Source organism: Petaurus breviceps, unplaced genomic scaffold, assembly GCF_028583685.1.
Source record: "Petaurus breviceps papuanus isolate PSGF00001 unplaced genomic scaffold, PetGlider_PUasm1.0 90330, whole genome shotgun sequence".
Classification (NCBI taxonomy): domain Eukaryota; kingdom Metazoa; phylum Chordata; class Mammalia; order Diprotodontia; family Petauridae; genus Petaurus; species Petaurus breviceps.
Genome location: NW_027187219.1, coordinates 1,511,169 through 1,582,583, shown reverse-complemented (window position 1 = coordinate 1,582,583; position 71,415 = coordinate 1,511,169). Strand labels below are relative to the sequence as shown.

Sequence of the window (71,415 nt, the reverse complement as noted above, 5' to 3'; positions counted from 1 at the left end):
TAGTCAGACCTGCACTTTAGGAAAATCACTCTAATGGCTGAACGGAGGCTGGATGAGAGTGGGGAGAGACTTGAGGCAGGAGCCACCAGTAGGCATTTGCAGTAATCCAGGTGTGAAGTGATGAGGGTTTGCACCAGCATCAAAGGAGATATTGCAATAGCCTTAACAATAGTTTGGATATGATGGGGGGCGAGGGAGAGGAAATAGTGAAGAACACAGGATGACTCCTAGGTTATGAACCAAAGGGACTAGGAAGATGGGATTGCCCTTTACAGTTATGAGGAAGGTTGCTGTCCAATCATGTACGACTCTATGTAACCCCATTTGAGGTTTTCTTGGCAAAGATACTGGGTTGATTTACCATTTCCTTCTATAGCTCATTTTACAGATGAGTAACTTAAGTTAAGTGACTTGCCCAGGGTCACACTGCTAGCATTTGAGGCCAAATCTGAACTCAGGTCTTCCTGACTCCACGTCCTGTTCCATCTACTGAGCCACCTAGCTGCCTCCAAGGAAGACAGAGGTTAAGTGACTTGCCCAGGGTTGCACAGGTAATAATTACCTGAGGCTGGATTTTAATTCAGTTCTTCCTGACTCCAGACCCAACACTCTATCCACTACCCCACCTAGCTGCCCCAATAGGGAAGGTTGTAAAGGGAGGGTTTATGATGGTGAAGGGAGCTGGTAGCCAGCTGGCTAGCGTTTCCTTATGTGGCGACATTGGTGGCATTTACTGTAAGATTTCTGTAAGATGCAAATTAAATCCAAACCAAAGTCATATCAGTTTGGGACAGACTCAGTGAATTGGAAGACTTATTCTAAGCTGTAGTAAGACATGCAGATAAAGAAGTATCAGGTCAAAAAATATTTATTGTAAGAAAATGTTAACTCTCAACCAGCTACAAGGGATACATTCCTAGCACGTCTTGAATAAGATCTTAGGTACCTTCCAAATCTAAAAACCTAAATCTGTTATTCCTATGGTAAATCTCATCTGCCCTTTACTCTATTGCATCCCAAGTCCGATTAAATTCAATTAAAATGTAATTGGAAAATATTTAACGAAATAAAAATACAATATAACACAGGTAATACTAATATGTGCATTTCTAAGTCAATATGCACCTCCAAGGATACCCATGTACCGGCTAGTGGCCTATTTCCAAGACACCACCACTCTACATAGGAGGTAAATATAATTTGTCTCTTCTGATCGCATCTATCTGTTACCAGAGTCCAGACTAGTCCATAAGCACTTCTTAAGTGCGGGGCACTATACTAAGCACTGAGGAGACAACAGTAAAACTGACAGATCCTGACCTCAAGCAGCTCGCAGTCTAATGGGGGAAACACCACCACATATTTGCGGACAAGCTACAAAGGAAGCAATCCGAATGAGTAACTATTATTTCACAGACGTCACACGAGCCTCCGTTGCGGCAGCTGAACCCCCTGCTGGGTCCACTCTGCTTCCGAGGGAAGGAGTAATGAAAAGGGCATGGGACGGGAGCCAGGAGCCCCGGGTTGTAGCGCCGGCTCATCACTTTTGGGGTGATCTTGGGGGTGCCCCCTAACCTTTCTGATCTGTCTAGACACCTCAAAGCCTCTGCAGCATGTCAGAGCCTTGCACTGCATAGCATTCACACCCGGAGTACCCCGCATGCTGTGATGAGGCACTGAAGGACACAAACAGAAAGCTACTTGAAGGATCCTTAACTTATCAGTGTGGGCACTCCCTTCACGAATACTGATCGCAACCCCTCTGTAGTCATCTATCCCGCTTTACAGATAAGGAAACTGAGGCCCAACGAGGTTACGGCACTTGCCCAAGGTCCTCAAATTAGTAAATGGACGAAAGGGACTTTAATTCAGATCCCTCCCTCCCTTGTAGGTACATAGTGACTCAGCAAGGCGTCTCAGGTCAACCAGCCCCTCCGCAGAACGGGCACTGAGACCCCGGGGTGAGCAGTGACCGGCCCACAGTCACAAGGGGTCGCGAAATAGGGGGGGGGGGGGGGGGTGAATGACGTAAGGGTAGCCTGAGGTCGGAGTCCTCCGGCCCAACCAGGGCCGGGCAGCTCCTAGCGGGGATGACTGAACAGACTGAGCCGGCGCCCACATAAGGACAACGAGAGCAAGAGACCGTTAAATCTCAGCAGCCGAGAGGCGGCTCGGATTCCCGCCCCTTCCGCCCGGCCCACCAATCAGACGCGGCGTGTTCCCAGAATCCCTGACCTTGGAAGTGAGCTCCAATTGGAGAAAAGAAAATTAAAAGGGGCGGGGCGATGACGCAGTTCCTGTCCGTCATGGCGGCGCCCTGAGAACCCACTGACGTACCCCGGTCTCTTTCTGGCTCTCAGTGCTCTTTTGTTTCTGCCTTCGGAGACCCCGGCTCGCGACCATGTGGCGGCGGGTGGCACGCGCCGGCACTCCCGTCCTGAGCGTGCTCCCTTCAGGTCAGGCGTCCTCCCCGGCTTCTCAGACCCGCTTGGGCCTGCTCGTCCTCTCCCCTACCCCGCTCCCGAGCAGTGTCACCCTTGGCAAGGCGCTTGTTTAACCTCCCTGACCCTCGTTTATCTCGTCTGTGAAATGGGCCCACGCCCAGCGCCCGCGACGTCCCGGCCCGAGGGTTGTTGTCACCAGCCCTGGGGCGACTCCCGGCCCCCTGGAGGTCTGCCCTTCGTAAAGGCCGCTGGGGGAAGGTGATACCAGATGATAACCCCCGCCACGCGTGAACGAGTGAGCGAGCATCCTTAAGTGCTTGCTGTTTACCCAGGCCGGAGGGGAGTGGTGAACCCGAACACCAAGGCCTCGGAGTGGGGGGCTTCCCGTCCGGGATGGAGAGGCGGCCCGTACCGGGGTCAGTCTGGGCCCTGAGCCCTCCCACCCCCGGGCACCCGCGGATGAGGACGCTGAGGCCGCCGACCCCACGTTTGTTTGGGGGGTGGGGGTGGAAGCTCCCCAGCTCCGTTGTGGCCCCGATCCCAGGATTCTGGAAGAGGAAGGGGGCCCCGCGGGCAGTCTGTGGGAGCCTGTGGCCCCTTCTCCTTCTCTAAAGTGGCGTCTGTTGGGTTACAAAGGAAATGTTGGGATAAAGATGGGGGTCACGGACGCCGCCCTGCGAAGCAGGGAGCTCCCGGTCACCGCGAGTGGTCAAGCCTCTCACCTGGTGACTTCCGGCGCCCTTGGAGCCGCGTCCACGCTCCCTGCGGCCGGGCACCCACCCCACCCGCGCCGCCTCCAGCCTGCCCCCAGGACTCCGGGCTTGTAGGGGGAGGACGACCCTTGAGGCAGGTGGCAAGACGTGGCCGCACCGGCTCCCCCAGCCTCCCTCAGCACCATCCAGGCTCCCAGGGCGGGGTCACGGAGTTATTTCTCAGGCTCTTCTCCCATGGTTTGGTTGAAATTTTCAGGTCCCGGAGCTGCCCAGCCACGCAGTGCTGGCATGAAGACCCTCCTCCCAGTACCAAGCTACGAAGGTGAGAGCACTTACTTCCCCGGCTGGTAGTAGTGAGTCCTGTTGTTTGGAGGGTGGAGGGACAGCCATGTGCTATGTATCCCAAAAGCAGAGCAGCCCGGCTGTGCTGGGCACCGGGTTGGACTCTCTCACTTCTGGTAGGGGACTATGGCGACACACACCCAGCCATTCTACAAGGCCCAAGCAAAGCTGCCATCCTCAGTGTCCAGTCTGATGGCTCTAGTGGCTGCCTTGGACCAGAAGAAGAGATAGGAAAATTCACCTCCCTTACTCCAGAACATTGTGTAACTCTTTGTTATAAGGGATTGGTCTCTAGAGGAGGTGATATGAAAACCAGAGATAGAAATGAAAATCTGTTTTCTAAGAGACTGCTTGTTAGTTGCCATGGCCAAAAAAAATAGGTAGTGAGCCTCACCCATACTCAAGGCCTTTCTAGCTTGAGTAGGCCTTCAAGATCTCCAGGTCCTCTCTGTGCTGGAATGAAACATTGGAAGCTGAGCTCATAGGAAAACACTGTTTCTTCCTTTTTATAGCTACTGACCCATAACCTCCCTCGGTGAAGCTTTGTGTCTGGAGGTCTGTGCTCCTGGGTGTGACTGCCATAGGCCACCCTCTGATACTTCTCTTTTCCTTAGGTGTTTCTATTCCCGATAAGCCCAAGCTCAAGTTTATTGATCGGATGCCACTTGTGCCAAAGGTGAGGCGGGAACCCAAGAACCTGAGTGACATCCGAGGGCCATCCACTGAAGCCACTGACTTCACGGAGGGTAGTTTTGGTATCCTGGTAAGTTAGCCCAGAAATAAGCAGCTGGGGAAATGGGCGCTGAGAGTGGGGTGGATAGGTCAGGGTATAGGCCTCCTCTTAGCTAATTCCACCTTCCTCTGCTCAGACACAACACTCTCCTCTCTTGACTGTGCCTTTGTGCTGGCTTTCTCCCCACGTTGGGAATGCTCTCTCCTGTCTGCCTCCTGGTTTCCTCCAGTCTCAGCTCAGATCCCACCCTCGGCAAGAAGCCTTTCCTGGTCTCTCTTAATGCTTGTGCCATCCTTTTAAGATTACCACCCATTTCCCCTCTCCATTATCAAACAGACACATTAACATGTGAAGTTCCTCCAGGATGGAGGCTGTTGTGCATTTGTATCCCTGGTGCCTGGCACTTAATAAGTACTGGTGCTGGTGGTGGTTATTGTACCAGTGCCAAATCGAAGGGTGTGCTAAGTAGGCAGCCACCTGTGGTAGCCACAATGAGAAATGCTTTTTAATATGGCTTTTTCTAAATGCCCATATTTTCAATGCCCCAAATTCCACCATTTGTAGCATATGGGTATCTATAGAATCCCGGGTGGTGGACAGTTCAAATCTAGCCTCGGATACATCCTAACTCTGGGCAAGTCACTTAATCTCTGCCTCAGTTCCTCAACTGTAAAAAGGGAGGTTACAGTAGCACCCATCTCCAGGATCAAATGAGATAACACTTTATTTTCAGGTGTTCCCAGAGTCCCTTTAAAAGGGCCAATGCTTATTCCCTTCCTCTTCATAAGGAGCTTGCTTCCACATCTCACTTTCTGCTGTACCCACAAGCACTTTGTCTCAGCACTGTCCTCTTGCATAGTTTGGACCAGAGTTGCTCCACTTAGCTAGGTCAGCATCATGCCTCACTCCCAGTAGGTGCTTAACATATTTATAGTTTTGAATGTAAGTTCTTCTCATCACCTGTACGTGTTCAGGTGGAAAACCCCCAAAGCAGGAACGGATAAAGACTAAGGGGATCAACTCCCCTGTAATGATGCTGGCTGCTTTTGCCCCAGTGGTATCTTGGGCAAAGTTGTCACAGTGAGGTTTGTTGCTGACAGCCTAGCTCGAACCTAATTCTAGTGTAACTTCCTGCTGTCTCTTCCCTCCCGTGAACTCTGTATTGAGGCCAGGCGGGCTTATTTGCTGTTACCCCCACATCATCCCCTCTCTCATCTCTGACTTTGCACAAACTGTTCCATTTTCTTGGAATGCCCTCCCTCCTCTGCCTTTTGGAAACCTCTCCCTTCACTGCCCCTTAGGAGATACCCTTCCCAATTGTCCCCTTCTGAAATTCCTTTGTATTTTTTTGTGTACATGTTGCATCTTCCCACTGGAATTTAAACTCCTTAAGATCAGAGATTATCATTTTGTCTTTGAACCCCTAACACAGCACAATGCCCACCTCATACTAGGTACTTACTATCTGCTGGTTGTTTTCCTTACTCCTGTCTCTTTTTTAGGCCTTGGGTGGCGGCTATCTCCGCTGGGGCCATTTTGAAATGATGCGCCTGACAATCAACCGTTCCTTGGACACCAAGAACATGTTTGCCATCTGGCGTGTCCCAGCCCCTTACAAGCCCATCACCCGCAAGGGTATAGGCCAGCGCATGGGGGGCGGCAAAGGTGCCATTGACCACTACGTGACGGCAGTCAAAGCTGGCCGCCTTATTGTGGAGGTGGGTGGCCGGTGTGAGTTTGGGGAGGTGGAGCCCTTCCTCAAGCAGGTGGCACACAAGCTGCCCTTCCCAGCCAAGCCTGTGAGCCGAGAGTTGCTGCAGAAGATGCGCGAGGAGCAGAGAGAGAGGGAGCTCAACAACCAGAACCCCTGGACCTTTGAGCGCATCGTCAAGGCCAACATGCTGGGGCTGAGGAAGGTGTTGAGCCCCTATGACCTGACCCATAAGGGGCGCTACTGGGGCAAGTTCTTCTTGCCTGAACGGGTCTAGCCCTCGAGGAGAAGAGCAGGCTTCCAGAGAAGCTGCCCCGCTTCCTCTCACCACCAGCTCCTTCCAAACTTCTGAGCACCCCCAGGTGAATGGAGGATCTCTGCAAAGCATTGGGCCGAGGAGAACCATAGTACACATGTGTTATGGAGTGTTAAATAGGGTTGGCCCTTTTAAAGGGACTTTGGAAACACCTGAATGATTTCTTTTGGGTCCTTGCCTCAGAGCCAGGGAGACCTCTCCTAATACACACTAACTTTGTGGCTCCAGGCAAGACACTAAACCAGCTAGAAAATATGCTGACCTGCATTGGTAATGGGAGTTTCTTTGCCAAAAATAAATCCTTATCCCAGCGGTCTTTAGACCTGTTTTTGTAAGTCTTGGACCCTTTTGGAATTCACAGGTCCCAGGCCAAGAACCCCTGCCCTATATTCCCTGTCCCTATGAGATCATCATTTTGTGGAAATTCCCTCCCATTAATGCATCTTAATAAATTTTCTGTAATTTATAGTCATGAAAAGTTGTCAGGGATACTGAGAGGTTGACACTGAGTCAGTAAACATTTATTAAGCACCTACTCCATGCCAGAGACTGCTAAGCACTAGAGATACAAAGGAAGACGGTCTCTGACCTTGCCACATGGCTCTTGTTTGTCCTTTGTTCCAGAAGAGGACCATGACGCCAAGGTAAACTGGATTTAAGTGAGGGAGGGCTGTGCAGAGTCACCAGCCTCACCGTTGCCCAGCTAGTGTGTGGGAGGCAGGATTGAAACCTAGCTGCTCTTCCTGACCCTAAGGCCGGCCCTCTGTCCACTCGGGCTCATTGCCTCTGCATCAGTGACTCAGGGAGGGAATGGTAAAGGTATAAGCCAGCAGAATAGAAAGCAGCTTAAGAGGAACAAAACAGAAACCCTCCTTTACCTCCACCCTGTACCCTTCACTGGTCTTCAGATTTATGGCATATGCACTTTAACGCCATACACAAACCTTGGGCACAGCTGCCTTCACTCAGTGTAACTTTATTTGTTAAATTCACATACTCACTTGACAACTGTATTTTTGTTACAGCAACAGATATATTGTAATGAGGACCTAGACTTCCTCTATCCAGGCCAAACTGCCCACTAGTCCTAGACTTGATCTCAGCAAGATAGAACAGAAAGGCCGGGAGCACTGAAAACCTTCAAGATGCTGCTAGCAGGGTTAGACATTTGTGTGACTATCTAACCCTGGTATCACCTCCTTTACTACACTCTAAGCTACCCTCTTAGACTCTGTGTGGACAGGGTCTGTAGTAATACACAACCATCTCTGATTCTCCCATCTTCTATCATTTAGCACAGGGCACACACAGTCCCGGTGTTTGTCGACTCAAGTCCTACAATTCTATGTGGCAGCACCACCACCACCCTCTGATACAGGGCCTGAGTAAAGACCCTCTCCCAGAGCTAAAGGAATTAATTCAGAATCAGAATAACATGCAGGACCACTCCCCTCTCTTCTAAAATGTGGAAGCAGGAGAAGAGAGCAGCACATTCGATGTAGATGGCACAAATCTGATTTTAAGTGCCAAACTGTAAGGAAACTTCAAAAGCAGATACCTCAGCAGAAAAAAGTTTAGGATCATAAACACAGAAGACCTCAGAGACCATCCAGTCTACCTCCTTGTTTTACAATGAGGAAATAGGTTGTTAAATGACTTCCCCTGATTACACATCCACTGTGTGAGAGGATCTGAACCCAGGTCTCCCTGAGGCCAAGTCCAGCACTATCCCCACTACCACCAGATCAGCTCCCTTGAGCCTCGAGATAAACTTCAGTTTATGCATGAGTTCTGTTCCAAAACAGCCAGTGACCATTTATAAAAATGCACAGGGGCAGCTCCTTAAAGTACCCTCCGTTGTGTCCTTTCATAATATAAATAATCATTACTTCAGTGAATCACGACTATCTTGAAGCCCCTGCTCTATTCCAGAGGATCTGGGAGACAAAATTGGGAACCAGACACTTTCTGTCACTATACACCAAATTGCTGGTCAGCGAGGTCAAGTTCTGTTGCGAGCAGGGAAGTGGTTTGAAAACAAGTTGAGAGAAGAGGAGCAGCATCTTCATCTGTCCCGTCACCTGACAACAGGGCCCTACTTCGATGCAGCCAAGTACAGAGCCAAGAACATTCCCGGGCTTTGGAGTCAGGACCTGGGCTGAAACCCTGCCCCTGTTACTTAGGAAACTGACTTCTAAGATCCCCATATGGCTCGAAATCTATGAAATTAACCAAATCACTCCAGGAGACACAGGATGTGTGTGATCTTTTGAATAAGCTTTCTGGGACTCAAAGGCAAATTCATTATTTCAAATACCCAAAACCCAAATAAATGTTTACAAACAATCATGGGCCCTTAGAAGTTGTGTGATCCAGGACAAGTCACTTCACCACTTGGCCTCAATTTCCTCATCTGAAAAATGAGAGGCTTGAACTAGACAGTCTGCCTCAGATCTACGGACCCACCCTCTCAGTGCTCTGTAGCTGGTGTTCTCAGGTAAGACCACATTGCCAACAAAACCCAGGTTATGAGTTCAGTCTCAGTGTAAGCTGGTTTATTTTGCTCTGTTCTGTGCTTACTGGAAGTAGATGTTTCGTTTACTCAAGTCCTGTTGTTCAGTTATGTCTGACCCTCCATGATCTCATTTAGGGGTTTCTTGGCAGAGATACGGGAGTCGTTTGCCATTTCTTTTTCCAGCTCCTTTTACAGATGAGGAAACAGAGGGAAAGAGGGTTAAGTGACTTGCCCGGGGTCACATAGCCAGTAAGTATCTGAGGCCAGTTTTGAATTCAGGAAGCTGAATCATCCTGGCTCCAGGCCCTGCACTTACCACCTAGCTGCCGGTGCACTAAAGTCCTATCCCCACCAACAATAGACAGTCATTTTCTAGAAGGGCCATTAGTCACAAGGGGGCACCATAGAATTACAGATCAGTTTCACACAGAGCTAGAAGAGACCATCTAGTCCAACCCCCATTTTACAAATGAGGAAACAAGCCCAGAGAAGTCTTTTTGCATGACTTTTGCAAGATCACAGAGCTGGAGTTTCTAAGGATTCAAACCTACTTGTTCCTGACTTTAAAGTGTTGCACTCTATCCAATAACCACAATATCTAGCAAGAATTTAGTATGGATTAGTGTAAACCCATCTCCACCCTTTCCTAGGAAAAGGGCCTAGTGCACCCCCTTAAGACGTGGGCTTGGTTTCCATGGTGTGCTTTTTGATACAAAGGAACACCATATTCACAGTTAAAGAAAAGTCATCACCCTAACACTGCCTTAACAACATGAACCTCATCTCAGCTTCATCTGCTAGATTGGCTTGGGGGCATACTAGGTTAATCCAAAGACAGAATGGGCTGCAAATACCTCTTCTTAAAAGAATTTCTGTTCAACATGCATTATTAATTAGAACAAGTGGGCCCTGGGGAAGGGATGGAAGACAGTGTGAGAGGAAGCTAATAATTATCCTAAACAGAGTTAACCAAGATTGATCATACATAGATCAAGATCTAGAAGGGGCTTCCTCTGAGGACTTCATTTTAGAAATGAGTAAACTGAGGCCTGGGAAAATAGCAATTCACCCAGGGTCACCAGTTGCAAATGCTCTTTCCATAGTATCAAGATCCTCTTGAAGTCAGAGTGTTATGAATGCCTGCATCTGACCCAAAAGGTGTGTAATTCAGATTCCTGTCTGGTGTCCTTTCTTATTGAGCCTAACTGCCTATCCCTCTCACTAATCATTTACACTATTAAATCCTACTCTTCAACCAACTTAATTCACTTTTTCCTCAATGCCCCTGCCCACCAATTCCCCATGTGGAGTCCCACAGATCTCTGAACCTGGCCCTCCATGCTTCTAAGAGGATATAAAATGAAAAGGTAGGCATTTGTCTGGTGGTTGTACAATGCCGCCAACTGGGACTTCTCAAAGGAGAGGCGAAGTAACTGAGAAATCTGTAATGGACGGATGGCACCACCAGGTTTGAAAGAGGAACTGAAATGTTAATCCAGGATCCATCTAGAACCAAAAGAAAAAAAAGTAGCAAAGATGGCAGGAAAGATCATAAAATACACAGCAATGTCAGCAAATAGTAAATTACTACTCCTCACTGTAGGGTTCGATTTATTTTTGTTCATTTTTGTTCCTATGAAATATCCCTAAATGGAAGAAATTAAAATGCCATCTTGGGACTACTTCAGGCCTTTCTTCCCAAGAGTTTAAAGTACTTCACAAAGTTGACCACCTTTCTCTTCTTGCCTTTCCTCTCTAATGAGAAGGTAACTATTACCCTTCCCTGCTGAGTTGGAACAGTTTCCCCTCAAGAAAAAATAAGCACCTTGAAGACAAGAACTGCTGTCACTTTTGTACACACATACACCCTTTACATAATGCTTGTTGAGTGAAATCGAATCATTTTGCAAGTGGGAAGAAGGCCCAGAAATGATTTACCCAGGATATACAGATAGTAGGCTTGGACATCGAAACCTCAAGGCTGATCTTAGTGATGCCCTTTTCGATGGACCACATAGCTACCGGGCACCTGTCTCCACCATCCCCCACAACTCAATTCAGACTGTATTACCCTTTCATCCTCTCCAGTCCTCTTTGTCTCATTTGTAAGATTTCTCTAACAATAGATTGTAAGTTCTCAGAGGACAGGGACTTTCATTTTTGTCTTGGTACTCTCAGCACCTGGAATGTTTCCTGACATAGTAAATACTGAGTAATTGCTGGCTGGTTGCTTGATACTCCCATCCTAATAACAGCCCACCCACATCAAGGAATCCTATGAATCTCCCAAGTTATGGGAATATCATAGGACCCAGGAATCAGCTTCCATGCCTAGACACAGCCCAAACTCCCATCTGTCTCACACAATGGTGACCCTGCAACTGGACTGTCCAGCCAAATAGAAGTCCAGCCTTCTTGGAGTCACAGAGAAGAAGGCTGCTTCTCTACCCTCTCCCCAGAGTACTTACCTGAGGCAGGTGGTCAAGGTCAGAGTAGGCTTTCAGGCAAATATGCCCCCAATGGTGGAGGCCAAGATGATGGCAAGGATAATGCAGCAAATCATGATCATAATCTTCTTCTGCTCACCCGGAGGAGAGAGAAAGCACAGAAGCAACATAATACCATTGTACAAGGAGAGGTCTATGGGGATGGGGCTCCCAGAGCAACTATGCTAGTGGAAGATGAGGACAAAGCAGAGACAACAGGAAGGAGAGAACAATCATGGAACTGGCTTTTGGAATCCAAAGTGCTGCCATTGAGCAATTTACTCCAAGCATGGAGAACCTAAGATGAATTCTACAGGATCTTCGATTTAGTGCTCAGAGGCATTTGGCTCAACTTCTTTCCTTACAGATGGAAGAACCTAAGCTCAAGACTTTCCCAAGGTCCTACAAATACTAAGTGTCCGGGCCAGGATTAAACCCAGGTCTTCTTGACTCCAAGTCCAGCATTTTATCCATTACTTAATTTGTTCCTGTCTAGAGAAACCAGAATCCTTTCAAGATCACAAGGTTCAGAGTTGGAAGGAACCTCAGAGATTGTCCAGTTCTCCCCTTTTACGGATGGCACCTGGAGATAGAACCCAAAGTCACACAGATAATAAAGAGAAAATCCAAGATTCAAACCCAAATCTTCCAACTCCAAATCCAGTGGCCTTCCCCTAATCCCACCCAGCTGCCTCTCAGCATTAGATATTGGTCACTGGCAGTCAGAGAATGCAGACCCAGCTACCCAGAAATGTATGCCTTGGCTTACACCCCAGGTAAAACAGCCATACATTTACTGTGCTTCACACCCAGATATTAACAGTAGGACTTCTCCATCTTCATTCCCTCACTCTCTGAATGAGCAGTCATCAAACCTGAAGGGTGGCACAGAAAATTAAATTTGTGGCCCCAATCTCAAAGTCTGAAATCATGAAGTCTCCCTGTGAATCACACCCTCCAGTGAAAGACTCCTTTCTGCCGTTCCAGCTCTGCTCTCCTCCCAACTCTAGCTGACCACACCAGCTGCTTCCTCTTTTCTATTCCCAATGACAGAATATCATTGGAGGAAGCACCTCTAATTTGCTAACTGGTAATGAGTGCTGTCCTGTGAAGTGGAAAGCCCTCCTTCCAACCAACATCAAGATGCTTTTCACTCTTAATTTGCTGATATTCTCCACCCTTCCCTCAAGGTCCTAACTGCATCCCATCTCTTCTCATCCTGAGTAAATGACCTGACTCCCACTTCAGTGAGGTCAAGGCTGTCTGTCATAAGCTGCACAATCTTCCCTTCTCTGTCCCTTGAAGCCCATATCTTCATTCATCCTCTCCCCTATGTTCCAAGTATCAGAAAAAGGAGTTACCTTCCATCTGTCAAAGATAACTCTCCCATCTAGATCCTTGATCCTAGTCCCTCCCACTTTCTCCAACATTTTTAATCTCTCCCTTTCTATCAGTACTTTCTCCTACAAATCTGCATAGGTCTCCCCTACCTTAAATATATATATATATATATATATATATATATATATATATATATATATACATGCATATTTATCTAAATTAATATATATTCTATACTTACAAATGTATATAATATTTTAAACCTTTGATGTTCTGACCATGAATCCCCACCCAAGTTAGGATCTGTCTTTCCTCCTCTTCACCATCATAATTCTAGAAAAAGTAGCTTACATTCATTGAATCTACTTCCTCATCCCCCACTTCATAGCCCCTGACAATCTGGTTTCTGTCCTTTCCACTCTACTGAAACAGTGACCTCCAAACTCATGACCAAACCCTCCTCTCTGGCCTGATTCTCTTCGACCTCTCACCAACACTTGACCTGAAGGAATCCCCTTTCTCAACGGCCTTTCTCCACTTGGCTTTTATAACACTGGCCTCATAGCTCTCCTTCTATGTCTGTGACTACCCTGGTTTTTGTTTTGTTTGCTTGTTTTTGGCTGCTTCCTCCTGATCCTCACAGATTAAATATTTAGAGCTATAAGCAACTTCATAGGTCAGGCCATCTTATAAGGTGACAGAAATAAAAATGAAAGAGCTCAGTTGACTTGCCCATTTCCATTGTCCAAGGCAAGATTTTAACCCAGGTCTTTCTGACTCTTTAGTCCATCACACCATCCACTATGCCACACTGCCTCCTACCTCTTAAATGTAGTTTTCCCCCAAGGCTCTGTTCTCAACCGCCTTTAGTGATCTACAGTCTCTCCCTCGGTCATTTCATTCATTCATGTGGCTGCAATGCCCACCTATATGCAGTTGTCTCCCTTATCTGTCTTTATCTTCAATTTCTCAGAATGTCGGTCCTATTTCAACTGCCTGTTAGATACCTCCACTAGGATGTGCCACCAACTGTCAAAATGTTGTACCTTAGCCATAAAAAGTCTCCCTCACCCATAAATTCTCTATTTCTGACATAATGATATTGACCTAGTCACTCAGGCTCAAAATCTGTTGAGTTCCAAAATATCTCACATCCTCACTTTCATTTCCATTCCCACTACAGCCTTACCGGAAGCTCTTGAAAGGCAATGTCTGTGTCATTTAATGTATTCCCCAGCACCTAGCAGGGTACCATATATTTGGCTGCTAACTCAAACTAGGTGATTTAATTTCACATCCAGTCTCTTTGCACCAGGAATCATTTCCCAAGCAATCTGGTTTGTCATGTAGAATTTGAGGAAAACCTGAAAATAGCATTAATTACAGTGGAATTCCCATCCATGGGGGAAGGCAGGGAGAGATAAGGCATTCTCACAATCAATATAAACTCATTTATTTAAATTAACAATAAAATAATCAAGTTTCCATTTAAAAAACAGACCAAAAACCCTTCGCTTTTGGACATACAATACAATTCCCAGCCTCACACATGAGACCAAAGCCATGTTTGTTCCTTCTTTCCACCAGAGCCAGTCCACTCTTCAATGTCAGACATCACAGCCTCAGGCAAGAATAGTGCTGCAACCCCCATGGCTCTGTCTACATATAGAAGGGCATTTAGAACAAACCTGACAAAAGTCACTATTGGACAGTGGCCTCGATTAGAGATCCTGCTTCATCCTTGGAGCCAGTAAGGTTGAGAGTTAAGTCAACCAAGGATGGTGTGTACTTGGCGTACAAAGGCCCAAGGACTTTGGGTACAAACCTCACACAGGAGGTGAGAAATCGACCAGCTTAGGTTGGCATAAATCCAATATCAGCTCCACGAGAACTCCTGCACACCAGTGCCTACATCAGAATAGTCTAAAGTAGATTTTCAATACCATTAGATCCCTCCCGGCATGAAGAGAGAGACCAAACCCTCCTTTGTAAGAGGAATGTGTATTAACAGCCAACACCTTTTGGTTAAAACCCCATTCCTAACCGAGTGGCGTGGTCAACACAGCCCTGGGAGATAGGATCTCCCCAGACACCCCGAGTGTCCCTTAATTCTAGTGAGCCTTAGCACAACCTGGACCTGTGCGTCAGGGAGAAAAGAGAACGAGTGTCCACCGGGCAAGTGATCCGATGGACCAGGAGTGACCTTGAGATGAGAATATCCCAAACTAGGAATTCACCCTAGAGTTTTCATCCATATAATGGCCCTCAGGAAGAGATGTTTTGACCAGGGTTTCTCCCAAAGCTGCACAAAGAGCTGGTTGTCCCCTCATCTATGCCTATGAATTAGTTACTCAAGATAATTCTAAAGCTAACCTCTATTGCTCAGGTTCCACTGTCTCTCTCCTATACACACACACACACACACACACACACACACACACACTCTTTCTCTCTCTCTCTCTCTCTCTCTCTCTCTCTCTCTCTCTCTCTGTCTCTCTCTCTCTCTCTCTCTCTCTCTCTCTCTCTCTCTCTCATATATTTGAGGAACTAAAAGTCTGCGTTGGCCATTTCCCTCCCCAGAGGGTTAAGGGTCAACTGCTGATGAGTCTTAAAGGAGTATACCTTCCAAAAGACCCCAATTCTTGCCACTACCAACCCCTACATCCTCTCCACTTCCTTCTGGAACAGTAATCTGAAGATCATTGAAACTACCCCTGAGCACCTGGAATGACAGAGGGAAAACAACTGAACCCCACCCTTATCTTGTGATATTACTAAGGATTAGGCCTCACACTCTTCCTCCATAAGCCAGTTTTCATATATTTGCGTTCTTGCTGGCCACTAGAGAAAGAGCTGCATGACCTTCTCTACTAGACAACAGCTGGTTTCCAAGATACACACTCCCAAACACAGCCAAGGATGGGCTCAGCCTTGGCAAATGATGACCTTGGAGGACTACGTCATCACATAGTCCCTCCTTTGGTAAACAGCCACACATAAGAGCACATACATATCCACCAAAGAATTAAAAGTCAACATTTGCCTCTTGGCTCCCCTACAGGGTAAAGAGCCACAGGTTAAGTTTCAAAAAGACTGTGGCTTCCTAGAGACCCCAATTCTCAGCATCATGCATCATCCCAGTCCCTTTTCTCATTCCAGTCTCTAGGGAGCATTACAAAAATCAGAGTTAGCTCCCTGCCAACAGAGGAGCCCCAGGTCTAAGCCCTCTCCTTGCCAAAGTTGGCGATGAGACTGATTTCTACTTCATGTTTTCTTAAACATTATTAAAGAAATAGACAATAAAGAAAAAATTATGGTAGTTCCTGAGAAAAGAGTGTTCCATGAGGTAGAAGCAGCATCCTGGGAGGCATCTGAAGGGGGCTCCCAAGTTGCAATTCCAGAAAAGGAGGTTTGGTGATTAGCCAAGTAGGCCTGGGAGGCATTTCAGGGCTGGTGAATGGGTCAGCAGGACACTCTCTAAAAAGAGATTTAGGGTTGGATCAGGACAAGCTAGATACCTCCTGGGTGGGCAAACGGCAAAATAAACCCAAGATGGGGTGAACTGGAGAACAAAGGCACGTGTCCTACTCATTCTCTGGAGGCTTTTGAGAGGCAGCTCCCATCCAGTCCAAAGGAAGAGGTGCAGGGATCCAGCTGGGAAAGGATCGGGTTCTGGGAGAAGCAGGGGAGGCGTTGGTCAGTGCACAGGTGGTCGGTGAGAAGCAACAGGAATCAGCAGCAGGCCAAAGAGGTGGGGGGCAAGGAGGAGTTACTGGAAAAAGGGAAGAACAGCAAAGGGGAAATAAATTAACAAGTAGGCAGAAAGATCCGATTCACAAACCTGAGTCACTGAACAGGGAACAAGAAGTCCCCATTCCCAGAGGAGAGGATGCTCACAGTTCTTTTGGGGAATACGCCAAACCCCATGCAGGCTGCCAGACACAGCCCACTCAGGGGACACCGGAAGTCACAAAGCAGCTCTAGAGTCTGAAAGGTCTTTTAGTTTAGGCCCTTAACCTTTGTCCATGAGCAAGTAGAGAGATGTACAAGGGGAGGGAGAGATCGAAATAGAGGGGAGGGAAAGGAACAGAGGCAGAGACAGAGAGAGGAGAGAGGGAGGAGAGGGGGAGAGAGGAGAGACAGAGAAAAGAAGGAGAGAGAGAGAGAGAGGAGAGGGGGAGAGAGGCGGGGGAGGGAGAGAGACAGAGATAGAGAGAAAAGGGGAGAGGCAGGGGAGGGAGAAAGGGGGGAGAGAGGGAGAGAAAGACAGAGGGGGGGAGAGAGAGGGAGGAGAAGGGGAGAGAGAGGGAGAGAGAAAGACAGAGAGGAGAGACAGGCATACAGAGAGGAGAGACAGAGAGAAGAGAGAGAGAGGCAGAGAGACAGATGCCTTCCCCAATCTACTACATGGCAGATGATGTTTTCAGTGCATCTTTTACCCTTCAGTGGATTTCAGAAACTATGGTAGCCCACACAGTCAGACCAGATTTTTTTTTAGTTAATAATAACTGCTAGCATTTATCTGGCACTTTAAGGTATGCAAAGCACTTTTAAAAATATCTCATTTGATCCTCACAACAACCTGGGAAGTAGATGCTATTTTTACCTCCATTTGACAGATGAAGAAACTGAGTTATAGGGAAATGACCTGCGTAGGGTCACATAGTTCATGTTTAAGGTCAAATCTGAACTCAGTGCTTCCTACATCCAAGTCCAGAGCTCTAAGTACCACATCATGCAGTCTCTCAAGAACCTAGACCACCCCCACCCCACAATGAGGCATCAGACTGAGAGCGTAATGAAGAACCTGTCCATAAGAGATTCAGCCTGGGAAGACGAGCTGTGTTAGCCTACTGACAGTGGAGTTCTACGTTCTTTCCCTTGCTAACTTGAGACTCAATGTTCAATCACTAAGGGCTCTGTGGTTAATTAAGGCCTACCTAATTTATATAAAGGCTGATTCTAATATCTGAAAGCACTTATTTCACTGCAGTTTACTAATTCTAGCAACTTCCAATTGAGGGGGCTGAGTATGAGGCCAAAATCACATCTTAGAGAGAAAATGAAGCCCAGACACCAGACATCTGTCGGATACCAAAAGAGCCCAGATGAGGATCCTCTGGCCATCAGAGGAGGCCCAGCCCAACAGTCCTGAATCAGGGCTTCATTCATATTTCTATTTTCTGTTTTCCTAACCAGATTTCCCCCTAGCCCTAGGCCAGGATAATCCCCTCATCCCTCCACATCTCTTCCCTCCCTAAAGAAAGCAGAGGGTTAACAGTGAGAGGCCAGACTTTGAGGCCAAGCCCCCTTGTCACATGAAATGTAGAGGTGGAGAAGAAGGAAGTAGCTTTAACCAGAGAGGGTGTTTATCAGACTAGGAGGAAGGGAAGAGGGGAGAAGATACAAAGGAGGTGGAGGATAGGAGTCAGAGGATCATAGTTCAGAGCTGAAAGGGGCCTTAGAGGCCATCTAGTGCAACCCTATTCATTTTACAGGTGAGGAAACTGAGGCACAGAGGTAAAGTGACTTGCCCAAGGACATACAGCTATTAAATGTTAGAGGCAAGATTTGAACCCAGGTTTTCCTGGCTCTAAAGTCTCATCCTCTATCCACTGTACTACCATTTATCTCACTAGTCATTGAAAGCTCCCTTCCCATGTTCCAGAAAGAAACTGAGATAATATCCGCAGATCAAACAAATGGCTAGAAATGTCACTGCTCAGAATGTTTGGCTTGGGCAGTCTTAGAACCAGACCACATAAAGAGAGCTGATTAATCAACCAGCAAGCACTTCTGCAGCACTTTAAGGACATTGAGTACCTTCTTCCCAATGACCCTGATATGGGTAGCACAGCTGCTGGTCTCCTTCATTTAAGTTAAATGCCCTGGCAATAAAACCAAGAGTCAAACCCAGATTTCCTGGTTCCCAAGGCAAGGGTTCTTTCCACTCCCATACTCCTTTGCCTTTCGCTCATCAGCTATTTAATATCAGTAACAAATAAAAAGGGCACTGATTCCATGTTTTTATATCACCCTTCTCTGAGGCTCTCAACATACTTCATAGACACTAAAAATACAAGACAATAAACATTCAAAATATTTTAATTATGAGAGAGCTAAGACATCATAAAAAAAGAACCCTTCCCCAAGGAAGAGCCCAGAAACCAAACCCTGAAGCCCAGCTTCTCAGTGCCCAATCCACAGCTCCATTTACACAGGAAAGGAGCAGATACAGAAAGCAAGTGTGGCAGGACTCCCCCAAGCCAGCAAATATTCAGAAAGAAGACACAGAGCACCAACAGAATCCTGTTATATACTGTTATATATACCCTGTGCTTCCCCCAGGTACACTGGGGGAAAGGAAAGAAGGACAGGCATAGAACAAGAGTGATTAAGTGCCGGGCCCACACTCCACGGCTCAGAGGCACAAGGGAGACACCAAGCACAGACCACAGCGAAAGCCGAGGGGGCCTGTCCCTGGTGACTCAGCTTAGGAATTTCAAGAGGCTCTGAGGTTCCCAGCAAGAGAGAGATGAGTAGATGCTGAAATCAAGCATGCGTTAGTTGTCTCTCTGAAAGGCAACAGAGCCCCCGGAGAAGGCCAGGTCCGTGGTACTTACAGTTCAGTGCCAGCGGCCAAAGGGAGCTAGCTGCTGCTATTTCAGCCCGACGGAGAGCCCGATGACCAGAGCTAAAATGCCCAGGACCACCAGAACTAGGATAATGACAATTACCAGTTTCTGGAGGGAAGGGATAAGAGAGAGGAAGAAGAAATTCTCATGAATAACCAAGAAGTATAAATTACCTGGCTTTGGTCCTCTCACAAAGGAAGAACTAGTCAGCAAGCCCAGGAATTGAGGAAAGGAGCACAAAAGACACTCTCAAGTCAACTTGTTAAGACAATTTCAGTTCAGGGAACAGTAGACCTTGTCACACCAGGAAATTCACTGCTGAGAAGGTCACTTCCTTAGCAGTAAATGGGCTAACAATATGCTGAGGGAAAGGGCCTCTTGGCCACCTGGGAGTTTCCTATTTTAACTAATTATTTATAAGGAGATGGAACATTCAGCTATATGCTATCAACATTCTCTAAATTTTGGTGCTCTGGGACAAAGTCTCTGTTGACCCACCCTTGTTATGGCTCTGAGTCAACCTGTTCAGCCCTAGGTCATCTCTGCAATGAAAGAAGCATTTTATCTGTAGCCCAGAGAATCAGGCGGCTATCCCTTTCAAGAGTAGCTTCTGATCTCGACAAAATGTGTGTCAAGTGATTGAATTTTCTTATGTGAAAATGTAATTTTCTTGAAAGTAAGGGAGCTTTGTTTTTTTCTTTGTATAAATGAGGAACCAAAGTCCCCGCCTTATACAGGTGAGGAAACTGAGTCCCTTCCCCACTACTATATGGATAAAGAAATCAAAAACCAACCCACCGTTATACCTCACCTACTGTCCAACACATAATAGGGCCTTAATAAATGCTTGTTGGTGGACTGATGCCCAATAAATGCTGACCTGGACTGATCTGAATGTCACCAAGGCAGGACACAGAATTAGTCCAAGCTTCCACATAACTACTACTACTACTGCTGCTGATGCTGCTGCTGCTGCTGCTGCTGCTGCTGCTGCTGCTAGCTGACATTTAAATAGCCCTTCCAGTTTTTCCAGTTCTTTACATGCATAGTCTCCTTTGATTCTCACAAAAATCCAGGTTATATAGAGGTTATATCTCCATTTTACAGAGGAAGAAAATCAGCTCAGAGGGACTTGCCTAGAATCATAGAGCTTGCAAGTATCACAGGCAGGATTTGAACCCACACCCACATTTGCCTGTCACCTCTCCTTGGGGATTAGAGGGGGTGGGGGTTACAATCCCCCCTGCATTCCTAGGGCATGTGATGAGATAGAACTCTAGAACAGCAGACTAGAATACAGAGAGGTCTCTGAAGAGAAGGCCTGATAAGGAGCAGCCCAGAAGTACTCTGTAGAGGTTTCCAGCTCCCTTCACCCCAGCACAGAAAAGAGTTAAGCCTGGAAGAGACACAGAGACAGCAAGGATGCCAGACGCCAAGAAACTAGGGAGAGAAAAGTCTCAGAAAGTGCTGCCGCTTCAGCAAAAATGCCTTTTGAGGCCGAGTCCCGATTATGAAGGCACTGATGAGGGAAAGCACTCAGAGGGAATTGCTTCTGTTTCTGCAGCGCATGGGTCTTTGTCCAGTGCTCACGTCCCCCAGCCAGTAAATGACAGAGCCAGGACCAGAGCCCAAGTCACGATGCTGCACTGTCTCTCTGTGATGCCACCACTGTGCCAAAAGTGGGGTCTGAAACTAGGCTCACTGGTTCTGAAATCCAAATCCAGTTTGTCACTCTGATTGCTGAAGTAACAAAGTACCAGGGATAGGAAAGGCACAGCCCTCCCATCTGAGGCCAGAGCAAGGCTCTGGAGAAGAGAGGACAAGGAGGTCAGGTTCTGAAAGAGTCAGCTACCAGTCAGGCCTAATAAGAGGTGAGATTTCACTGTCTCCAAGGCATGGATTCTGGTTTATAGGTTCATTCTGTGAGAAACCTTAAAGACTGTCTGGCACAAACGAGAAAACCAGAAGTCCCCATTGGAAAGATGAGAAAACTGGGGTCCTGATTGTAACTATCAGGAAACCATGAGCCTGAACTGTGCAGACCCCAGGTCCCATTGTACACATGAGAAAACCAAGGATTCCCATTACACAGATGAGGAAACAGAGGGCCCCTGTTGTACGGATGTTCCTCATTGTATAGTTAAGAAAACTGAGCCCCAGAGGGGGAGTGACTTACTGGAAGGTCACACAATTGGTAGAAAACCTGTAACTCAAACCCAGCTCATATGACTCCTAGTTCAGCACCTCATAAATGCCTGAGCCCATATGAGAACAGGATTCGTGCCAGTCCAAAGTGGGAATCAAGGGGTGGCAGTGATTCTACTGGGAGGACTGAGGCAGGGGATGGACAGACAGGAAGGGAGGGGGAGGGCCAGTGGTGCCGAGGCTGAGGCTCTCACCCTCCGGGCTTCACTCTGGTACTTCACGGCCTTCTTGGTGTCGGCCACGGCCGTCTCCACAAAGCCCACTGACTGGTCCATGTTGTTTTCAATGCGATCAATCATGGCTCCCTTTCCAGGAATGTGAGAGGCAGCGGCAGCAGAAAGCAGAGATGGCACAGTAGAAAATAGGAAAGAGAAATAGCGGGCAAGGTAGGCGGTCTCTTCAGGTAAGGCCCTGGGGGACTCTCACCTTCCGCGCCTGACTACGGTATTTCACCGCCTTCTTGGTCTCATCTCGAGCTTTCTCCACATGGTCCACTGTGTGCATCACATTCAATTCTATGTTATCTATCATCTCCCCCTGTGAAGGACAAATACTGGTCACGTTCTGCACAAAGCCCAGCTCCCATCCCCCAGGGCTGCTGACGCCAAGAGAGAATAATTGCCCCCAGGGCTGATCACCTATAGCCAAAAGTAGATTGAGCCCAGGAATCTTGACCTACATTAGGACTAAAAGAGGCCTTAGTGGTCATTTGGTTTATGAGGACACTGAGGCCCAGAGAAACGAAATGCCTTGTCCAAGTGGCATCATAGATTTAGAAATGGAAGACGCCTAAGGCATCATCTAGTACAATCTGATCATTTAACTGATAGGGAAACTAAGGCCCAGAGAAGAAGTGAATGTAATACCATTAGACCTTATATTCAAGTTTCACATTTACTAAGGACTCAAGATACATTCTCTCAAGTGATCGGCATAATCTTTAGGGCAGGAAATACAAGTATTTTTATCCCCACTTTGCAGATGACGATGATGAGGCTTGTGTAAAGTTGTCCCATTATCAAGGAACAGGGCCAGAAATAGAAGTCATTGAATGTCCAATCCAGTGCTTTCCTTCCCCACAGGCCTTGTATCACACACTCTGAGAGCTAGTCAGGAGGCCTTCCTCTTCTCGCTCATTTAGTTTTTTCTTAACCAGAGGGCCAGTCCTTAACAGGATCCTAGTCTTCTCAAAGTTCATCTTATAATGTTATTTGAAACAGGGGTTCTTAACCCAGCGTCCATGAACTTGATTCTGTTTTTTTTTTAATAACTTCCAATATGATTGGTTTCCTTTATAATCCAATCATTTTATTTTATGCAGTTGAAAAGTTTATTCTGAGCAGGGATTCATAAGTTTGTATAATAGAAAAGCCTAAGAACCTTGGCTGGGCTCTAAGTGATAGAGGAGTTTGGCCTACCCTAGCTCCTTTTGTAGACTTCTCCCTCTCCCTCCTCCGGGAAGGAGTCTCTGAATGAAATCTCTTAACCCCTTCATACACTCACCACCCCCATTTCTTGTGGCAAGAAAGAGGAACCTAAATCCTCTCTTCAGTCCCTTCCCTGTTATACAAAAGTTGAAGGCCCCAGGCTCCATGCACTAAAACCTCCTCAGCCCTCCCCCATCACCAGAGATCAGACTGGAAACAGAATAAGAGAGCACTCACCATTCCCCAAGTCTCACACCCGATCCTCGCATGGCATTGTGGGCAAAAAACAGAAAGTGGGGAACTTGAGAAGTGGGTGCTAAGATCTGGAGGGGATCAACTGGGGAGCCTGGCATCTGAGATCCAGTAAGCTCCAGAGAGAGGAAGAAAGAAGGGGAGATCCCTACCCAACATGATCCCTGGGAACTAGCTTTGTTAAGTAGTCAGTGGGCAGGAGGGTTAGAACCAAGCCTTACAGTCATGTGATAGGAGGAATAATAACTGTTATCATCACAGCCGCTCCATTTGTATAATGCTTCAGAGTTTGCTGCCCTCCCCCCAAGCAAGGAAGGCCTGCAGCACATCGGGTGGCCCCCCTACAGCGAGCTAAGTAATGGAAGGACACAAACAAGAATCATACAGGATGGTGGGCACAAAGAGATCCCAATCTGCACTTTTGGGAGGAAAGAACCCACATGGATGGGGCCACCTCTCATGACCACCCTCAGAGGAGTCCCGGTGACATTTGTTATCTCCATTTAACAGACGAGGAAACTGAGGGCTCGGAAAAGCCCCTTGCACACTATTAGGCAGCTAGTCTGGGGCCCACCAGAACACAAGAGACTAGAAAGGACCTTAAGGATGGTCTAGTATGATTTCTTATTTTATAGATGAGGAAACAGAATCTCCTAGAGAGAAGATGATTGGCTGTGGTTGCACGGTCAGTGAGTGGCAGAGCCTCTTCCTACGGTTCCAGATTGGTCTTCTAGCCAGGACTCGGATTAAATCCGACTGCCTCCCCCTGAGGCTTTCCTATGCTGAGCTGTCTGATCCTTTCAGTGGCCACCCCTTCCTGCCTCCTTCCATGGGTACTAGCCTGGGCCTCCTCCTGCTCCCAGCCCCTGGCCCGCGCCAAATTACCTGGTTCTCCACTAGCATGGCGATATCCACAAACATATCGTGTAACTCCTTGATGCTGCTCTCGAGTCGGACGATGTCCTTGTGCCGTCCTTCGATCTCACTGAGGGCTTGCTTGGAGATCTGAGAGTCAATGATCTGCAACACATACCTTCGCATCACATATGGGCCCCAGATCTGGCTGGTGCCTGCCAAGCTTGTCTTCTCCCCCCTCCCAGCAAAGGCCAAAAGTGGGACCTGAGATGACTCCTGAAAGAAGCCAAGAGGGTGAGAAAGGAGAGAGAGTGGGGCTTGAACAAAGAATTTTCTGCCTCCAAGATTGGCCCTCTAACTAGCACACCACACTGCTTCCAGTTCCAGGTCCTGGGCTTAGGATACAGAGATGAAATAAGGTTCAGGCCCAGTTTCACAAGCTCCCTTAATCATGCTGAGACAAAGGAGAACGTGAGAAATCTAGACCTAGTGCTCTAGGGAAACTGAGGCAGGAGCAGTCACTTTTAGCTAAGAGGTGGGTAGAGGTAGGGGGAGAATGGGAATGAGGACACCCTGTCCTTTACTTTACATACTCCCAACTTTGAGCTCTTGCATCTGTTCCTCTCAAGGCTAGACACTAAATGCAAGCTCCTTGAGGGCAGGAAGTGTTTCCTCTTTGTCTGTCTTCCCATCAGCTAGCACGGTACATTATCTGGCCCAGAACAGGTGATTAATAAGCTTAGAATTGATTGGTGGATCCCCACTCCATCGAGTCTAGACATTCCCCTTCTGACCCCCACCCCCTTCTTGGAACACTTACCCCAGAAGTGAAAATGGCTGGGTTTCCACTCTCCAACATCTCTTCCAATTCCTCATCTGTGGTCTTCTTGCCAGCTTTAGCCCAAAGGAAAGAGGGTATCAGACACAGAAGATCAGAACAGATCCTTTAGCAGGCATGCTGGAAACTAGGCCTAAGTGGAGCAGGGTGCAAAATCCAGGGTAAAAGTAAAAGTTTTTGGTTGATGTACCCACTGGATACTCCCTCTCACTGCTAGGGCTAGGATGGAAGTCAGATGACTGGCAGGAGGATCACCATATGGTTTCTAGAAGCCAGGAAGGCACTGGCTCAGATTCACTCTCTGACACTTACTAGCTGTCAGGCAACTCCCTTAAGCTCTCTGAGCCTCGGTTTCCTCATATGTCAAATGAGGGGCATGGCCTTTAAGGTCCCTTTAAGTCACCCTAGAGGTACTAGCTGAAAAAGAGAATCAAAAATTGCATGGCTGGTAAGAGCCATCAGAGAAAGCTCTGGCCCTGGACAAGGGAAGGCCAGGCTCTGACACCTACAGGCTGCGTGGCCTTGAGCCAGCCACTTAAGAGCCTCTCAGAGCCGAGATTTCTTCCTGTGTAAAATGAGGAGTCTAGGTCAGACAGCCTTCAGCTGGTCTAGGTCTCTGATTCCATAATAAATTGTAATGGAGCTAGAACATGACTGTCCTCTCCACTCTGTCCAGCAGAGGGCATCCTAAGCCCTGGCAAACACTGCCTGGGACTGACCAGAAATCTGGCCTGGGCCAAAGCCTTGATCCAGCTCTGGCCTCGGGATGATGGGCAGTCATGAAAGGGGGGCTGCAGGGCAGGGAGAGGCCCACACTCCCAAGAACCTACTGATTTCCAATTGCCTCTGGATGCGCCCTTTACTTCGTTCTCGGAAGTCCACCTGGGCTTCGTTGTACTTGGTCATCACCTCCACAAACTTCCGAGAAAGAACCGAGTGCTGTGGGCAGAGGGAGGTGGGGGGAGACAGACACTAGGTACCGGGGCTTGATGCAGTCAACTCCTCACTCTGCTTAACTCCTCTCAGCTCCCCCAAAGACAGCAGCACACATAGCAGAGGCATAATGATTGTCCCTCCCTCCTCTCCCACACCAAATATCCATCAAGGTTTCCCATACTTCCTCTTTGTGAGCCCCTAGCTCACCATGACAAATCTCCCACTGCCAATACATTCTTCTCATCCCCAGCACTTGATGGGGGCCTAAGCTCAAACACCTGGGTTTCTCTTTTGGCCTCTTTGGCTCCTTCCTCTCCTTTGGATCCCCTTCTTTCCCTTTCCCTGCCCCCTCCTCAAGCAGCATCCAACCAAGAACTGAGGCCCGAGGATCTGCCTTCATAGTGTCTCAAACTTATCCCTTCTTCCTGCATCCACTGCCACCACCCTGATCTGGGCCCTCACTTCAAATCCAGGTGCCTGTGACAGGCTCTTCAACAGCCCTTTTTCCAGCCAACCTCCAACCCATGCCACACAGAGCTGCCATATTAATGTTCCTCAAGATAACACAGTTAGCATACTAAAAAAGAAATCACCGTGGCTCCCTAGGACCCATAGAATCAAGTCAGGATAACAGCTATCATTCATAAAGTACTTTAAGCTCCACAAAGTGCTTTACAAATCCTAAGTGATTATCTGCTCACAACAGCCCTGGAAGGCGGGTGCTGTTATAATCTTCCACTTTACAGATGAAGAAAATGGGGCAGATGGAGGTTAAGTGACTTGCCCAGAGTCATACTAATAAGGGAATGAGATAAGACTTGAACTCAGTTCTTCCTGATTCCAGGTCTAGCTCTCTATTCACTATGCAACTAGGATCAGAGTCGGAAGGACCTTCAGAGGCCCCCTGAGTCCTACCCCCTCATATGAGAACACTGAGGCCCAAGCAGGTTCAGTGACTTATCCAAGGTCATCTAAGTGACCACATTTGAACTCAAGTCTCCGGACTCCATATCCAGCATTCTTTTGACTGTACTGTGCTCCCAGCCCTGTGAAATTCAACCTCACTTTATCATATCTGACGACACCTGAAATCCAGAGAAAACTCCTCGAAATTTGTCAAAAGTTGTCACATTCATGGTCTAGAATCATGGGGTTCTTAATCTGAGGTCCATAAACTTGTTTTTTGAAATATAGAATATTAACAACAATAAACAAATTATATGCAAATTAACTCACGTGGACAACTTTAGATATGATTTATCTATTGTTATTAATGTTATATTTTTTGCAATAGATATTATATATTTGGCAGCTTGGTGGCACAGTGGATAGAGCGCTGTGCCTGGAATCAGAATCATGAGTTCAAATCTGGTCTCAGAACTTACTAGCTGTGTGACCCTGGGCAAGTCACTTCACTCTGCCTCAGTTTCCTCACCCACAAAATGAGTTGGAGAAGGAAATGGCAAAATACTCCAGTCTCTGCCAAAAAATCCTCAAATGGGGTCATGAAGAGTCGGACATGACTGAAAAATGACTGAACAAACGAATTATATATTTATGTTGATTAACTTCAGCATAATTGGTCTCCTTTGCACTCCTCTTTTATTTTCTGCCTTGTAAAGACGTGCTTCTGAGAAGGGATCCATAGGCTCCCCCAGACTGCCCAAGGGGTCTGGAACATGGAAAAGATGAAGAATCTCTGCTTTAGAGAAAGTCCTCACTTGCTGGGGCACACTCTCTGATTAGCCCATCTCCCACCTATCTCTCCCTTCTAGTCCGTTAGCCTTTGTTATCTGATACCCAAAACATTCTATCCATTTCTATTGGATTCCGTCCTGGCTCTCTGTTGGTGCGATTAGCTAGGTGACTTTGGACATATCACTTCATGTCTCTGGGACTCCACCACCTGCTTTTTAAAATAAGGGGTTAGGGGTGGGCAGGCGGCATGGTGAGTAAGAGCACCGGCCCCGGCGTCAGAAGACCCGGGATTGGTTCTGGCCTCAGACACTTAGCACCCACACAAAATAACTGGCCGTGTAACCTTGAGCAAGTTACTTAACCCCAAGTGCTTAAAAAAAATAAATAAATAAAAATAAAAAAGGGGTTAGATTACTTAGACTACTTCTAAGATTACTTGAAGCTATAAAGCTTACAAGTGCCCTCTCCCTGTAACTCCAGGCCTTCTCAATCTTCAGGCCTCCCTGAGACTGCCCCAACTTACCCCAAAATATCTTGTTTACACATACTGTTGTCTCTCCCATTAGACTGAGACCCCTGACAAGGACTGCTTGGTTTTGCCTTTCCTACTACCTCCAACACTTACATGATGCCCAGTAAAGAGGAGGTGTTTAATAAATGCCAGCTGACTGACTGTCTTAAGTGCCCTCCAGTTGCTTCCTAGATTTCTTTTATTCCTACAGCACCTCAAATAGGGTTCGGTCCACAGAAAGGCCTCAGCCAACACCGTGTAAATGAATCTCATGAGAGCAATGGCAAGGAGCTAAGCACCGCACCTGGGATTTCCGTATCCGAAGATCTGCCGAGGACCGCACCTCATCTTGCTCGATGTGCCTCTCCATGTCTGGAAATGGATCACAGAATCATAGCAGTTCTGAGTTAGGGGACCTCAGGGGCCATCTAGCCCAACCCATCCCTGAAAAAGAGCTGCCTCTGCAATGTGAAGCAAGTGGGCATCCAGACTTTTCCAGAAGCCCCAACTGGAAGGAATCCCACACCTCCCCAGCAGTCCATTCTGCTCCTGAACAACTCTCCTCAACAGGAACTCTTCCCTGACACCAAACTTAAATCTGCCTTTGTGAAACTTCCTCCCATTGTTCCCACTTCTTCCCTCTTGGACCAGGAGGACAATTCTAATTGTTTATCTGCATCATAATACTTTTAGATCAGCTCTCATCCATACTCTCTATTCTAAACACCCTCAAAGTTCTTTCAACTAATCCTCATGTGGCATGAGCTCAAGGCCCTTCACCTGCCCAGCCAGCCCACTCTCCAGCTTATCAGTGGCCTCCATAAACTGTGGAGACCACAGTACTCTGGATGTGTCCTAACCAGGGTAGTGGACAAGGGGACCCCCCTCCCAACTGTCACTAGAATAGTGGTGCTCCGTAACCCGGCCCAGATCAGAGGGCTTTCTTACCACCAGTGAGAAATCATGTCAGCGCCTCCCCAAGTCCTCATCTGTCCCCACACACCACACCCACCATGATGCCCCAATGAAGTGACATAACTTTATGTGCCATAGAAAGGGATGTGGGAAGGTTGTATGCAAAAGTGTCTCTGGAAGGAGCAATTCCCAGAAAACACAAATCAGTCAAGAGGCAGGAAAAGAAGCATAGTCCTCCTTGACCAGGAAGGGTAATAAGGAGAGAGACACAGTCAGCCATGAGCAGGGTTCCAACAGTGGGATAGGAAGTATTTAGAGATCAGGACAGCTCAGAGACAGTTCCTTTCTTACTCTTTAGCTTGTTCCGGACGTTGTTGGCCATTTTCTTAATCTCAGCCGTTAATTGTTCCAGGTCATCCTTTGTTTCTGAGAAAAGAGAGGCAGAGGGAAAAAATTAGGGGGCAGGAGATGTTTGTGGAAATAAGCAACAACAGAGAACAGTTGGAGTTCTCAGTCCACCCAAGAGAACTGAAGAACTCATCACAATAAGTTCAGAGAGAGGACCTTAATAATCATCCATTCCTGCCTCCTCGTTTTAGAGAGAAACAAACCAAGACCCAGAGAAGGGAGATTGGTTGACCAAGGTCATGAACCAAGAAGGGATGATATGACTCATGAGAGAATATCCAACCCACATTCACCAGCCTAGCTCTATGACTTGCTACCTCCATTACCTTGGGTAGACCACATCCTTCCTCTGGGGCTCAGTTTCCTCCTCTGTAATTATGAAGGGACCCTAGGGTCCCCTCCATCTCTAAACCTAGGGTCCCAGGACCACAGAATCTATAACAGTGCTATGAGCACTCTGGTTCAAAGGAAATAGAAGCCATGGTCCCTGGCCTCAAGGGTGCACAATCACTTCAGAAAGATAAGACATACATATCTGAAATAATCACAGATGATTTGTAATTGAATACTAAAAACTGCCATTTTGACTTTTAAAACTTTGAATTCCAGATTCATTCCCTTCCTCCCTTGTCACCCACCCCTATTGGGAAGATAAGCAGTTCAGTATAGGTTATACATGTGTGGCTAATGCAAAACAATAACATAGTAGATAAATTGTAAAAGACTGACTATATTTCCCTCCCTTCTATCCCACCTCACACTTGTGTCATTTTGACTGTGTTTTGAGAAGGAAGAGTTCTATGAGAACTGGGTTAGGAGAACTTCACGGAAAAGGTAGGATTGATTTGGGCCTCAGAGAATGGCTCAGATCTGGATTGCACTGTGGGACAATAGTAACAAATTGGGGGAAGGAGAGAGTGAGAGGAGATAAAAAAAAATCAAGAGGGTAAAGAGCTATAGGGCATATAAGGGAGACACAGCAGGAGACTCATTTGCCAGAATTTGGACAGGTAGAATAGGACCTAGAAGGGGCTTACGGCCATGAGGTAGAAGGTGTTGTTAATATAACCGGTAATCCAATGGCTCTCTTGTACTCAGCCCCTTTTGGAAACTGAGGTTGGCATGACCAGATGGAAAGAGACATGTCGCAGTGAATAAGCTCTGGATGAAAACTCACTTGGTTCTGGGATTGGTGCTGAAAGGATGACACTGTAAAGTTTCTTAGCTCCTTCCACATTCTCTGCGATCTTGTCGATGTTGAGCCGGGTTTCCTCAATCTAGAAAGGGAGGTAGAAATACCCTTGTGATTGACAAGACAATTGTTGAACTCTTATTAGAGAGTCCTACTGAGTCCACTCTCTTTTCCTGGCTTTTTTGAGGCAGAAATAATTAAATGCATCTTGGAACGGACAATTGAATACGCCTTCCAAGAGTGATGAGGCCAGAATCAATAGAAAGTCCCTTGAATCTGCCTATTCATTGCCAGTGGAGCAGAATGATTTAGGAAAAGCAAAACTTTCATTTGGAATATTCAAGCTAGGATCAAGCAGACAGACTCAAAGAAAGGATAGAGCAGGGGGTTCCTAATCTTATGTAATATCTGAACCCCCTGGGCAGCCTATCTGGTGATGCCTATGGACCCCATCTCAGAATGTTTTTAAATAACTGGAAAAGGTGCTAAATTTAGGCAGAGCTTAATGAAAAATAAAAATCTCCTTGTTTTTCCCATCCAAGTTCAGAGACCCCCTGAAATCTATCCAGGGACTCCTTGGGGATTAAGGACCTAAAGACTAGAAGTACCCAAGAAGCTGAAGCCACAGGGAAGGATTTATCATCACTTCCAGAGAATCTGGTCTTAAATTCCAGCTCTGCCATTTATGAGTCAAATGTCCTCTCGGCCTCAGTTTCCTCACCTGAGACATGAATCTAGACTAGAAGACCTCTCATCAACCAATCTATAAGCCTCTATTAAGCACCTACTCTGCCAGTGAGATGACTGCTGATCCTGGGCATGTGTTAGAGATAACAGGCCTATAAACTGGAGGTTACACCTTGGAAATCCTGTTCCTGTGGGCATGGACTGAGTGATTATTTGGCCTCTGCACATTCCTAAACTTGACTGCACAAATACAAGAGCATAAAACAGTCAAGTATCATTCTGTCCTTGGTATGGATAGTGTCGCAAGACAGTCCCAAGACGAACTGCTGAGCATACAGGAAGGCTCAATCTCTCTCTCTCTCTCAAGATATAGGAACCCAATACTACACTCTTATGGAATCCAAAGTCATGGTAATTATAAGAGTGAAAATACAAGGAGAACTGACTCAACCATCTCACAAATGGGCCTATATCCCAAGAAGGGGAAGAAGGTAAGGGTCCACATAGACCGAGATATTCCCAGCAGTACTTTTTGTAGCAAAAACTAGAAACATAGAGGGTGTCCATTTTATTGGGTAATAGCAGGACAACTATGGCATATGAACACAATGAAATATTGCCTATAAATAAAGTATAGATGGCATTCCAAAGTGAACAGCACGCTGGCCAGGAGCTGAAGTCCAAAAGACTTAGAATCAAATCCTACCTGAGAATCATGACTAGTTTTGTGACCCTGGACAACGCATCTGATCTCTGTGCCTGTTTCCTCAGTTGTAAAAAGAAGGGGCTGGACTAGATGACAGTTTAAATCCCTTCCAGCTTCAAGTCTACTGCGTGTGGCAGATGATTTCAAGGGATTCAAAGACTCACGGGAAGACATGTCAAACTGAACAGATTATGGATAATGACAATAATAATATAAATGAAAACAACACTGAAAGAGAAATTCATTCTGATTAGTTGTAATTGTCAGTTTGGGCACCAGAGAACAGAAGCTTAGCCATACACTGCTCTGGGGAGATGGATGTGACAATGAGCGATGCGGGGGGAGGCCACAGAAGAACAAGATTGTGCCCTAAGGTTTGCAAAGCACTTTATGCGTGAGGTCAAATTTGTTCCTCACAACAGCCCATTTTACAGGGAAGGAGGCTTCACTTCTCAGCCTGTTTCCTCCTCAGGAAAACAGGGAGTGGGACAGCATTCACCAGTCTCAGGGTGTTGTGAGGATAAAATGAGATAATCTGTGCAGAGTACTTTGTAAACCATAAAGCACCATGTGAATGCTGTTGCTGTTATTGTTCGTATATGATTCTGCTCGTAGTTACACAGGTAACATGGGAATCAGGATCTGAACGCAGGGGGTTCTGATTCTCAGTGGAGCTCTCTAACCCCTGGACCACCTTGCTGCCTCGACAGATCAGATTCGGAAGGTGGCATACATTGTTGGTGGCTTTTGTACAATTGGGTTTTTTCCTAAGTCAGAAGAGAAACATAGAAAGGCTGCCAGGAGAGCTTCATCCAATGACTGTGATGCAAAAGCAATTCATCTCCCTGAAAAGAGGTTATATGAAATGGAGATGCTTGTGCAACCACAGAGAAGAGCCAGCACCTCCAGCTCCAATACAGTGGCTGGCAACACCAGGCACTGACCCAAGGGCCAGAAAAGAAATCAATGTGAAGAACAGCACTGTCTCCTTGGGGCTTAGGAACCGACAGGCACTTTAGAGCACAAAGGCCTCCATCCCTTCCTCCCTGCCAGGGTGTGCCACACCCAGATTTAGGAGTTTCCTCTCTCCTCCAGACTCCCTACAAGGTCACCTGGAAAGTGACAGAAACAAACAGACTCAGGATCTGTCACTGCACTGGAACATCTGCATACTGCATGACTATTTGGGCAGAAGCAGCACCCCCAAGGGCACTTGGCAGGGATATTATCATGAGGATTTGCATCTGGGCTCCACTCGATGGCCCCTGACGCCCCTTCCAACTCTCCGAGTGGACTCTGTGAATGAAGCCCTCCTCTTGGCTCCCTCCACCTATTCTCTATCTTTTGGAAGATGGTCTCTAAGACATTCTGAGTCCAAGAATTCATCTCCTGCCATCAAGGGGGTGATGATTCCCTCCAGACTGAACTGGGCTGCTCCAGTCAGTCCACCTCTAGGCCCACACACAAAACCTTTCCAGGATGATTCAGCCTGGCCAGTGTTCTCATCTTGCTGGCATGGTCTTTGAAGACCATCACCATGAATAGGCAAAGTATAACTTCAATGGAGATGGAAATAAAAGTCTAGTTTTCCTAACTCTCAACCTGGCACCCTAACTACTGAACCCCAACACCTTTTCTGCTTGTCATTACTTCACATGACCTTCAAGGGTCCATTGGGAACCCACCTCAGTTTCCCCCACAGTTGACACCATGAGTGTCCTCATTATCCAGAGATAACCTCTTAAGCTCTGTTCACTGCCTCTTTTTCACAAAATCCCTAGTACTACCAACATTAAAAATGACATGTTTGGGTTTATACCGAGATCAAAAAGTCCTAGGTTTGCCTACCTAATGGATTATCTTTCTCAGAAAATCTCTAAAAGTATTTCCTATTCAGAATAATCCCTGGGCCTTTAAGTTGACAGCAACAAGCCAGAGGACAGTAAGCAAGTGCTGGATTTAGAGCCAGACCTAGCTTCCTGTCTGAGATCTTTCTAGGAAATTTCCTTCCCTCACTGAGTTAAGGCTTCCTCCGGATCTAACTCCACCGAACCACTGAATTTTGGAGCTGAAAGAGCTCCTAGTGACCATCTAGTGCCAACACAGTACTTGGCACAATGCTTAGCAGATAGCAGGTAATTAATAAATGTTTGTTGACTGCCTGGCCCCATGGGAGGTTTGAACCAGAACTGAAGTTTCTGGTGCCTATGTTTCTATATACAGACCACACAGTCAATGAGATTGAGCACTGAATTAAGCAAACTTTAGTCAACATGTGTTGACTGGAGGTGAACCAGCTTAATGTTTATAACCACTTAGTGAGTTTACAGGTCAGTTCAATACTCCTCTAACCTCAAGGCCTTTCCCAATTACAGAATGATTTCTTGGAACTTTGTAAAAGACTCTGTTGACAGCACTAGTTGCCCCCAACTAGTCAATACCTTGGTAGGACCCACATTGCCACTTGCACGAAAGATCTAGTTGAGTAGATGCCAGCTAAGCAGAGTTCTGTTGCACAGAGCAAATCGATGAAAAAACTCATACCTGCAGCTCTATATGCCTACCAAATCAGAAGTCAAGTCTCATTCTCTCTTGACACAGCATGGTATAGTGAAAAAAAAGCAATGCATTTATAGTCAGGAAAATCTCAATTGGAATTCCACCTTTCATACTCAGCAGTAAAGTCACTTAAAAACCTCTGAGCAGAAAAACCTGGAAAGACTTCCATGAGCTGATGCAAAGTGAAGTGAGCAGAACCAGGAGAACGCTGTACACAGCAACAGCAACATTGTAACAATGATTAACCACGAATGACATAGCTGTTCTCGGCAATACAAGGATCCAAGACAATTCCAAAGGACTTTATTTCCAAAGAAATAGACTGACTGCTTTTTTGTAACAGAATAAACATACTGTTATACAAGGCTATTTTCTATAGACTAGACGAAAAATGCTTTCTACCTCCAGAGAAAGAATTAATGAAGTCTGAATGCAGATGGAAGCATGTTGTTTTTTTATAATTTTTTCATTCTTGGGGTTTTGGTCTGTGTTTTCTTAATCTGAATTTTTTATTATTTTTAGTTTTCAACATTCACCTTCATAAGATTTTGAGTTTCAAATTTTCTCCCCATCTCTCCCCTCCTCTTACCCTAAGACAGCATGTAATTTTATATAGGCTCTACATAGACATTCATATTGACCCTATTTTCACATTAGTCATGTTATAAAGAAGAATTAGAAACAATGGAAGAAACCATAAGAAAGAAGAAACAAATAAACAAAAAAGAAAAAAGAGAGAAAACAAATAATATGCTTCAATATGCATTCAAATTCCATCGTGTTTTTTTCTGGATGTGGACAGCATTTTCCATCATGAGTCCTTTGGAGCTGTCTTGGACCCTTGCATTGCTAGGCAGAGATGTCTATCAAAGTCAGTCATTGAACATCGTGGCTGTTACTGTGTACAATGTTCTCCTGGTTTGGCTCACTTCACTCAGCATCAGTTCATCCAAGTCTTTCCAGGTTTTTCTGAAGTCTGCCTGCTCATCGTTTCTTATAGCACAATAGTATTCCATTACATTCTTATACCATGACTTGCTCAACCATCCCCCAATTGATAGACATCACCTCAATTTACAATTTTTTGTCATCACAAAAAGAGCTGCTTTAAACATTTTTGTACATGTGGGTTTGTCTGTTTTCTTTTGCAACTTGGCTAATACCAAAATGTTTTGCATGATTGCACATGTAAAATACAAATGAAATTGTTTGCCTTCTTAAGGAGGAAGAAAATTTGAAATGCAAAATATTTTAAAAACAAATTTTAAATAATTTTGTTTAGATATAACAGAAAGAACTAAAATTAAAATTAAACATTAATTTTTAAAAGTCTCTGAGCCTCAGTTTCCTCATCTATACTATAGGGATAATATTAGCTCTTCCCTCCCAGAACTGCTGTGAGGACCAACCTTAAAGTGCTATATAGATGTCAGGTTTTAGTATGATCCTTATCATTTTAAAAGTTTGCTGGCATTACAATGACAGAATGTTAAAACTGGAAAGGAACTTCCCATCAGGGATAAGAAAGCAAATAGTAAATTACATGGAAGAGAGTCTGAAAGAGAACTCCTTGTATGTCTGTCTACACCAGTCAGTCATCAGTTAGTCAAATAAACGCTTATTAAGAACCTACTATGTGCTCAGTGCTGGTGATAAAAATCTATTAAAAAAAAAAAAAAGACAGTCCTTGCTCTTGCTCTTAAGGAACTTACAATCTGATTTCGGACAACACCCAAAAGGGAGTTGAGAGGGAAGGGGGGAAGGCAACCAGGAGAGTAGCCAGGGGAGTTGTGGAGAGAGAGACGGCTGGCACCAACTGACTCCAGTCACTAGAAGATCACTTTAACTCCACAGATCTGTAAAATATGGGACAGCTAGGTGGATAGAGTGGAGGGTATGGAGTCAGGAAGACTTAAATTCAAATTTGGTCTTGGACACTTACTGGCTGTGTGACTCTGGGCAAATCACTTGACCCTGTTTGCCTCAGTTTCCTCATCTATAAAATGAGGTAGAGAAGGAAATGGCAAATCACTCCTGTGTCATTGCCAAGAAAACCCTAAATGAAGTCATGGATAGTCAGATGCAAATGAAATGACTGAACAACAAAAATCCGCAAAATAAGGATGGTTTTATTCAACAGTCTCAGGGGTCCCAACCAGCTCATATTCTATGATCTTACAACCGCCCCGCCCCCCCGAAGATTCAAAAAGTAAGTCTCTTTTTCATTGTACCTATGACTGATTTCATGGGTTAACCCTCTACCTGAGCAGGGCTACCTGTTCCCTAGCTAATCGTCTTAGAGAGCTGCCTACTCCCCCCCTCAGAGATCACAATTCTCACCCAGGGTCAGTCACACAGCCAGTATGAACCAGAGGTGGGACGTGAAGCAGGTCTGCCTCTCTTCATCTTCATCTTCATCATCATCATCATCATCTCTTTCTTCTCATTTTTTTTCCCTTTTTTTAAATAACTCTTAACAAAAGCCTTTACTCAAAAGGCAAAAAAGAGTAATAATTACGTAACACTCTGCCTGTAAATTTTCTCTTCTCATCTTTAGACTGGGAGCTCCTTGAGGACAGGGACTGTTTTTACCTTTCTTCGTATTCCAGAGCTTAGCACCGTCCCTGGCACACAGAAGTCATTTAACAGATGCTGATTTGGGTTTTCAATGAAGCTTAGGTAGACACGATCCTAGAAGAAGTCTTTATCACTACCTTAGTTTTGTTTGTTTGTTTGTTTTTTATATTTAAGGATCCGCAGACTATTGCACAGAGAAATAAATTATTGGTTTTTTGTAAGTGAATAAACACATTGTTAGATAAGCCCATCTTCTATAGCCTAGATGAAAGCCTTATAGTTATTAAACTCCTTGATCTCCATCCAGGCCAATTATTCCTGGCCTTTCTTGGGAAGTCATCACAGGCCACCCCAGGAAGTCACTTAAGCAAAAGCAAGTCCCTCAGACTTCATTTTAATGTTTGCCCCACGGAACTAATTATAATACACACATTACACTAATCACCACCCTCATCAAGATGGGCAAGGGTGGACCATTCCCGAAGACCTTGTCTCTGCCCTAAGGAGCTAATTAGGCAGGAGAATCTAATTAGGAAAAGGAAAGTGGGTAAATTACTACTCAGGAGAGGAGGCAGGTTGCCCTGTGGTGAAACATGGAAGGTTTGCAAGAAGACCAGGCCTCCTTTGACTGCTCATTCTGCAATGGAGATGACCTTGGTGTCTCAAAGACCATGGCAGCCAAGCCCAAAGTCTACCAGGTCCAACCCAAACTGTTTGGCAGTTATCCAAGGACCAACCTCATTAATTGCAAGAAGGCTCATCGCCTGAATGTCAAACACCAGATGGGAAGGAGGGATGTTTATTTGGGGGAACTTTGGCCACAGTAGCTCTCAGAGTCCAGTAACCAAGTCATGGAGGAACCATGAGCTGTGTCAGTAGACAGAGCACCCCCAAGGATAAAAGCATCATTCAGTGGAAAGAACACTAAGTTTTGAAGTCAAGAGACCCGAGTCAAAATCTTACTTTGTACCTCTTACTACTTGACTGACCTTTACAAAGACACTGCTTTACTGGGCTTCGGTCTCTTCATCTACAAAGGAAGAGGACTGAGCTCAATGACTTCTAAGGCCCCTTCTATCTCTAAATCTACAACCCTAGGAAATCTCAGAACCAAAGTAAATCTGTACAACAGGAAAAGCAAGGACAGGCAGCCACATGAGAAGAAAAATGCTGAGGTTTTTTCTATTTCTCCAAATATCCATCTTTCAATAATACTGTCAGCCATCCCACCATGGAGTTAGGACCCAAGGCTTCCATCAGAGAACAGAAGGATGCTAGGATTTACAGCTGGAAGGACCTAGGGACCACCATGCCCAACCCCCTCACTTTACAGAAGGGGGACTGAACTCAGGGAGAAGGTACTCAGGAATCCACAGCCAGCTCACAAGACTACAGCCCTGTGGGTACAAAGGCTGATGTCATCTGAGCCAAGGCTTGAACCCAGGCCCCTGTACCCCAGATACATCACTTGTTGCCCTGCACTACCTCTCATAGCAAGTCATTTTTCAGATTCTTTGGCATCTTCCTTTGTTCTAAGAAGCCCTATTCTCCAGGGGGAGCTTCCAAATAAAGTCCTCTTTAGTTCTACATTTTAATTACTTGGGGAAAATGAAATACCAGCAAAGGAGCACAGCACAGTGAATGGAGAGTCAGCCTCAGATAGAAGAAGACCTGGGGTCAAGTCCTGGCTCTGTGACCTTGGGCAGATCACTTATTCTTTCATTACCCCAAGCAATACACCAATCCTAAAAGTTACAGGGGCAGTCGGGTGGCTTAGAGGCTAGAGCACTGTGCCTGGAGTCAGGAAGACCTGAGTTCAAATCTGGCCTCAGACACTTCCTAGCTGTGTGACACAGAACAAGTCACTTAACCCTGTTTGCCTCAGTTTCGTCATCTGAAAAATGAGGTGGAGAAGGAAATGACAAACCACCTCATCTCTGCCAAGAAAACTCCAAATTGGGGGGTGGGGGGTGAAGGGGACTGAAACGACTGAACAATAACAATAACAAAAGTTATAGAGCAGATGTTGTAGTAGAGGGAGTTTCCCTATCAGAGTACCCTGTAACTGGAATACTAGAATCACAAATTAAAGACACACAAACACACACACACACACACACACACACACAGAGTGAAAAAGAGACTTCCTCTGTGAATCAAGCAGAAGAAGGTTAGTGCAGCTATGGCATGCCATTGAGGCAACGCCAGTCCCATCTGTCTGAAGCTGATGAGGCTGGAAAATGAGAAGCGGAATAAAGAGACATCAGCACAATCATCATTTCCAAGGAATTTTCAACAACGTGAATTAATCATTGCAGTGAGGAGTCCAAAAGAATCTACAACCTACCATCGTCAGCAAATGTCTGATCTCACTGCCAAGCAGTCACTCCATCTACTCAACAAGCTTGGTTAAGCATTTACTGCATTCCAGGCACGGTGCTAAGTGCTAGGGCAGCCCCCAAAAAAAGCTCCCTACCTCAAAATGCGTACATTCTAATGGGGGAGACAACGTGGAATACATCTACTACACATATATGTATATGATACATGTAACACATTAAACATTTGTAATAAATATATACATAGCATTTAGGTACATTATATATATATATATATATCTGATGAAAGGTCATCAAAGGGAAGGCTCTAGAAGGCAGAAAGTGGGATCTGAAGCAGAGCTATATGGTAGCTAAGAACAAACTAATTTAGAATACAATTATCAAATCTTACTAAAAACAATGATGGAAGATTGTAAGATTGTTGCCTCAAAAGACAATGACAAGCAATAAAGGGGAAAACAAGTCCACAGAAGCTTGATGAGAGTCCCGGTGAAGTCAGAACATCCTGAGGGACTTGTGAGAATGAAACTGGAAAGAGGACAAGAAGCAAACAAAAAAGAGAAAAGATCTGTCAAGACTCCTATGACAAATCATTTTCTCCACTAATTGCCGGAGAGTATTAGATTCTAACAACATAGTGCTTGATGTGCTGCATGAGGAAACATGTACTCTAAAGGAAACAAAAATTAGACCAAATACATGCAGAGGTAAAAGTAATTAGCTAAAAGTAACAAAAGCTTGAGGTCATTGATGGCTCAACCAATAAGATAACTATAACAGAAGATACCAAACACCTAGAAAACATCACGGACTTTATCAAGAAAAAGTAACCAGCAAAATAACAGTAACTACCAACATGCCTACTTTCCTATCTCTACAAAATTCATATGAGAATAACCTCTGTACACACTGAAGGTATTGAAGGTATGAAAAGGGAATAGGACAGCTTTCATGAATGATACTCTACATCAGACCACATCTTTAAACAGCTGACTAAAAGGTATAGAGAATCTATGATCCCACTTATTTACTATTTCTTGGCCACAAAATTTTAAATTAAATTAATTTAAATTTAAATTAAATTTTAGAGATACCACCATAAGGTATCTCCCCACACATATGTTAAAATCATTCAAAATTCTTAAAAAGAGGTAACAGCAAAGATAACATTGTTTAATGACCCTCTGTTTATTAATGCCAAAGAAGCATTGAAACAGAAAGATATATTTGCCAAAAGTATTTGCCACTGCCATAGTGTATGGAAGATCTATAGATAGTAAGGTCCTCCGAATGCTCCTGCTTATGGATGATATGGTGTGGGTTGCATCCAGACCAGAAACATTGCTTAGCCTCCTAAATTCAATGGACAGTCTCACAAAGAACTCAAGTCTAACTATGCAGTCAAGAAAAACCAAGTGGATGAAGAACGCCCACAGCCCATACTTGTTCAGTCATTTTCAGTTGTGTTCGACTCTTTGTGAGGTGTTTTTGACAGACAGTGGGGGTGGTTTGTCATTTCCTTCTCCAGCTCATTTTACAGATGAGGAAACTGAGGCAAACAGGGCTAAGTGACTTACCCAGGGTCACACAGCTGGTTAGTGTCTGAGAACCTAGCAGCCATAAAAGGCTACAGCCTCAGAAGAATTAAAGCTGTGGGTCAATCAAAGGACACTGGAAAGACACATGGTGAAAGTGAATCAGCTAAAACAAACTGCCCATAAAAGAACTGGGCGAGACAGGCAGTGTAAAAGATTTCACCAAATTGATGTATGCCTGGGGAAAGGAAGGGAGCTAGTCATACAGCAAAAGCAAGGGGCAGCTAGGTGGTGCAGTGAATAGAGCACCGGCCTTGGAGTCAGGAGGACCTGAGTTCAAATCCGGCCTCAGACACTTAACACAAAAACTAGCTGTGTGACCTTGGGCAAGTCACTTAACCCAATTGCCCTACCTTACCCCCTCCAAAAAAGAAAAAAAAAAACAAGGACTAAGCAATGGCTACAGGCAATGTGTTATGCTGATATCCATGCAAGGTCATAAGAACTAGAGGAAGGTCCCCCAGCAGATAGAAGAAAAGACTTTCTAGAGCTGCATAGGAAGAAAAGATAACAATGGGCTGCAATATGATTCACCGGAGGGAATATTCCCAGCTATGGTCCATGGACCCACCCAAGTATGCATCATTCCATCTCCATCTGGGGCTGACAGTCTCACAAGGTGAGCCTGGGATCTGCCTGTTAAGCATTCACCTTATCCTGCTCAGTCTCAGGCCCACCAGGCCACCTCCAGGCCATAAGAAGTCACCCATCATTCCAACTCTAGCTCAGAGAACAGTAAGCAAACCAACCCTACCCTTCAACATTCATTCTGACTTCCTGTCCAAAACTCTCCTCCATTCACCTCTATGTGCTACCTTCCCCTATTAGAATGTAAGCGATTTGAGGGCAGGAACTGTCTTCTTTGCTTGTATCTGTGTCCTCAGAGCTTAGCACACTTTGTTAGCACAAAGAAATCACTTAATAAATGCTTTTTCATTATTATTCTATTCAAGTGCAAGGCCACATGTTTAGTGCTGGTATTTCCATGCTAGGTCTCTGAAGAAGGGGGAGGGGAGGGACCCTCAGCCTCATTGTGTGATTCAGGACAACAGACAAACCACCATTCAAAGACTCACAAAATGCTGGAAAAGATAATCTCATCCAACCCAAACAGAACCAAAAATTCACTCTACCACACCCCAACAAGTGGTCTTGTGGCCTTTGCTGGAAGACCTCCAATGAAAACAACCCTCCAGAGGCAGTCCATCCCACTTTGGATCTCAGGCTCTTAGTACAGTGCCTGGCATATGGTGAGCACTTAATAAATGCTTGCTGCCTATGGGATGACAGCTCTAATTATCAGGAAGTTTTCCTCATATCAAGTGTAAATTCGTCTTTTACGCTTTGCTCCTAGTTCTGATACCGGAAAAACCACATCACTATTCTGGGTTTCAGTTTCCTCATCTATAAAACGAAAGGGTTGGTTTATGTGACCTGAGCTGGCCGAATATGGAGCCAAACAAGCTCTTCTTCCTGGACCCTTGGGCACGGCCACAGTTCAGATGCTATCTCTTCAGTTCCTCTAGTTTGCTTCCAAGAAGGAATCCATGTCAAAAGGAGCGTTGGACTTCCTTGTGGGGCAGCTGCTGTTGGCACCACACCAGATGTCACTGGCCCAGACACAGCAGAAGACACATCACTCAACCAGCTTTCTCGGACCTTATTAATCATTCTGTCCAAAGAATGCAATGGCTTGAATTCTTTCATTCTTGCCCAATAAAAGTGCCTGTGCCTTCCTGTCTCTCTCTATTTCACACAGCTTACAATGCTTTAAGATTTACGTAATAATTTTTTAGCACAAGTAAATAAAGTGGATAATGAGTAAATATTTTCTCCCTTTACAGATGAAGAGTTTAAGGATCAGATGTGAATTGTTTTGTGAGGGCCAGCTAGGAGAACACAACCATGACAAGGCCAAGATCTCAAACTAGAATCGACCTCAAAGGTCACCTAGGCCCACCCCCTTATTTGATGGATGAGGAAACTGAGTCCCAGGGGAATTCAGTGGCCTGCCCAGAGTTCACACAGGCAAGCCCTAGAGGCAGAAAGTGAATCCAGGTTCTCCAATTCCAAGCCTTAATCTTTCCATTACACTAAGTGTTCCTCCTCAAACCCAGAGTCTTTATCTAATCTTATTCCCATTACTTTACAGTGGATTTAATTCAATAGCTGGATTTCTAAGTTATATTAATTTCAAGATGCTTGGTTTTCACTATCTATCTGAAAATCACTGTGCTGATAACGGCCTTTCTGCACCTCAAATGTAGAAAGAAGATTTTTTTTTTAATTATTGTTGATTTCCCAATGAATATAGTTGCCTGAGGATAGGATCTGTGTTTTTACTAGCCTAAGCAGACTTAGGACATGGTCCCTTAGCTTTTCCCACCACCACCCTAACAGGACAAAGGCCAGGAATGAAATTCTCCTCCACCCAGAGCAGCAATCAAATCAATGCCTGAACAAACAATCTTGGGTGAGAGATTCCAGCTAGTACAGAAAACAAGTATTATCTCAGGAGTACCTCCAGTGATAAGCAAAGCACAGGGAATCTGCTCCACTGGCCTAGCAGGCATTTCAAAGGGGGACCTTTACCCAGAGACTCAAGGTAGGGAAACACCTCATTTCCTGGGGTTTTACAACCTTCACAGGAATGTGCTTGACCCCATTATCACAGAGATTTCTAGTTAACAAGCAGAGAAGATAAAGGACAAGTTCATTGTGTGCCCTCAGGCTGATCTATGCAGAGAGAAGCACCAGGATTGAAAGGACTGGTTGGGGAACCTGTGGCCTTCTGGGTCCTTAATTAAGAAATTTTGACTGAATCAGTCAAAAGGCTGCACTTGAGGACCTAAAATGCATTCTGTAAAATCTGGATTCAGACAAAAGGCCGCACTTGAGGACCTAAAATGCATTCTGTAAAATCTGGATTCAGTCAAAAGGCTCCACCTGGTACAGAATGGGAAGAGTTAGCAGTTAGCCAAGAAGAAGGTCAGATGAGGGCTAGAGAGCTAGAAATGCTAAGGAAGAGAAGCAGATACAGTCCTGGAGTCTCAGTTTGGTGCTAAAAGAGTCTCTTTAAGGTGCCACAGAAATAGCATTGTAAGAGATTGCTGTAGGGGTGGCTAGGTGGTGCGGCAAATAGAGTACTGGCCCTGGAATTAGGAGGAGCTGAGTTCAAATCCAACTTCAGACACTTAACACTTACTGGCCGTGTGACCTTGGGCAAGTCACTTAACCCCAATTGCCCAGCCTTCCTCCCTTCAAAAAAAAAGCCAAATGAAAAAAAGAGAGAGAGAGAGATTGCTGTAGTTGTTGTTTTCTGTCCTTCATTCTCAAAGGGGACCAATGACATCAGGAGGGGGATGTCTTGAATTGGATTTAAGTGAGGCTGATAACTGCACAGCTTGGCCTCACTTAAATCCATTCTGACTTGTAAGTAAATGGATTTAAGTGAGGCCTGAGCTGTGCAAAGTCATCAGTCTCACTCTCTCCTCCAGAATCATCGGAATCCAGTGGCAAGATATAGGATACAGTGGGAGATTGTAACAATGAGCAAATGAGGCTATATAGGCCCCAGTTATAGGAAGGCTTTTATTCAGGGCAGCTAGGTGGTGCAGTGAGTAGAGCACTGGCCCTGAAGTCAGGAGGACCTGGGTTCGGATCCAGCCTCACACACTTCTCACACATACACACACACACACACACACACACACACACACACACACACACACACACACAAACTAGCTGCGTGACCTTGGGCAAGTCACTTAACCCCAATTGCCCTACCCTCCCCCCTCCAAAAAAAAAAAGAAAAGAAGGCTTTTATTCAAGGAAGGAAGAATAGTGATAATGAGGCAAAAAAAAAAGAAAAAGAAGAAAATTATCAATGAAGCATTTTTAAAATACGGAGAAGAGAGGAGAAAGAAGTTTAGAAGGGGGCACAAATAAGCAGCGTAGTATTGGCACTATCATGTTAAATTTAAAATGTTCTTTTTAAAAACAAGCTGTACATAATTTGCAGTTTCAAATCAATCTGTGATCTCATCAATTCAGGAGATCCCTCCAGCAGACTGAATGAAACCTTTTCAAAGTTTCATAAACAATCCTCTTTTTTTGTTCTTTGTATATGGAAACTTGTTTGTCGATGTTGGTTAAGTTCATAATTTTAAAAAGGAACTTTTAAAAAATATATGTAAGTGGCATTGGAAGTCTTGGAGCTTAGCATCTCATGGAGTGGCTCTTTATTTCAATACCTATACACCCGAATGCTCCAAGGATCCAGCCTCAGACACTTGACATACTAGCCGTGTGACTTTGGGCAAGTCACTTAACCCCAACTGCCCTCCAAAAAGCAAAAAATAAAATAAAATAAAAGAGTCTCTCCCCCATTATGGCAAATCTATAATAAACTTTGCTTTACTTTGGCTGAGAGAAAGCTTGAGTTGATTCGTTGGGCAGGACCCAGCAGGTTGGTATTCTGGGGTCTCGAGCACCCCACAACCTTAGATCTCTACATTTTATGGTTCCCTGAACCCCAACAATAGCACCTACCCTGTGACAGGCACTATTCGAAGCAATTTACAGTTATTTCATCCAATCCTCACAACAACTCTGGGACGGAGGCCCTGTTATTAACCCCATTTTACTATCCCACAAATGAGGAAACTGAGGCAAACAGAGGCTAAGCAACTCGTCCAGGGTCAGACAGCTCCTAAGTGTCTAAGGCTGGATTTGAACTCGGATCTTCCTGACAACATGCCTGGCATTCTGGCCACTGAGCCCTCACAAGAGAAAGCCCAGGGCAGGGCACATAAGAGTTAATTTTTCTTGTGGCTAGGCCTTTCTTGGGGATTATTAAACAGAAATGGCTCCACACTCATGCTTATCAGGAGATAAAGGCTGATATTGCAAAAAAAAAAAAAAAACAGAAATGTCATAAGACAAAAGATAAGAACTGACTAACCAGGGCAAAATGGGTAAAAATGTCTTCAGCGTGTTCTGTCCTCTAAGCCACAGCAGTAAATAAGATGCTAGGACACAAGCTAGAATGGAAACTCCCTGAAAGCAAGGACTATCTAGTTTTAATCTCTGTATCTTCACCCAGAAATGCTGACTGAATTAAAAGACCTCCCAGCCCTCCCAAAGGCGCTTTCTCAGCTCCTCTCCCATCAGTAGGGAGATATTTCCCTCCCCAACGCACAGGTCTAAGACAATCTCAGAGAATACAAGTGACTTTTCCCAGTTCTTGTTGGGTCTCCCCTTTGATGCAGTTTTCTTACTAAGTTGCTTCAGCCAGAGCTGTTCTGACAGAGGGAAAGGAAGGAACCCCTAAAGTCATCCTACTAAGCTTCCCTCATCAGCCCACACACGTGGGACTTACCCCTAAAACTCTTCCCTATAGCCAGTGACCGGCAGGACCAAGAACACGCCCAGTTATGCCCAAGTGATGGCAGAGAAGGAAAACTTCTTACATACACACTTGTGAGCTCAAGAAGGGAAAGCTAACCCAGTCACCTCAGAACGGGAATAAAACACCCTCTTTCTTTCAGAATAAGAAGTCTCTAACGAAAAAACTACAGAAACATTTGCCAACAGAGGGTCTGAAAAAGGGAATGATTGCATACCGGCTCACATTCCTATAGCTCTCAAAATATTTTCCCTCTACTATCCCCCACTTCACAGATGAGAAAATGACACGACTGGCCAGGAGCCAGACTTGCACCCAAATCTTCTCTGCCAGTCTGACTGCCTACCTCTGAAAAGAACTCATCCATGAAGGCCGTGTTGTCAATGGCGATCTCCACCTCGTCGTCCGCATCATCCTCTGTTAACTGCTTCTGCAAGAGAGAAGAAGGTACAGAATGAGAAACCCAGGGTCCTGTTAGTGCATCTCCAACCAGAACGTGCTCTATACCGGCTACCAGTTATCTGTCTGAGGACACAAACGCCCCCATGTTCAGAGACAGCATGAGGCATAAGAAGACTGTACTGTTCCCTGCAGGAATTCCCAATGTTTTCAGGGAAAGAAAGGAAATTCTCCCTACAATCTTGAAAATTTCAGTTCTGCTCCTCCCATCCACTTCCTATGTAAAGGGTCACAAGGAATGAACCTGCCCCCAAGAAGCATTTCAAAGTCACCTTATATGTTTTCTGTATATGCTTATTAATATGTGTTCTCTTTCCTCTGTAAGAATTTAAACTCCTAGAGAAAAAGGACTGCTTCCTTCTTTGTATTTGTGTCCCCAGCACGTAGTTCAATGTGTGGCGCATAGTAGGTGTTTCGTAAATGCTTGCTGATTTATTAAGACCATCCTGGACCTAAGTAATTCGTCATATATTCCCATAGACTCTCTGTCTGGGAATGGAATTACCTTGCACTACTACCTACACATGTACATACACACAACCCAAAATCACAGAATTAGAAAGAATCTGAGAGACATCATCTGGCCCAACCCATTGCTCAACAGGTATCACTTCTACACCAACCCTAACAAGAGTTCACTCATCCTCTAGTTGAAAAAAATCTCCAGTGATGGGGAACCTACCACCTGCCAAGTCTCCCCTTGGTAGACTGACTGGGGAGTCAGAACATCTAGGTTCAAAATTCAGCTCTGCTACTTACTTCCTATTGTGCCCTTGGCAAGCCACTAAACATTTCTGTAATTTAACATCCTCAACTCTAAAATAGCAATGAGGGAGGCCAGGATTAGACAGTCTCTGAGTACTCTCCCAGCTCTAGATCCTAGGATGCCATATTGAACTGAAATCTGCCTCTCTGTGACTTCTATGCATTACACCTAGTTCTATCTTCTGGGGCCAAACTCTTCCATTAAAAAAACCTTTCAAATACTTAAAGCTGGCTATCATGGCTCCCCTGAGTCTACTCTCCTCCATACAAGTTGACTTGGAGGAGATTTCTGCCCTTAGCCCAATAATTCACAAGCCCAAGGTCTCCTAGACTGAAGGAGTACTGTTTGGATGAACAAAGAATGTGCTTGTATTCCTCCCACTCTATGGTGGAGGTTAAGACCATCTCTAAAACCCAGAGAATTCCCTTGGGGCACTCTGTCAGCCCCTCCATCAGGGACCATCAGGAAACCAAGGCCTAATTTGGCCATCTAGTACCAGGTATGGCTTAAACCTGACCACCTCCCACAGATGAAGATCTGCGTGGGCCTAGGTAGGCCCAAAGACAGAGCATTCGTAAGGAAAGTAGCACCATCAAATTGTCAGCTTCATTCTCCACTAGCTGGATGTCACACCGGGGAAATTACTTTCTCTGAGCCCCAGGTTCATAATCTATAAAATGGAGATGACAATATTTATACTTCTTAACTCACAGGGTGGTGTAAGAAAGTACTTTGTAAACCTAAAAGCCCACTAGAAATGGGAGGAGTCATTCTTCTACAAATTCTCTGCAGAGCTGTTCCTACAGTCAGGAAAATCTGAGTTCAAGTCTAGCCCCAGACACTTACTAGCTGGGTGACACGGGTTAAGCCACTTAAACACTGACTCAGTTTCTACATCTATAAAATGGGGATAACATCACCTGTTGAGAGAATACTTGTACAGTGTTTAGCAAAGTGCCCTGCAAATAGGAGCCAGATAAATTCTTGCTCCTTCCTTTTCCCCCCAAGAGAGAGGGTCAGCATGGCTCAAAAAATGACAGAAACCTGCATTTCCAAAGGAGGGAGGGATCTCTGTCCGAGCCAGCTTCAGAAGAATTTGCTAAAAAAAAATTCAATCAATCGACATTTATTGCTGTCGCTCAGTCCTTTCAGTCATGTCTGACTCTTTGTGATCACATTTGGGGTTTTCTTGGCAGATACTGGGGTACTTTGCCATTTCTTTCTCTGGGGACTTGCCATTTTCTTCTCCAGCTCATTTTGCAGATGAGAAACTGAGGCAAATGGGGTTAAGTGACTTGCCCAGGGTCACCTAGCTAGTAAGTGCCTGAGGCCACATTTGAACTCTGGAAGATGATTCTTCCAATCTCCAGGCCTGACACTCTATCCACTGCACCAGGTAGCTGCCCCCCCCCATTTGTGAAATGCCAACTATGTGCCAAGCACTGAAAATACAAAAAGAGGCAAAAGAGATTCCCTGAACGCAAGGAGCTAGCTAGTCTACTGACTGAACATAGACCAGGTCTGCAGCCCTGTCCATGCCAGGTGTGCATACCAAAACTCTAATACACCAGCTCTAATGTTCTCAGGTCCCTGCCAGGTCCAACAGTTGTTCCCTGTTAGTTCTGACGATCTACGTTCTATGTTCCCTCCCATCTGCGACTCTATGAATTACGAATCCCTCAGTGGTTCTCCTCCTCCTTAGAGTAAATGAAATCAAAACAAATAAGGCAGTAAGAGGCTTGAAGACCCTTCTGCCCAAGCCACAGCCTCTACCCAGAAAATCAGACCCCTGGCTAGCCTTTGACCCAGAACAGAAACCAGGTACAGGCGCCCAACTGCCAAGAAGCTAGAAATGCAGGGTCAGTGAAGGGCCCCCCGGGAGCAGCTTCAAGCCCTCTGCAAGGCAGCTTGGCTTTGGTCCAAAAGGGGAAATCTGTGCTTTGACGGAACTGGTCCTGCTCTTCCACACTAAAATCAAAGGGATTGCCTTCCAAGGGCCCCTCCTCCCCAGTCACAGGGGGGTGTGCCAACTCTGGAAGGGAATTTGAGCAATGTTACCAAAAGTGAAATCCTCACATACGTTACTGTGGCTGAAGCCACAATGGAAACATCCCTGACAGGCTGGCCCGGCCACAGCTGACCACTTCCCCTCACTGGCCTCCTGCTGCCTTATCAAGGGGGACTGGGCCTTCATCCCTTCTAGAAGCAAGAGATCACAACCTTATCTATGTCTGCAGAAATCTACCCCCAACTCTGAAAAGCTCCCGCTTATCTACCCACTGAGTACAGCACAGAAGGCCTTGTGTGCAAGTGTGTGCATGTGTGTGTGAGCACACACACACACACACATACAGTCACACATGCACACACATATACAGTCACACACACGTGCACACACACTCACACACATATACAGTCTCACACACACACACACACACACCCCACAATGCTGCAGCTGAGAAACCACTGGACCCAGCAGGCCTTGACCTTCAGTCTTCTTCACCTCACTTGGAAGAAGTGATTGTTTCCCTCCGTCCCCCTTGCCCCTCCCCTCAGTGGCTTCCTTGATCCATTTAGCTTTGGATCCTTCATTACTAATCCAGTATCATCAAAAGGGCCGGAATTTCAATTCAGTTCAAGTAATTCAATTCTTACAGGGCACCCACTACGCACAAGATACGGGGCCAGACACAGAGAATTAAAAAATTAAATAGTCACTGCCCTCGAGGGACTTACATCGTAGTGAGGGGAGAGATACAGAAATTGTTGGCTCTGGAGCCAAATCCTGCCTGTGATGCTTAATGTTACACTGGGCAAGTCACTAGGCCTCAGTTTCCTCAAATATCAAATGAGGAGAGGTGAGCTAAAGGAACTCCAGAGTCCCTTCCAGGTCTAACATTCTAGGTATTACATCCCTAAGAGTCAGAACTACAAGGGGTCTTAGTGAACATCCGGTCTAGGGGTTCTTAACCTACTTTGTGTCCTGGCCTACTTAGGCCAGTAAGACTGGAAAGGCCTCTGGTGCCCTTCTCAGAATCTTGTGTGTAACCGTGTAACATAAAATACAAGTTATAACAATCCAATACTAATATCTATTGAGATATATGTACACGTACCAACATGATGTGTGTGTATATACCAATCATACCTAAATACAGCTTACCAAAATATTCTTGAAATGACCCCAGGGTAAGAACCTTAATCGAGTCCAACTTCTTCATTTTACAAAGGAGGAAGTGAAGCCCAGGTGGGCTAATTAATTTGCTCAAAGTCTCTTAGGGAGCAAAGAAAGGATCTGGGACCAGAGCATAGATTTAGAGCTAAAAAGGCCCTTAGGGATGACTTAGGGTCCTCAAGACCCTTTCAGGGGGTCCTTGAGGTCAAATCTATTTTCATACTAAGACATTTTGATTTCCAATATGATACATATATGTATACACATATATATGCACATACATATACATATGCACACACACATATAAGACCTACATTTTAAAAGCTTTAGGAGAGAAGGATCCTCAATTTTTAGGAATATAAAGGTCAAATATTTTATTTTATAAATGAGCTGACTCTAGAAAGAGGAAAATGACTTGTCCAAGGTCACAAAAATAGCAGGGGGCAAACCCAACTTCAGAACTCAGGTTCTCTGACTGCTGATACTCCGTCTGTCCACTGACTTAGAACCTTCAAAGTCGTATATTCTGAGACGGTAAGCCCATGTTTCCCCCATTCTCCAAGGTCCCTCTGGCTCTGGTGCTTTCTGAGTGAAGGGCAGAAAGGCCAGGAGCAAATGCCAAAGCCGAACTGAGATGACCCAGAAGAGATTCAGGCATTATTCTTTTCCAGTAACAGCAAAGGAGACTTAATCACAGATGGAAGCCTGGGCTTAGTGACCTGCCCTGCCTGCTGTCTCCATATGAGAACATGTGCCAGCTTCTCCCTGAAGTCCTAAGCCCTTCCAGAGAAGGAGTTTTATCAAGTTTTACATCTCTTTGTAAACCCTTGTACCTAGTATGGTGCCTATACTTAGGTCATGGACATTGGATGAATGTTTCCAAAAAATTCATTAAGTGCCTACTATGTGCTGGGAACTGTGATGGGTGCTCAGGTGCCTAGACAAAAACAGAAACTTACATTCTACAAGGGAGAAATAAGTAAGCACTAAGATAGCCAAAAATAACCAAAAGAGAGTCCCTGCCTTCAAGGACCTCACAGTCAGATGGGCCAGCCAGATACAGTGAAAGAACTTAGAACTTGGAGTCAGCAATTTAAATCCTGGCTCTGAAACTTCTTTGCTATGAGAGACTCTGCTTCTCTGGGACTCGGTTTCCTCATCTATATAATCAAAATAATAACACTCTCAAAATGTAAGTTGTCTTTACTATAGGAGTTTAGCCAGCCAGTTTTAGAGGGTCTGACCCTGGGAGTCACAGAAGAGGAAAAGGGAAAGGGTTTTTGGAGAAAGTTGGGCCACAAGTCTCCAAAGGAAGCCAGTCAAATGCCCTGGCTGAGTCATCTGAGAGCCAAGCAAGAACTGGAGAAGGCCTGCCCCCCATCCTTTCCCCTAGTCAAGGATCACAATCACAAGGCCAGAGATGAGGCTTGGGGGAGCAGCCAGAACCTCAGGGGTAAACAGAAGGATCAGTTCACTCATTTTGTAGTAAAGTAAAGACTGAAACTCAAAGAACTTAAGGGACTTACCCAAGGTCACACAGATAGAAAGCTGTGGGCCCAGGATTTGAATGCAGCTCCTCTGACTCCAAAGCCAGGATTTTCCCACTGTCCTGTACTCCCACCTCTTTCCCCTTCTTCCTTCACATCAAGCAAAGTTTCTCTTGATTACAAAAAAGCACCAATTCACATTTCCACAGCATTCTAAATTCCAGAAAAAAAATCTCCTCCAAATCACCCTACAAGGTAAGTGGCACATGTATTCATGATTAGTACGCTGGACTGGGGAATCAGGAAGATTCCGACATTGCTTCAAGCTGTGTGACCCTAAACAAGTCACTTACCCTCTCTGAGCCTAAATTTCTTGATCTGTAAAACAGAGAGAATAAGCCCACCTACCCTTACAGCTTCAGTGAGAGAATCCAGTGAGAAAGTAATTTATACAAAGCACTTTGGCAAGGCACAAAGTGAGAGCTATTGTTATCATTAATATCTCCATTTTATTAATGGGGAAACTGAGGCTTACAGAGAGGGAATGTACTGCTAGTAAGAAGCAGAGTCAGGCTTCTGGCCAGCCCTCTTTCCCCTCATTAACTCTCACCTTGCCCCCCAAGGTCAAAACATCCCTACTTCTTCCGGAATAATTAATCATTACCCAAGGAGACTAGAAAAGAATAGGTACAATGTGGGCAGAAATGCAGCCATGTAAGCCTAAAAGATGCAGGTCCCTGCTAGGATTCTTAAGAAGGCTGAACCCACCTCAAGCACCCACTCTTTCCAGAAAACTGTCCTAGCCCCCCCAAGGTGTTAGTTGAGTCCATTTACTTACATACACATACATGCACACATGCACACTCACACACACACACACACACAATATTTACAGTTTATCTGTTTTATATTTATTTGTCTGTGAACATCTCCCAATCCCCAGGAGGGTCTAATTCCCTAGAAAGTAGAAGCTGTCTTCCTTTGGTATGCTTAGTGCCCACTACAAGGTCTGGTAATTAGCTAATACCTATTGACTGAGTGATGTACTCTTTCAACTTAATAGAGGCAACAGAAGTTTCCTAAAGAACTAAATCATAAACTTATTAATAATAACAATACTAGCTAGCATTTTACTAGAGCCTACTGTGTGCTAGGCACTGTGTGTTAAGCATTTTACAAATATTTTTAATTTGATCTTTACAACAATCCTGGGAAGTAGGTGCTGTTATTATCCCCATTTTACTGGTGAGGAAATTGGAAGAAAAGAGGTTAAATGACTTAGCCAAGGTCATATAGCTAGTAAGTCTCTGAAGCCACATTTGAACTCAGATCTTCCTGACTCCAGGTTACTCCACTCCACCCCCTGTACTGCCTAGCTGTCTAGAGCTTAAAGGGACCAAGGCCATCAAGTGAAACCTTCTTTTACAGATGAGGGAACTGAGGCAAAGAGGTGACTTGCCCAGAGTAAGTATCTGAGGTAGGATTCAAACCCAGTTCTTCCTGATTCCAGGTCAATCAACCAATAATCATCAAGTATTTATCAAAGCTCCCCATATGTACCAGGTGAAGGAGACAGAAGTACAGAGAAGGAAGTGCTCTCTGCTCCCAACATGCTGACCATGTTGGTCTTCATGGACCATTGAGCGAAGGTCCAAAAGATAATAGAATGGAAAGGCTGTATTTATTGAGAGGGCTGGTCTGTCGTCTGCTCCGGGCCCCACACAGCAGGGAGTAAAGGAATGCAGATGTGCAGGGAAGCAGATAAATCACTTCTGCAGGCTTTCTCAGCCTTATTTAAAAGGGTCAGAGACTCCCCGGGGAGGACAGCCTTTCCTTTCCTAACCTTAGACACCCCAATTTTCTCCCCCATGGACTTAAGTAAAAGGGACAATGGCACCTGATGTTTCTTATCCCTGATGCCCACTCTCCCATTCTCTGTTGTGGACTCATAGGATGTCAGAGTTAGGAGAAGCCTTAGAACAAGGAATGTCAGAGCTGGGAAAGGCCGCAGAACAAGGGATGTCAGAGTGGGGAAGAGTCTTAGAACAGGTAATGGCAGAGTTGGGAGGGACCTTAGGACAAGGAATGTCAAGGGCAGAAGGGTCTGAATAATCAGCCCTTAGTCCAAAGCCTACTTCCACAGATAAGGAACCTCAGACCCAGAGAGGGGAAATGAAGGCTTTCCTGATTCTCTCCGAATCCTTTCACATCCCACCCCTAGTCTGCCATGCACATAGTCTTATAAATGATTCTGTCTGTCTGTGACAGAAGACTGTAGAGTGGACACTAAGACCCTTGCCAGCAAAGACTGTTTCCCTTCCATTTCTGTCTCTCCAGGCCCTCCAACAACACAGGAACACAGAAGGAGCTTCCTAAATGTTTGTTAATTGACCAACTGATGGGGACTTTTGGGAGACACAGATCATCCAAAAGCAGTGAAGAAAGGCCACGTTGCCTGGCCCTCCCTGGACTGCAAGAGCAAAAAATGCACAAACTGCCCTCACTGCTCTGCCCCCAGTCGAAAAGGTCCCATAAGGCTCCTCCACTTCCCTTTTCTGCCACTGTAATGGATCCACCCTCCTGATGAAACCCAGCGCAGAGGAAGACTTCCCCTTTCAGGGGCTCGACGTCCTCCTCAAACACCCACCAGTGACAAGTCAGGGGGAAATGGGATCATCATCAGATACTAAGAACATTCAGTCCAGAGGTCAGAAGCACTGAATCTTGGATAGAGCCCCCAGAATCAGATGCCAACCAGCTGCAGGGCCTTGGGTAAGTCTCTTCAGCTCCCTGGGCCTCAGTTTCCCCATCTGTGAAACAAGAGGATCACTAAGGTCCCCTCCTGATCCATATATCTCTACCACTTCCACTTCCAATGTTTTCACCACTGTGATTTCCCTTTATCTTCATCATATTTCCCCTAGAATAGTGGCTAGAGAGCTGACCTTGAAGTTGGAAAAAGTTGGGTTCAAATCCTGCCACTGACATATACCAGCTGGGTGACCTTGGGAAATTTCCTCACTTCAAGTCTCCACAACCCAGGAAACTCTCCAAGAGACTGTGAAATACATAAAAAGTGCCAATCAGAACCAGCAGAGGGATTTCCCACACTGGAAGTTCCCAATACCAATGAAATCCTTGATCCAATCCAAAAACAGAAGTACATTTTCCTATGGGATAGAACTGAAAGATTAATAAACCATGAAACATTGAGGTTAGTAATTTCCTTAAGCTATTAATAGAGCCCAAAATGGACCCAGGAGTCCCAGCTCTTAGGATCATATAGTCCCCATTAGACCAGCAAATTTCAGAGGCTGAAGTCCTACCCCTTCTGGAGTGGTTTACCACATCCTTCTCCAGCTCACTTGACAGAAGAGGAAACTGAGGCAGAGTTAAGTGACTTGCCCAGAATTACATAGCTACTAAGTGTCTGAGGTCAGATTCCTGACTCCAGGTCCTATGTCCCTGGCACATAGTAAGTATATATAGTAATGGAACTTTTGACTCCAAACTCAATCTTCTTTTTACCATGTTACCATAATTCCATTCTGCTCCTGCCCACTATTTCAAGTGGGTAACAAACCAACAATATTAAACCAAGCTAGCCATGGTGCCCAGTATTGTCCCAGTGAGAGACCGCCTCAAGATCCAAGGAGCAGCCTACCTAAATACAAGATCCTGGAGCTGGCAGGGACCTCAGAGACCATTAAACCTAACCCCCACAACTTACAGATGGAGACACTGAGGCATGAAGAAGTGGCCGCAGATGGCAGAGCTGGGATGCAAACTCTGGCCTCACAGGCACTCCACGTTCAGCACTTTTCTACCCAGCTGTGCTTAAACTCAATTCTTAACAAAACCTAGACTTATATTTACTTATATCATCATGGAAACTCCAACCAAAAGAACTCACATCACTCAAGCACTTTAACACAGACACCACGTGCAGCCTTTCTCACTGGAGCCTCAGAGCAGTCCTGTGCCCCAGGTTCTGCAAGTATTTCATTCCCATTTTATGTATTAAGAGATGGGCTCAGACAGGTTAGATGTCCATGGTTGGGCAGAGCTGCTCAAGTGTTGGGAACAAAAACTGAACCCTTGCCTTGCTGATTTGAAGTCCCTGGCTCCATCCATTATACCACCTTGCTACCTATGTACACACACACACACACACACACACACACACACACACATATACACACTCGGCTGCCATTGAACACTTTTAGGACAAAGGAATTAAGTAGAAACGATACTGAACTACAAGTAAAGAGACTTGGTTTCTAATCCTGCTCTACCACTAAGCCTTATAGTGCTGAACAAATCATATCCCCTTCCTGGCCTCAGTTTCCTTCCCTGTTTCAACAATCAAGAATAAAGAATTTTTAAGGTACCTTCCAGTTATACATACAATCCTTTGTTCTATAAACATTTAATCAATTGACAAGTATTTATAAAGCAACTGTATTGGGCATTATGGTAGGCACTGGAGATTCAAAGACAAAAAAACAAGAGACCCTGCTCTCAAGGAGCCTGCATTCTGGAGGGCAGTGGGGCAAAGGGAAACAAAGAATTAGTTGTTATCTTTTCCAGAAGGATGGGAATTACTACTACAATGGACTAGACTGCTGAACACAGTAAGAAAAGGTCTTCATACTTCCAGCAAAGTCTTGAAAAGGTAGGTTAGGGGCAAACAGGGATGGTGGTAGTTGGAGCTACTGAAAAGTAGGGAAAGGATTTAGGACAGGGGACAGAGTGGGTAGGGGACCAATCTTGCTTTGCTTTTAGAACAGGAGTTCCTAACATGAAACCCACAGGCCCCCAAGGGTCCATGAATTTGGATGGGAAAAATTGCATCTTTATTTTCACTAAAACTGAGAATTTCCTTTTATGATGAAGGTAGGCAAAAAGCTTTATTTGGAGAAGGGGTACAAAGGCTTCCCTAGACTACTGAGGGTGTCTATCTCTTTCTCTTACACTTACACACACACACACACACACACACACCCACACACACGAACACCATTAAGAATGGGATGAATTGGGAGGGAATGACATGGAAAAGATCAAAGACTTAGGAACAGAGGTGTGCAGGATGAAAATTCCCTGCGTTCCATAAAGGAACTCAAGAATTCAGAAAGAGTTATGCATCTTTAGCAGCAGCATGGTCCAAATGTGCTGTGAAAACAGTAATGGAGTTTAAGATGGGTTCAAAACCCCAGTTCTGCTGCTGTGTGACCTTGGGCAAATGACTTCCCCTCTCTGGGCCTCAGTTTCCTCTTCTGTAAAAAGATGGGGTTGAAGTAGATAATCTGTAGGGTCCCTTCCAACTCTGAACCTTGGTATCTCTAAAAAGACTAGACCACCTTGGATACCTCATTGTGCACAGGAATGAGTTAGGCTGTGCCACGTAAAATAAAGCTGCTCTCCACACCAGATGAAGCAGTACCAAGGCCTTGCATGCCACTGGTTATCTAAAGATGTAGCTAGGATGGATGCCAGGAAGCCAGAGAGAACAGCCCACTGAGGCCCCAGAGGAGCCCCCGCCACCAGCTTTGCCCAAGCTGGACGATGGGCTCAGTCACCCACTCTATGTAGAAGCCTAACAAAACTGTCTTAACTAGGACAGCTAAAGACTCCACTAATCTCTTTAACAGAGGTTGAACTTTACTCACAGCCTCCAGGGACAGACAGTTGATCATTACCATGGGAACAGCCCAGGGTCTTTGTACAAGCCAACAGACTGCAAGGAAATCAAAGAATCCCAGAGAGGCTGTGAAGGATCTTGAAGCCCCTCTTTGTTGTGGTCTTTCAGTCGGTCTAACTCTGTGCCCCCTTGTGGAGTTTTCTTGGCAGAAATACTGGAGTAGTTTTCCATTTCTTTCTCCATTTCTGAAGTAAGCAAGGTTAAGTGACTTGCCCAGAGTCACACAGCTAGTAACTGTCTGAGTCCAGATTCGAACTCAGAGAAACAAGTCTCCCTGATTTTAGGCCCAACACTCTATCCGCTGTACCACCTAGCTGCCCCCAAGGCCCATCTGGTCCAGCCCACAGCAGAATTAGACTCTACCTTCCCATGTACCCAAGAGGTCTTCCAGGACTCATGTGCAGCGCTCCAGTGAGGTGGCCTCTCAAGGCCACCCATTTATCTTTTAGAAAGCTCTCATTGGTTAGCAGTTTTTCCTGGCAGAAAGATAAAATGTGCTTCCAATAAGCATTTATGACATGATTGCTATGTGCTAAGTGCTGGGCATATAAAGACAGGCAAAAGAAAAGGCCCCTGCCCTCAGGAAGCTTACCTTCCAAAAGGGGAGACAACACAAAAACAATCACAGACTTGGGAATCCCGACTGCCAAGACTTTGAGCACCTTACTAACCCTCCTTGGCTTCAACTTCTTCATGTGCAAAATGAAGGGATTGAACCAAATGGCCTCAAAGATTCTTTATAGCTTTAAATCCCATTAAGGACCCTAGAGCTGGCAGGGCCTTAAGGGCCTCTAATCCACCCAGTGAGTAGCCATTCCACCAACACAAGCTCCTGCTCTCAATTCAAGAGAATGCCAGAAGAACTGGCCAGATCATGAGCCCTTTGAGGGCAGGGGCTGCCCTTCCCTCTCTTGGCATTCCTAGCACTTAGCCCAGCAGATAGTATGTCCTTATGTTGGCTGATTAGAAATGAGGCATTCTTAGTCTCTACATTATAGCAGGTTGGCTGAACTGCATGTTTCCTGTCTTAGGCTTTTACAGTTGGACAGAACTTGAGAGATCATCTCACCTCACTCCTTACAGATGAGGACAACGGACCCAAAAGGGGTCAATGACTCTCCCAAGGTCATACAGTGAGGAAACTAAGGTTCATATAGATGATGGGATTTTCCCAATGTTCCCCACTGAGTTAATGGCAGAGCTAGGATTCAAACCCAGGTCCACGGGCTCTTAATTGGTGTAGCGGTGTCTAAGCTTTTCCAGGTCACCAATGCCTCCCTCAATTTGCTCTCAATGGCCCAGTAGAACCAAAGAGAGGTCTTCTTCCCCTCTAGAAGCTTCATGCTATGCTCCATAGCCAAAGGTGGTGCCACCCACTCAAAACAGCATGGGATTAAAAAATGGGATTCTCCTAATAGCAATGGTGGAAAAGCACTGAGCCAGCTACAATTTTTTGTCTGGCTTCCCTGGTGTATAAAGGTCTAAGTGTACAGGCTAAGGACCTTGGGACCATGAGCATAGAATATCCACAGCAAAGCTTCCTGGTGCCAGGATGAAGGCACCTTTGAGAGCAGGAGGGTCACGGACTGACAGAGACGAGAAGGGCGATTATTCTGTTCTGAGGCTTGGCTAAGAATTCCAGCACCTCAGGCAATGTCAGAGAGTAAGACAGGGGAAGAGTGACAGAGACTCTAGCATACCTAGATGTGGGCACATGCTGCCATCCCCACTGAGCCCAGGTGTTCCACATTCCTGGGTGCCCAGGCTAGGCCAAAGCAGGGGCAGCCCATCCCAGGCAGACCCAATAGCACCAAAGCTCTGGGTTTGGGAAGAGGAGTGTACTCCTAACAGGATGCTTAAGGAGTAACAGCCCCCTGGACAGCTGAGCAGGAGGGAGGGTTATGGGGTGTTCCCCTCCCCTCCTGCCAAGGTGCTGACACAGCAGGAATTGACTTTCTCCCTACAACACCTAGGTCCACACCGCCAACAGTCTTCAGGAAGGAGCGCTCCCAATCTTATCAGAGTTCTGTGGGGAAGAAACATGCTCCTTTGAGTGTCAGCCCCCCGGGGCAAAGCCCCCATCACCCTTAATGGTTATGGTTCTGATTCTGCAGACCCAATCAGCCAAGTTTGGAAGAGCATGGACTTTGGAGTCAGAGGACTTGAATTCAAATCCTCCCTCCCGTGCTTTACTACCCTTCCCCTCCCTGGGCCTCAGCCTCCTCATCTATAACAAGAAGACATTAAACCAGACCAGCTCCAAGGCCCCTTCAGACTCTAAATCTCTGACCATATGACTTCTTATGGACAAAATACCAAACAGCTCTCTGTACATTTAAGTAAATTCCAGCTTAAATGAGAGAAGGTGATGTCTCAGAATTTTAAAATTGAAATTGAAGAGGCAGCATGGCAAGAGCACAGAATCTAGACCTGGGTTCTAATCTTGGTTCTGCTGTTGACCAGCTAAGTGACCTTGGGTAAGCCTCTCTGAGCCTCAGTATTCCACTGTCTTATAGCAATAACCACAAAGCTCCTTCACAGGGTTCGCTAAGGGAGTCAATTAAGATGTAAAAACCTGTGCAAACTTTAACTGGCTATAGAAAAACAGTGTTATTCTGCGAGCTTAGATATCATTTAGATCAACCTGGGGGGGAAAAGGAACCCACAATGAATTCTTATCCTCAAGCCTGAAAACTAAACACAAACATTTCCAGGTGAGATAGCATTTCCTTCTTTCTTCTGTTAATTGTGGGAGATAATTAATAATAACTGAGGAAACAATCTGAGCTATGTGATGTATTACCAAAACAAGCATAATAAACGGGGGGGGGGGGGGGGAGGCAGGCCTGTTTATTATGCCTTTTTTTACTAATAAATGGTATAGCTCGATGGGTTTCCTCAGTTATTCTTTATTTGCCACAGGACGAGAAGGCAAAGGAAGAATATAGATGACAGGAAACACAAGAATTTAGAGGAGTTCTGGTGTACAGATGGGGGGCTCTTACTGGACCTCAGGACCTTAGGTCATGGAGCCCAGCCCAGGTAGAAGTGACATGCCCAAGGTCACACAGGTTATTTAATCCCAGGTGTTCTGCCCTCAGAGCTAGCCCAGTGTCCTCTGTACCATACTGACTCCAGGTTTCCTGAAAGATGTGAGATTTGATCTGGGCCTTAAAGGATGGGGATGATTTGGGCAAATGTCAGGCAGAGAAAGCATTCTGGGTGTGGATGTAATGGCGAACTGGTGCGAGCCAATGCCAAAAGCCTAACCTTAGAGTCATGGGATATAAAGATCCCCCAGTTCAGAGTTCTTAACCTTTTTGTGTGTCATAGAAGGACTCTTTTGCTGGCATTTTTCTATAGACCCCTTCTCAGAATAATGGTTTTAAATTGTATAAAACACACAGAATGACAAAAGAAAGCAAAGATTAAGAAAAATAAGGTTGCCATGTTTCCCCATCCAAGTCCACAGACCCCCCCCCACCCCTGGGGAGCCTGTGGACCCCAGGTTAAGAACCTCTAGACTAGACCAACACCTTCCTTTTGCAAAGGAGGAAATCAGGACTCGGCTTGCCCAAGGCCACATAAGGGCTCATAATGTAGCTAGATTCTTCCTGCCGTACCATGCTGCTTGGCTGGAGAGTTCTCCCCTGAGCTGCCAGCTCCTCTGCCCCACCCCCACCACATTACCGGGAATAAAAATAAAATTAATCCCCTTCTTTCATCCAAGCATTTTATCTTCTGGCCTTAGCCTGCTGGGTTCTGTAATCCCTCTTCAATCCCTGTCACTCTCCTCTCCTGCCCAGCCTCCCTCCTGCTCACACAGCCTGGCTGAATAGACAGAAGGCCAAAAGAGCCATGCATTCCGACGTCCACAGCTCAACTCGCCTTGTTCTACCTGGAATCTGAGACAAGGGCCAAAGTTTGTTACTTGTTCTTAGATTTCCAAAAGGAGGGGCCTAATCTACTCCAGTCTTGTAGGGGAGGGCATTGCCTTGAGTAAGTAGAAGCCTCTCCAGTCCTCCCCCTCCCAGCTCTTGAGAGGGATACAACGGAAGGTCCAGAGGGCAGGGATGATTTTCTGTGGGGTTTTCCCTTCTATGTATCCTCATGACCTAGCACACAGTAGGTTCTTAATCAATGCTTACAGGATAGGATGAGACTCCCTAGCAAGGGAACAAGCCACCAGTTGGGGCATTGCTTGAGTTACTGAAAACTCTAGGCTCTCTCAAAGAAAGTCTAATTTACTCTAAAGAGATATCGTGACCCAGAATCCACTTTTCCCTTCAAGGCTCAGCTCAAGACCACCTTCATGAGACCTTTCCTGATCCCCCAGAAATTACTGACTACTTCCCAAAATCACTTTGTATCAATCCTGTATATAACTGTATAGAAGTATACAGGCACAGGATGTCTCCTCAACAAGACCACAAGTAAGCTGCTTGAGGACAGGGGCTGTTTTCACTCTTGTCTTTGTATCTTTAGCACCTAACTCCGAACCTGTCATACAGGTTGATGACAAACAAGGCAACCAAAGGGGTCCACGACACCAAAATGGTGAAGAACGCCTGGCTTTCACTTATTCTCCAAATGCCCACTAACTAGGTGGCTCCAATTATTTACTGATCTGACAGAATTTTTTAAAATACATTTTTCTACCAAAGGTAGCTTTATTTCTTAAAAACATATGAACTTGAACCTTTTTTTAAAGGTCCACACCTGTGATTTCATCCATGTGGGGAACTCCCAGTGTGGAAACCACCCACCAATTCATACTGGCAACTTCTGTAATTTATAAAGAGTGCCTAGAAGGGGAGGCCAGGTGGCTCAGCGAGTAAGAGTACTGGCTCCAGTGTTGGGATGACCTGGGGATCAAATCCGGGCTCAGATACTTAGCACCACACCCAGAAATAACTGGCCGTGTAAACTTGAGCAAGTTACTTAATCCCGACTGCTTAAAAAATAATGATAATAATAAATAATAAAGAGTGCCTAGAACACCAAAAGGTCAGGGGAGTTGCCAAGTTCACCCAGCAGGTATGTCAGAGGTAGAGCTTGAATTTAGGTCTTCTTTACAAGGTCACATAGGTAACCCCCCAACACAATTTGGGGCTTCCCAAACTTGTATATAATAGGTGCTTAATAATGGTTAGTTGGATTGGATTAGATTATATCAACTTTTAAAAGTGGCTCCTCCATTTTCCAGCATCTGAATCCCTTCCCTCCTTTCTGATCCCCACCTTCACCTCTTCCTTCCTTCCCCAGCTAGGGCTGAGAGCTTAAGGGAGTGGAAAACTAGATGGAGAATTTAAGGGCTTGGGTTCAAATTCTGACTCAGTACCTACTAGCTGTATAACTTTGGGCCTCAATTTGCTCTTCTAAAAAATGAACAAGTTGGACTAGATGGCCTCAAAGAGCCCTTTCAAATCTAAATTTATGATCCTAGGTGACTCATCCTAAATAGTGATGAACCTGAAGTCAGGAAAACCTGAGTTCAAAACCAGCCTCAGACACATACTAGCTGTGTGACCCTGGGCAAGTCACATAACCCTTCTTGTCTTAGTTTCCTCTTCTGTAAAATGAGCTGGAGAAGGCAAGGGCAAACCATTCCAGCACTTCTGCCAAGAAAACCTCACACGAGGTCACAAAGAATCAGATACTGAAATGACTGAATAACAATCACAGCATTTATACAGTGTTTTAAAGCCTTGTGAAGAGCTCTTGGAATATGTTTTCTCATTTATATATTATTCCATTATTGTGAGAATGGAGCTATTATTCTCATTTTAACAGAGGAGGAAACTGAGGCTGACAAAGGTTAAGAAACTGGTCTGAATAATCTAGAAACCTCCAAAAGAAATCCGTAAGAAATAACCTCCCAAAGCCAGGCTGGGTCCCTTTCTGGCAGCCTATACCCACATCTCACTTACTGACTACTGGTACTCCACAAGTCTGGCCTGAGAGTTTGTGGCCAAGATGACTTACTCAGGTGCCCAGGATCAAAGATAAGGGGAGACTCAAGCCTTGTGACTGACCTCAGGAAGAACCCAAGCCCTGGGGTGGGAGCAGGATGTCTCCCACCAATGAAGCTTCCAGGAAGCAGTGCTGTGTTATGTAATTATCTCTGAACTGATGTCTCTTTCAGAGTCACGTGCAATTTTTTTTCCTTTTGGCCAGATTTCTGATATCATGGGTGTGGTCACTCCCTGTGTGAGAGCTCCCTCCATCAATGCAGATGCACAACTCATCTCTAACTTAGAGTCTTAAGAAAATTTTCTGGAGGTGTCGAGGTCACATAGATAGTATATCAGCCTGGATTTGAATTCAGGTCTCTCTTCCCCCTCTCTTTGCCTTCCTTCTACTTTGCCTTGCTCTCTCTTAATATGCAAAGCTGGAAGGGACCAAGAAGAGTGAACTGCTTTAACTAAAGCTAACTGACAGCAGAACTGTGCCTAGAACCCAGAGTTCCCTGCAGCTCATTCCCATGAGCCTTCCACTCTACCCAACCCAAGCCTCTCTAGAGCATTAGGAAGTATCCAGCCTTCCTATCTATGCTCCAGGACAGCTCTTTGGGTCCCATGCAAGCAAAGATGGGGTGACCATGGAGAGAGGGTGGGATCAAGAGTAAAAGGAACAGGGGTGAAATTCTGGCTCTGCTGCTTACCACCTATGTGACCTTGGACAAGTAATTTTCCCTTCCTGGGTCCTCATTAAAATGAAGGGGCTGGACCAGATAGCCCCTGAGGACCCCTCTGGCTCTGTGATCTTCTATGATTTCTACTTAGGTCCCTCAATGTTATAACCAGGGCTTTTCCCACATCTCTCTCTCTCTCTTTCTCTCTCTATCTCTCTCTCTTACACACACACACACACACACACACACACACACACACACTCTCTCTCTCTCTCTCTCTCATGATATATTTTTGCCTTTGTTCAGTCATTTCAATAGTGTCCGAATCCCATTTGGGTTTTCTTTGCAAAGACACTGAAGTGATTTGCCATTTCCTTTTCCAGCTCATTTACTGATAAGGAAACGGAGGCAACAGGGTTAAGTGACTTGCCCAGGGTCACAATAGATTGTGACTGAGATTGTATCTGAGACGAGTTGAACTCAGAAAGATGAGTCCTCCTGGGTCCAGGTCTGGCATTTTATTGCCACACCTAGCTGCCCCTAGCCTTGGTCTATCTCATACCTGGTGTCCTCACACCTGCCTCATTGAATCCCATACTTCAGTCAAGGCTGGGCTCCCCACTGCCTTCTCCAAGCCTTTCTTGATCCTGTCAGTTGTTAATGCTCTCCCCCTAATTTCATTCAATTTATTTAGTATATATTTTGTATGGAACCTGAGATGCAGTATGGTGGCATGGATAGAGTTCCAATCTTGGCAGAAAGATCTGGACTCCAGTCCTGAATTTCACTTATATGCTGGCTATGTGACCCTGGGCAAGTCATGTGTCCTCTCAGCCCTAACCAATTCCCTAAGACTACTAAGACTCCTTGGCCTAAGGCAAATCATTTTTGTAGAGAAGCTTCCTCATCTGGCGGTCCCCTAGATAGGTGAAATCACAGGTCCAGTAGCTATCCCCGTGTTTCAAAATATACTTATATGGGCAGATATTCTTGACCCCAATTGCATATAAACTCCTTAAGGGCAGGGACTGCTCCCTTCTATCTTTGTCTCTCCATCACCTAGCACCTGCTAGACGCAGAGGCATTTAATAAACATATGTAGCAACGTTAGTTAGCAATTTCTTGCTGGAAACAATTGGCCGGATGAGATCTTTCTCGCTTCTCCCTGGAAGTGTTAAAACAACTGAATAGACCCCTCAGATGACTTAGAATGTGTCCAGTCCTAGTTAAAGAGAAGTAAGGGATTTCTAAGCCTAGGGGCCCTGGGAACAGACTGGGTCTTCGGAACCGCCTCTCCACCAGGATCCCCCACAAAGTCCCACCACAAACCCTGGCCCCTTTCCTTGTCCTCCTAGGCACCTCTGGCCAACACTGAGGAAACGTGGCTCTTTGATTTCATTTGCATTCCTACAATAAGCTCATAAGAGCAATGAAGGACTAGGCCAAGGCTTGGGAAGAGAAGGAAAAAGAAATCTTGGACAATAAAAACTCAACTGATGAGGGGGGGGGGGGGATCAATGATGAGAGGAGACAGGGAGGAGCAGAGCCCAGGCAATCAGCCAGATGTGGGAGAGGCTGAAGAGAAAGAAGAGCGCCTGGGGGAGAAAACAGACAGAAGGAATGACCTGAGTGACCCCTTTGTTCGGTCTCCCCAGGAAGACCTGGCCCCACCGCCCTCCCCCCTCTGCCAGCCAGAACTAGCTTAGGTGACCCTGCACGGCATTGAGCACAACACACAGACACACACACACACACACACACACACACGCCAGTCCACGCAGATGCAGACTGCACGGAGACCCAACAGTGGAGGGGTGGGAATGGAAGCATTCACCCATTCAGAGTTTCAGAGGAGCTGGACAAACGGAGGGGGTGCGGGGCAGGGACGGTCAGGGAAGCAGCAGCCTCCCGGGAATGAATCAGCCGGCACATGACACGGGTGGGGAGGGGAGCCCACAGCAGCAGGGGAAGGGGGATCGGAAGAATGGAGGAAGGGAAGGACACCCTCCCACCCCTCTAGCACGTACACGGCCTCCAGGGCTGGGGTGCCTGGCCCTCCCGCCCCGCCCCCAGGAAAGGGGGCTGCCCTGCGTCTCCCCCTACCCCGGAGGGAGCCCGCGGGGGAAGCGGCACTCACAGCCTTCAGCTGCTCTAGCCGGTCCTTCATCTTGTCCCGGGGAGCCTCCGGGGAGGCCCCCTCCCCGGCGCCGGCAGGCAGTGGAGCGCGGCCCTGGTGAGCACCGCCCAGGTGAGCTCAGCCAGGTGAGCACAGCCCAGGTGAGCGGCAGGAAGTGGCCGCCCGAGGTTGGCCTCAGGTGAAGGAAGAGGTGGAGGGTGATGGCCGCGCGCTAGGAGGAACGTCGAGGTCCCGGAGGGGCTGACGGCCCGCTCCCCACCTCTCCTGCCCCAGCCCGAGAGTGTCGTCTCAATCCGCCCCCGAGCCTGATCCCCCGGCCGGCGGGCGGGCGCTGGAGGGCGGCCGGACTAATCCTCCCGTACACTCTAGGAAGACGAGAGGCCGGCCGGGCCCCGCCCCTTCTACCTGGGCACCGCCCATAGCTCGGCCACCTTAAAGGGCCTGCCCCCTCCTCCCCTGCCTCCTTTCCTTCTCTCTCTTGTCCCACCGCCTCTAGGAAGGCTGCCCCTGCCTTTGGCCTCCTACCAAACGGAAAGAAAAAACACCCAGGAGCTAGAAGGAGAAGGTCTCCTGGGAGAGGAAGAAGAAACCTGAAAGGGCCTCAGAGACCGTACATTTAGAGCAGAAAGACCTTTAAGGCCTTTATTTTACATATGTGGACACTGAGGCACGGTGAGGTCGGGTGACTTGCGGCGGGTTTCTCAGCCGGTGTGGCCAGAATTCAAACTTGGATCCGCCATGCCGACAGCTCTGACCCTAACCCTAATTCTGCTTCTGTCATTCAACCGGACAAGCATTTCTGCCAGGTACCAAGGCACTGTGCTGGTACGAAGACAAAAAAAGCAACCTGTCCCTGCCCTCAGGAAGCCCACGTGGGGGGAAATCGTGTAAACGCCAAACCTACACAAAGGAATTTGGAGGAAGGGAGGCACTGGGCATCCAGGGAGGGGCCTATCAGGGGTGGGAACCTACCGGGCCAAACTTGAGGACCTAGAGGGCCACACGTCAGTTTCCCCCGCCCTTGCCTCAAGAACGGAATACCTCTTGAGCTGAACGTAGAAGCAGGCTTGGATTTTGAGGGGCAAAGGCAAAAACCAAAAAACGGGGGGAGGGGACCATTCCAGGAATAGGGGCTGCCTATCAGAGATGAGGTGGTCTGTCCAGTTTGACTTGACCATAGAGTATGGGAAAGGAAGTAATGTATAAGGCTGGAAAGGTGTGCTGGGAGTTAGACGGGCTGGAAATGCCAGGGGAGTGAAGGACAAATGAAAAGGCCTGGAGAACTGGAGAGAAGGTAGCAAGAATCCCCAGGAGAAGAAAGAAAAGCTTTAGATAGGAGAAAGCAGAACCCCACGGGGCTACAAGTAAGTCAGAAAAGGATGGTAGAGGGACTGGTGGGGAGAAGAGGGGGCTCTCCAGGAAGTGGAGGAGCTAACCGGACTGGAGAACAGCCAGACTCAAACTCACTGCTAAGCTGGCCCTAACTTCTCTTCCTGGTAGAAAGACGGTCAACATCAATGGGCACCTGTTGGAATAGATGGATGAGTCATAGAATCAGGATTCTTTGAAGTATAAAGAAATTTCAAAGATCCTCTCTGCTCATCCAACTCCCTTTTTTTGCACTTGCCAGAACTACAAGTCCAGAGAGAAGAAAATGACCCGCCAAGGGGCGGCCAGGTAGCACAGCGAGTAAGAGCACCGGCTCCAGTGTTGAGAAGACCTGGAGATCGAATCCCGGGCTCAGACACTTAGAACCCACCCAGAAACACCTGGCCGTGTAACCTTGAGCAAGTTACTTAACCCCGATTGCTTTAAATAAAAAGAAAATGACCCGCCAAGGATCCCACTAGCAAGTTGGTGGCAGAAGCACATTCTCAGGGCGCTCCCAGTTCTAAACTCTTTCCCCTCTGCTACCAGCTCAGAAAGCATTGCATTTTAATTCTCCTCTTCCATTAAAGTGCTAGCTATTGCTATGATTATTCTCTGCTGCCTTCTCCCAGAGGCCTTTTCTTCTATCTGCACACTTAGTCCTAATCCTTGCCCTGTTACCAAATTCCTCACAGCAGAAAGATTAGAAAGGTCACTGAGGAACTAACTCTCTGTACTTCCCTTCACTTCCCTTAGGCTGTAGTGAGTTGTAGCAAAGAGCTCTTGTTCTGCAGCCGGAATAAACCTAGGTTCATATTTTGGCTCAGCTACATCACTGTGACGTCTCTGGGTCTCAGTTTACTCATCTGTAAAATGAAGAAGTTAGATTAGCCGATCTCTAACGACTTTGAATTTGCAATCTTTGGTCCTTAGGATCTGCAGTGCCTTTTCAGACTTTCCTCTTCTTCACTTAGAAGTTTCACTTCACCCCTAGATTCTCACTTGGGAAGTGCACCCTGCCCTCTGGCTTCTCCCTCTGACTGGCTGGTTCTTCCCCAAACCTCCATTTTAAGGAAGATGCCCAGGCCAGCCACGTCATCAGTCCTTGCCATACCATGCTCCTTTCGATCATGTCAGCCCCACCACCTAATGGTTCAGCTTCCCTTTATGTGTAATTTTCCCCCTTCAGAATGTTAGGACCTTGAAGGCAGATGCTTTCTTTCTATCTATATTTGGATCCCCAGGCCTTAGTACAGCGTGAACAATAAATACTTGCTTGACTTAACTTTATTCCATTGTCTGAGACTGCTTTGCTCACCTGAGGCCTTTGGCCAGCTAAATATCTCGGCTACCATTACTCATAAAGGGGAAGTATTTTCATGTAGATTCTACCAGATGCTGTCTGTTCTGCCAATCTATCTGACAACAGGTAGTAAAGTGGAGTAATCATCATAACTGACATTTAGATGATACTTTAAAGTTTTCAAAAAACTTTGCCTAATTTGTGGCATGGTAGAAAAAGAGCTGAACTCAGAGTCTGGAGGACCTCAGACACTTCCTGGCTGTGTGACCTTGGACCTCCCTGAACCTGTTTTCTCACCTATCAAATGAGGCTAATCCTAGCACTAACCAAAGGAGCTAATGTGTGCAAAATACTTAGTAAATCTTAAAGTATTATGAATGTAAAAGCTACAATTTATTATCTCATTGGAGATAGTAGAAAACTGAAGGAAAAAAAAGGCTAAAACTCAGAGTCAAGTGATCTGAGATCCTGGCTCTGGTCTTCTGACATTAGGCAAACGAGTCCTGGCCCAGTTGTTGATACCTAGGATAAAGAACTAAACTTGGAGTCAGGAAGACATGAATTCCAATCATCCTCACACATTTACTAGCTGTGTGACCCTGAGCAAGTCACTTAACCTCTGCCTTGTTTTCCTCAACTGTAAAATGGGAATAATAATAATAGCACCCACCTTGAAGTGTTGTTAGGAGGGCCAAATGAGAAAATTTTTGTCAAATATCTCTGCTTAGCACAATTTCTAGCATATGTAACAGCTTCTTCCCTTCCTTTTCTTGCCCCCAGTGTGCCACCTCTTTAAAATAGGGTTCAGGCTAGATTAATGCTAAATTTCCTCCAGGTCCATTCTTTGGTTGTGCTGCTATTTGTACTTTGTTCTTGAAGAGAACCATGACATCAGGGAGGTGATGCTGTGACATGCAGGTGAATTGGATTTAAGTGAGGCCGGGCTGTGCCAAGTCACCAGCCTCACTTTAACCTCTAGAGCCATCTGGGCCCAGGGGCCAGATCTAGATCAGGATGACTGGAGATGGCCCAGGATGCAGTGGGAGACCTTGGTCTTTTTCAGCTAAGGTCTTTAACAGGTCTCAGTTTGGCTACAATTCAGGCTTTCCCATTGACTATCTGGTACAGGAAAAAGAACACTGGCCTTCAAATCAGAGGATTTTGATTCAAATCTTACCTCTAATACTTAATACCTATGTGACCTTGGATAAGTCATTTAACTGCCCTGAGCATGGAGGGAGTAAGACCAGTGGCCTCTGAAGTCCCTTCCAGCTCAAAATCTATTGTTCTAGATTCTCATGCACTTACAGTACAGCCCAGCTGGCCTTTCCTGGGGTAGGCAGGAAGGCACTGGGTGGGGAGGGGAGGGTTGGGGTTTAACCCATAAATAGTTCACTAGGATAAACTTTAGAGCAAGGCACTACACAAACAAATAAGGAACCTAACACAGGATATGTTGAATTTAACATACTGTATGTTTATATCCCCAAGGAAACACCAGAATACAAAAGACCACAAGATGACTGAGTTATGAGGACCATACGAATGCTCTATAATCAAACTGATGGGACCAACTTTCATGGAGGAGGTAGGATTCAGGCAGGGTCTTTCATTGGGATACAATGTCAGTTAGCCGGAAAAGTAATCAGAGACCTGAGGAACTGGGAAAGGCAGTAGGGCTAGTAGCAGAGTTTGGATAAGACGGGCTCTGAGCTTCCTCTCAACTTTGATATGTAAGAACTCTGGAATTTGAGTGTTATAGAGTATCACCGTCCCATAATGAAATGTGAATAATTGAAAGAAATAAGAAGACCCATGTGAAAGGACACGGAGTGGACAAATCATAATCAAAAGAATAATATGTGCATTCACCCAACTCTATAAATGACAGCCACTTCAAAACTCAGACCAGCCACTCTGGACATAACTATCGTTCAGTTGTTTTCATAGTCCTTTCTAGTTCTTTGTGAACCCATCTAGGGTTTTCTTGGCAGAGATACTGAAGTGGTTTGCCATTTCCTTCTCCAGCTCATTTTACA

At 45.9% G+C, this 71,415-nt stretch overlaps 2 protein-coding genes across 3 annotated transcripts; one reads left to right on the top strand and one right to left on the bottom strand.

Moving 5' to 3' along the window:
* Positions 1-2,260: 2,260 nt before the first annotated feature.
* MRPL16 (mitochondrial ribosomal protein L16) lies at positions 2,261-6,574 on the top strand. Its single transcript, XM_069108064.1, has 4 exons — positions 2,261-2,456; positions 3,414-3,479; positions 4,114-4,262; positions 5,735-6,574. Exons 1-4 carry the CDS (start codon positions 2,402-2,404, stop codon positions 6,218-6,220), a joined length of 756 nt encoding a protein of 251 aa, XP_068964165.1. The 5' UTR covers positions 2,261-2,401; the 3' UTR covers positions 6,221-6,574.
* A 7,455-nt stretch (positions 6,575-14,029) lies between these two features.
* Positions 14,030-67,101, bottom strand: STX3 (syntaxin 3). Of its 2 annotated transcripts, XM_069108066.1 has the most exons (11): positions 66,706-67,101; positions 46,690-46,773; positions 30,459-30,558; positions 29,225-29,299; positions 28,263-28,330; positions 25,644-25,752; positions 24,796-24,869; positions 24,006-24,140; positions 21,868-21,978; positions 19,225-19,344; positions 14,030-16,373 (listed from the first exon to the last, which is right to left on the bottom strand). In XM_069108066.1, the coding sequence occupies exons 1-10, from the start codon at positions 66,733-66,735 to the stop codon at positions 19,261-19,263; spliced, it is 870 nt and encodes a 289-aa protein (XP_068964167.1). In that variant the 5' UTR covers positions 66,736-67,101; the 3' UTR covers positions 14,030-16,373; positions 19,225-19,260. The 2 variants fall into 2 exon arrangements, with proteins under 2 accessions (XP_068964167.1, XP_068964168.1); XM_069108067.1 differs by lacking the exon at positions 19,225-19,344 and having other exon boundaries at positions 66,706-67,100.
* Between the last annotated feature and the right edge of the window lie 4,314 nt (positions 67,102-71,415).

Excerpts from the sequence above, each read along its gene's own strand:
- MRPL16 (XM_069108064.1), top strand. The coding sequence starts at position 2,402 with ATGTGGCGGCGGGTGGCACGCGCCGGCACTCCCGTCCTGAGCGTGCTC. Across the intron at positions 2,457-3,413 it reads CCTGAGCGTGCTCCCTTCAG|GTCCCGGAGCTGCCCAGCCA; the intron begins GTCAGGCGTCCT and ends TGAAATTTTCAG. Across the intron at positions 4,263-5,734 it reads AGGGTAGTTTTGGTATCCTG|GCCTTGGGTGGCGGCTATCT; the intron begins GTAAGTTAGCCC and ends TCTCTTTTTTAG.
- STX3 (XM_069108066.1), bottom strand. The coding sequence starts at position 66,735 with ATGAAGGACCGGCTAGAGCAGCTGAAGGCT. Across the intron at positions 29,300-30,458 it reads AGCACCAATCCCAGAACCAA|AAACAAAGGATGACCTGGAA; the intron begins GTGAGTTTTCAT and ends CTCTTTTCTCAG. Across the intron at positions 25,753-28,262 it reads TTCGGATACGGAAATCCCAG|CACTCGGTTCTTTCTCGGAA; the intron begins GTGCGGTGCTTA and ends CTCTGCCCACAG.